The following is a 72,089-nucleotide window of genomic DNA, read 5'->3' as shown; positions in this document are numbered from 1 at the left end:
AAGGCTAGTTTTTGGCAGAAATAAACACTAGGTCCTCAGTTTGCATTTGGTAAAATATTAGACTAGTCATTATCGTGTGGTGGAAATGGCACGTCTGGACACTTCAACAACTTTAGGGCTTGAATGGAAGCAAAATTATTCTGCAAAAATGGCGTTAATGAAAAATCAGTTATTACAAATGACATTAATTATCTCCAAAATGAAACAGACTAAAACATAATGACTGGTCACGTGTGAGAGCTAGTACTCAGTGCGATGATAACTGGTGCAAATCAAACAATAATGTGCGCATGCGTAGGTAGGATGACCGATACAACATGGCGGAAATGCACGAAAATGGCAAAATTCCATGTAAATAGGGCCTAAAATATTACAAAATGCTATGAAAATTTTAATTTTAATATTTATATGAATTTTTATGGAAATGAAATGAACAGAAACGTTTTAAAAATAAATTTCTTATTAAAACGATGGCCTCTCTCTCTGTACCACTACTTTTTGTATAAATGTAACAATGGTAGAATAACAGTTATATTTTAATCACGGATTCAAATATTTTCTAGGGAGACTCCCGTTTTAATTTTTGGAGATTAGTCAACAGAACTGGCCAAAAGAATTAACTTTCCACGTTTGCTATTTTTGGCAATATCATATACGATATTGTATAGAAAGAAAAGCCTTGCTTTAAGACATATTTGACCATGCATTTTAAATAAACTAAAACCTTTACAGCCCAACAAACATGGTTTAATGAACTGGTAGTTTGTGTTCTATTACTGTTCCAAAAGGCAGCATTCTCCAATCTTTAATTCCAGAGAAAATATAAAAAATACAACAATACCTCATTTCAGCCTCTTATTTCCCTTAACAAAAACGACTCAATTTCACCAGGTGACTCTAGACCATTGATTTTATGCTAATGCTGTTACGTAATCATGTGTGTGATATAATTTTTGAATGTGTTGTTTGAAAGACAAAGGTACAGTGTTTATGTAATCATTGAGAAATGCCACGAAAACAATCCACATATGACGTCACGAGTCCACTCTTAAAACATACTGACTGCCCTCGTATATTTGACAAACGGGGTATCAAAAATAATTCACCCTATGTGGAAATATTGTAAAAATAATTATTAGATTTGAAGCTATAGGCGTATTTATAAAGATGCGTTACTTTTTGTGCAGACTTTATATCCATATAATATTTTGTATCAATTAGTTAATACCTACTTGTATACATACGATACATGACACCGAGAGTGAGGTTTGAATCGGAACCATTATCCTGATTTATATGGGCGTATTATCGTCACTTTAAATCCTCCATGGGTAAAGTGATTGGAATCACGTCACATCTTCAGTAACTTTACACCAATGACTCTCACCAAACCTAAATACGTAAATAAATACAGCTCTATGCCATATGTCTTTACAAGGCATTCTGTTTGTTATGCTTTTAATATAACCATGAAGTTCAAACCGAGGATCTCCTGAATACATATAACTTTGCTTATACAATATAGCGTGATTAAACTATAAATCAATGCACTCAAATTTTAGTATTGGTTGACCATTTATCTCTGTTGCAATGGTCAATGCTCTGGCTTGAGAAAGACCGAGAAAATATACAAATAACAGTATTATTGGAAAAGAAATTAACGTAATAATAATAATACTATTAATGATATAATACTAGTAATGATAATAATACTAATAATGGAAATAATACTAATACTAATACTAATAATGATACTACTACTACTACTACTACTACTACTACTACTACTACTACTACTACTACTACTACTAATAATAATAATAATAATAACACTAATAATAATAATAATAATAATAATAATAATAATAATAATAATAATAATAATAATAATAATAATGATAATAATAATAAATATAATGTACATTTCTGACGAGCACAAATCTTCTACAAAGCACTCATGGCGCAAGAAGAGCTCAAGCAAAGCGCAATGGAACCGAACCACAACTTTATATATGAAAACAAGCAATAAATAAACAGGAACTTAAGGGATCCAAAATGAGCGTTTATTGCGTTTCGACAGTATTTTTGTGGGACATGAGAGCACCTCAGACCTATCGAATTGCATTCTGAATACGAAGCATGTCTTTCTGATATCAAATAATTTTCATTTTTTAAAATTCAATATAATACAAATTTTATGACAAATTATTTGATATATAACCATCCTCGAAGTAAATTATATAAATCTAATGATATATTCTTAAAGTGTATGTAGCAGGGAGGAAAAGCCGACGGTCAATTGAAAATTTTGACCTTTCATATTGAAGATATGGATTTTTTCCCAAAAGACCTAATTTTTTTTGGTGTTTTGGGAAAAAATCCATATCTTCAATACGAAAGGTCAAAATTTTCAATTGATCGTCGGCTTTTCATCCCACCTACATACACTTTAAGTATAAATCATCAGATTTATAAAGTTTACTTCAAGTACTGTTAAATATCAAAAATATAAATTTTTAATGATTTGCCATAAAATGTGTATTACATTGCGAATTTCAAAAAATTATTTGATATCAGAAGGACATTCTTCGTATTCAGAATACAATTCGATATGTCTGATGTGCTCTAATGTCCCAAAATAAATACTGTCCAAACGTTCATACCCCAGCCCTTAACCATAAGCAAAAAAGAGGTATATGTGACAGCCGCGCTGGAACGCACCAGAACAGGAAAATTGCAGTTTACTTCTTGATGATATGCGGAAATTTTGATCAAAGCAGAAATTCCACGAACTATTCAAATATAATTCTGTAGACTAATTATAATTAAGAGTCCCTTTCAACTTGCTGTCAGGGACCGGTCAACCCTCAATTTCCTTTTTGGCTAAACAGGTGCTTGCCAAATTATTGGAGCTGATGACCGATATGCTCTTATTATAGCAAAAGTTGGTCAAGGGCTATAAAATTATTTTACAAATTTTCAAACAAGACAAATTACTCAAACTAAAGAATACATAGAATCGCAGATTTATACGTAGTGGTAATAAAATGACAAATCATAGCAACAACATCGGCTGATGACGAGGAATTAAGTTCCAAGCGAAAAAACCAAGAAGAGTTGAAGTCTAAGTTTAAATTACTCTGAAAGAACATTTTGTGAGTAATCTTTTCCCAGCAAATTATTTTTATATAGGGTCTAGTAAGCCCCCTATTAATTATGTTGAATAACATTTTGATCTGCAAGCTACTTTTAATCATAAAAAATTGCAATATTGTTTTTACTGATCCAAAAAGGTATCTTTTTCAATTTGAAACATAAAGTATAACATGTAACTGTAAACATGGTAAAATAATATGGATTAATGCTTAGATATGCAACATCAGTGTAGTCATATAAAGCATTTACAGGAGTTAGGTCATAATCGGATTAACTACCATAGCAATAGATGAATACAATTTTTGAATAGATCGCCCTGCACTACACGCAGGTTGCACCCCTCACCTGTGTATGTCTGCAATCATAGATTGAATACAATACCGCTCTTTTCAAAGATATTAATCTTACAGGTGCGAGTGATTAGCATTTTCTTTGACATCTATGGTTCAATGCATAGGTACCGTGTGAACATTGTTGTGCAGGCCGATCTATTCAAAAATTGTATTAATCTATTGTTATGGTAATTATTCCTGTTACATCATCACTTCGACAGCGAATAGTACTGAAACTAGTTGTGTGGATTTCTGCGTGCAGTACTCATTGTACTCATTGTGCGTGGCATTCCGTACTTTCCTCTACATGAAAAAGAAACGTTTATCTTCAAAAAGATAAACGCAATGCAGTTTTCCTTATCATGACTTATTCTTTTCAATATTGGTTTTTACATACGCGTAACGCTCATATACTGCGCCAAAAAAGTATCCTTACACTTGGAAAAATAATCACAATTCCAAAACTGAACCATGTTGGAATAAATTTGCTTTTTTAATATATGCACTATCTCATTCTGCACATTATGACACCACATTGAATCCAATGCGACCTCAAGAAGTAAAGCTACAAGCAAATTGAATAGACGAAGGTCCAATTTTAAAAGTGACAAACTGGCCTATACAGGGCGCAAAAAGACTCCAACAAGCGCAACAAAGTGACAACACAGTTTCTTCAACGAAGCTTTATTTAAAGCAGTTTTTATTTCAGTTTTTACTTCTCTGTACTTTTCATAACTTTCATTTTATTTGTCAGTTCCTTTGTTTCAGTTTTCTATTGTTCCTTTTGTTTTAAATTAAAGGCACGCATAAATTAGCCATTCACCCCTCTCAAAGCAGATGTCTAAACCGTGGAGTTTTGAATATGCCAGTTTGTCACTTTTCAAACTGGACCTTCGTCTAATCAAATGCTTGCAACTTTGCTTCTTGAAGTCACATTGGATTCAACGGGGTGTCATAATTTGCCGGACGAGATTAGGATTTTTCTTCTAAGTGTAAGGATACTTTTTTGGCACAGTATATATGTATCACAACCTTATCATTTACACACGTATGTTCTGTAATCTTGTAAATGTGATATCTTTATAGTAAGTACGTAACAGACACAAAAGAATTTGACATGTGATTACGATAAACATGCAAGAATTTCACAGTTTGAACATGTCTGAACTCTGATGAGTGATAATATTATGCATCAATTCCATATCAACGTTCCCATCAAATGGATTAGTAAAATGCAAAATATTTTTGAATATATTGCATGCTACCAGTGTGATGAGCCGGTGTGATGAGTTTTGAAATAAAATATCTCAATTATTTCGCTCTGTTTTGAAAATATCATGTTCCTTTAAGGATACATGTGTGTGTGTAAATTTGTTACACCTGACAGGGGTGAGTGCACCCCTGTCAAGCGTGCCATGTTTAGGTTATTCATGCTGTTGGTTGGGGTGTTTTTGTGCGTAGGGGGGGGGGTGCGCGTGGGCTTTAAAAAAAAAAATTATCATCATCATTATTATTGTTTAGCTTATAGCCTCCGAATTGCCTTAAGAATTGCGTAGATTTTGTGATAGTTTTCATAAAGTTATTATAGCAAGGAATAGTCCCGCTGGTTATCGGGAGTTCAGGGCGAACGCGAACGCGTTAAGCTCAGAATGATTTTCAAAAGAAGATTCACATATACAGTGACGCAATTCTTCAACTCTCGATCACTAATTGACCATGTAATAATATGCAGTAAGCCAGTACCAGTTACGTTAACCCCCTGTATATCCTAAACAAAGGAAGATGTATCATAATTGGAACCAACAGCCAATAGCTGCATCTTTTAGCTCCAATTTAAGACCTCATTCGTTGACATTTTTCAAGAAATAAAGACACGACGATCAAAAACCCAAGGAAGATTGAAATTTAAAATACAGTTTGCCACATTGCATGCCCTATTGATTTGTACACAAAGCGTTCGTGAACAAGAGAACTAGCGCCGTGCGTTCATTGATTAGCACGAAAAACTAGCGTCGTGCTTTCATTGTTTAGAACACAAAAGTGCAATTTTTTACTTGATATCATTAGAATTTGGATCACCGTTTCCTTAATTCTCAACCAATTTCAACAATTTTTAAATCAGAGCTAAAGAGTACAGGCATCGGCTGCTTGTTTTAATTTTGACACATTTGTCTTTATTTAGAATATACAGGGGTGAACACAACTGCTACCTTAATTCTTTTGTTTACTGTAGTTAATCTTGCTGTACCCGGAATGATGCCATTCCTTTGAAAATGACAGAATGTCGATGTCCAAATGGTGAAATGATAATCCGGGAATGTAATTGTATTTATAATCTGCATTGTATTAACGTCATTTTTCTGTCATGCGCGACCGATGACGGTTTATTACAAGAGTTGTCAAATTTATGTTAAATATGTTTAATTTAGTATTATTGAAATTTAATAACTCAAATTACCAAATTTTAACTCATCGAATTCGTATAATTATCAAACGGAACAGTTATGGCGTTGGTTCATATTATTTGCTCTACAGTTTTGATTAGCTTCCAAGCATGACTGACCAATCTTTTCACACATCATGTAAACCAGACCTTAAAAGATCTAGTGGGCGTCACTTTATATATCCTTAGTTTGTTCTAAGATGGTCTATGGCTGAACCCTCTAGGGTAATTAAAACTTTCAAAGCCACCTTCTTTGAATTGAAATGATTGGCAGAAAGTAAACACAAGGAAACGAATCTAAAATCTCTTCCCGTGGAAAGTTCGCAAGTCGTACCTAAATATTTCACTCTAGTCAAACTGGATGTCCAGGGAGGTGCGCTTGGAGAAATTAAACTTATTCATTAATCATCATCGCATCTTTGACTTAACAAGTGTTTATTCATGTCATGGTGTAAAGTAAAACGACGTACAAAATGATTTACATGATATTGTTGGTGTTGTTACATGTGACTGTATCGTTATCTATGGATGATATAATTGAGTCAGATAGGACCATTCAACGGGATGGATATATTCTTGGACATAAAACTTACCGATATGATCTATCATCTCATCACAGATCAGAGAGAGCTGCTTCAAGACTTCGAACAGATTTTAGCCGACAGGAAATAACTGATCTTGTGGACTATCATAACAGCTTACGAATTCAAGTGCAGCCGTCTGCTTCCAACATGGAATACATGGTACGTTTACTTTGAATCAACACTTTAATATCACAACATTACTTACTTAGGAAAGGGCGACGCAGTGGTTATACGGTACTTTCCTCTGGTTCAATCTTCTGGTTTAAATCGCAATTTGTAAAAAACGTCTGAATGTTTAAATTGCAACATCCCCAGCAAACACAATAACGTTTTAAAAATGTTTTAAATACGTTATATTTTGGGTTCTGGTTTCGTTAAAAACGTTTTAATAAGATTAAATGTCGGTTTATATAAAGGTCATGTAAACGTTTGAAAACGTTATTGCAAATATTTTGGAGAAACATTTTTGCAAAATATTTTTTCAACTCCAAACTAATATTCTGTTTAAAATGTTTTAATCAAGTTTTCAAAAATGTTTTTGGAATGTTATTAAAACGTTTTTATGCCCTTTATATAACCCGACATTTAAAGGTTTTCTGTAAAACATTTTGTGTTTGCTGGGCAGTAGATTATCACAAAATGTTTTTTTAATGTTATGAAAACGTTTTATACCCTTAATATACCCTTTATATAATCCGACATTTAAACGTTTTCTGACAACCTGTTATAACCTTTTGTTAATGATGTCGAAAACGTTTCGTGTTTGCTGGGTCTGTAGATTTATAAGCCAGACATCCACTCTCCCCGTGGGCATTTAGAATAAACCATGGGCGTACTCCATCATTGGGAGGGGACGTTAAACCGTCGGTCCCTTTTACAGAGTTTCGGAAAGAGTATAATGTTAACCCCTGACCTCCCCGCATATCGTTCTGGCCGGATTTTTGTTGAAGAAGTAAATGCTCCTATATCGTTTTTGTTTATGTTGTCAACATCTGCATAAATATCGCATTAATCCCGTGCATGGATTATGATTAGGTTTATGTTGCAGTAAGGTGTATAATATTTTTGCAGTTCATTTTATTCATTCATTTTTCAACATATAAGCTTTACTCATGATAGCGGGGAGTAAACGATTAAAAAGATATTCTTAATATGATAACTTTTTGAATTTGTCACGATTTTGTAAAATCCCTTACCATGCATAATAAAACTCAATTGACCACCTCTGAAGATTTTATTGAATTCATGAAGAGATTTGGTATATGAATGTACTTTAGGCACGATTGCATTAACATACTGTTTATATATTCTTGTTTCCATTTCCTCATTTAGGAATGGGATGACCAATTAGCCCACATGGCGCAACAATGGGCCGAAAATTGCAATTTCCAGCATGGCCAAATTCGGAATCTTTCACCCTACGACATCGTGGGACAGAACCTGTTCGCCGGTAGCGGTGATATACAGTTAAAATCCGGTATATTTGCGACACAAAAATGGTTCGAAGAGGAACAATGGTACAATTATGACGCAGATTCGTGCGTACCAGGGGAGATGTGTGGTCACTATACTCAGGTTTGTGTCTTTGTTGTATCTATTCACTGCCAAATTAAAATAACATTAAATGAAATAGAATTATATTAAATATAACAGCATCGGCGCAATTTAAGGGGCATTTCGTGATCCTCAGCCTCATCCCCCCACTTTTCTCAAAAAAAGTTGAGATTTTTATATCACTGGAAACCTCTGGCTACATAATGTTTATGTACAAAATATTTCTTGCAGATTAATCCGTTTTGCAAAGATATCGTGAAATTTGAATTTCGTTCTGGTGCACCAGAACGAAATTACAACGCATTGTCTATGGAGCAGTGTAATAAACATAATCATGCATAACTCGCAAACGCAAAATCGGAATGAACTGAAATTTTGGGAATAGGCTTTTTTCGTGGATATGTACTGAAAAATGTCATAAAAAGAGGATGCTAGGATCACGAAATACTCCTTTAAAAGCCCACAGTGAATTATCTTCTTCGTATCGAAATGAAGGAAACGTGACTTGGTCCTGGTTAACATTGATGATGTAATTTGCAAATTCCGAGATCTGACACTTGTGTGAAACTTGCTTTATTTCTATAATTATTACATTTTTAGTGTTTGAATATTTAGTGTGCCAATTTATATAAAAAATATTCAAGTTCAAATTGATGTATCTGAAAATATCTTATTTTCGAGAAACGAGTACAAAACCTTTCTAAGAAAGTTATCTTATTTGCTGTATGCAAACATGAAAGTAAAAAGCAAAGTGAACACGAGCGATATAGATCGGTGGCAGCTAACCCGTTTTTCCATTATAGAAAAGCATTTATCCGTAGCATCACTAATCGCTTTGATCTTTGCTCATTTTTGCCGCTCACAGATTCAAGGTGAAATGCTCATAAAGATTATTATTGAAGAAATGATAAAAGTTATTTCAAACAAACGAAACACCAAACACGAAAGTAACCGATACTATAATCAAAGACCAAATTAAATAGACTAGTTTGTGTTTGATATACTATTTGAAATTTTGATAATTGATCGCTCTGTATTCGAATTGAAGTTTGAAAATTTACTTCAACTTCCACGGCAACTTCACATAATCGATTGAATTTCTCGCTCAGACTTATTTCAACGCGAACACTCAACGCGAACGTTTGATTGGTTTAACTACACCGACAGCGTCTTGTCGCTTAAACTCGGGACATGTGTATCAATGGGCGATCAAAAGAAGAGCACGTGTAAAAGCTTGTAAGCGACTGCGTCAAAATGTCTCCTTTTTTGCTTGGTCAAGTGGGTTATTAGTCACACTTCAAGACAAAAGACGCTACTGTATGATGTTCAAATTTTTGTAAAAATTCAGATCTTCGAGACTATCGATATAATGAAAGTATACTAAAATACTGCTGACATGATACTGTCAGTCACGATTAATCCCTGGAATATGATCGGAATATTGAAGATCAGGGAGTCGTGATTGGACAACGGATTGTCTGTTGCTACGTCCACTACTATAACCGAATCTGCTTGACCGGTAACTCGTTAAACCACTTTAAGGATTCAGGAAGAGTAGGCCTATTATGTATTCCGTTTTGCATCTTACAAACCAAACCACGGAGTTGACATAATTGATACAGTTTCACCTTTTCGCTCACCCATTAGCTTTTTTGTTTGCTTTTTGTCATAAGGCATACTTCCAACGTTTTGATGGGTTTATCAACAACCATATCGGTTACGGATATTAAAAGGCCATATGTTTAGCAGATATGAACATTATACGCCTATTATTTAGGGTCATACGGGTAATATGCAATCTTATAATTACGAAAACGAATAATTTACGCGTATTAGGTTTTCAAAATCAGAATTTTACCTCTTAAAACTTGCTTACCATCTATGCAGTGATTATAACCGTCACTGAATTGTTATCATTGCCTTATGTATGTTTTAAATGCAAACGCCACCTTGTCAACCACGCCTCGATTTGTTTCCGTACTGGGAAGTTATTTTTTGTTTATATGATATTTAAATTTAAAAAAAAAAGGATTTATCAAAAGCATTAAGGGAAGGGGTATGAACGTTTGGACAGTATTTATTGTGGGATATTAGAGCACATCAGACACATCGAATTGCATTCTGAATACGAAGAATGGCCTTCTGATATCAAATAATTTTGATTTTTTTTGAAATTCGCAATGTAATACACATTTTACGGCAAATCATTAAAAATTAATATTTTTGATATTTAACAGTACTCGAAGTAAACTTTATAAATCTGATGATTTCTACCTAAAGTGTATGTAGGTGGAATGAAAAGCCGACGATCAATTGAAAATTTTGACCTTTCGTATTGAAGATATGGATTTTTTTTTCCCAAAACACCAAAAAAAAAAAAAGGTCTTTTTGGGAAAAAATCCATATCTTCAATATGAAAGGTCAAAATTTTCAATTGATCGTCGGCTTTTCCTCCCAGCTACATACACTTTAAGACTATATCATTAAATTTATAAAATTTACTTCGAGGACTGTTATATCTCCAAAATGTGAAAAATATCAAATTTTAATAATTTGTCATAAAATTTGTATTATATCGTAAATTTCATAAAATGAAAATTATTTGATATCAGAAAGACATTCTTCGTATTCAGAATGCAATTCGATAGGTCTGATGTGCTCTCATGTCCCACAAAAAATGCTGTCAAAACGCTCAAAACGCTCATTCCAGTTCCCTCCAGTGAGACGATTGTTTCTCAAGAATTAATTTTAGGCAAAGATGTGCAGCTTCATAATACTTTCTCTTTAAACTTACTTAGCAGTAGCTAAATGGTATAGCTGTGCTAAACGTAACTAGTAAATAGAACTCAGCTCTTGACATGATGATGAGAAGTCAAGTCTAGTCAAAATTAACAAACACAAAATACAAACGTACAAATAGGAATCTATCGGGTTTACACTAATTTAAACATAAAACCTGCTTGAGTTTGTTTTATGAGAAAACATTATTCCCGCGAATCAACACTGATCAATCAGAAAAGTAGGGCGTTGTCAGTGACCGGAAAGTCGTGGTATAAATTAATGGACCTACATGTATCAAGTTTTTGCGAATGATGAATGCCATATTTTCTTGTACATGATGGAGGAATTACATAATGTTTCATTGCTTTGAATGTGATATTTATATAATATTGGATGGCTTTGAGTGTGATATGATAATATATCGCATGAGTCATGAAAATACCGACCGAGCCGAGGGCGAGTTCGGTATTTCCTTGACGAATGCGGTATATTCTCGTATCACACAAAAATAAGCCATCCAATGTTATTATTATCATTATTATAGACATTTAATCTGAAGCTGTTTCGATGATTTTTGAGTACCAAAGTACCAAAATAAACATATTGATGCCATTCGGAAAAAAGTCGTTTAAGGGATCTAGAATGAGCGTTTATTGCGTTTCGACAGTATTTTTTGAGGACATGAGAGCACCTCAGACCTATCGAATTGCATTCTGAATACGAAGCATGTCTTTCTGATATCAAATAATTTTCATTTTTGACAATCACAATATAATACAAATTTTATGACAAATTATAAAAATTTAATATTTTTCAAATTTTTGATATATAACAGTCCTCGAAGTAAATTATATAAATCTAATGATATATTTTCAAGTGTATGTAGTTGGGAGGAAAAGCTGACGGTCAATTGAAAATTTTGACCTTTCATATTGAAAATATGGATTTTTTTCCCAAAAAGACCTATTTTTGTTTTGGTGTTTTGGGAAAAAAAATCCATATCTCCAATACGAAAGGTCAAAATTTTCAATTGATCGTCGGCTTTTCATCCCACCTACATACACTTTAAGTATAAATCATCAGATTTGTAAAGTTTACTTCGAGTACTGTTAAATATCAAAATATAAATTTTAATGATTTGCCATAAAATGTGTATTAAATTGCGAATTTCAAAAATCAAAATTATTTGATATCAGAAGGACATTCTTCGTATTCAGAATGCAATTCGATATGTCTGATGTGCTCTAATGTCCCAAAATAAATACTGTCCAAACGTTCATACCCCAGCCCTTAATGTAATCATTTACATATTGGAGACTGTTTCAAGCATTGATCGAGGGAGTTCCACAGCAGAGCACCATTCTCTATTAGAAAATGAATTATGAAGCAAAATGTTTGAATTTATTATCAAAATTACGAAAGAAAAACTTTACACACCAGAAACGGCATTTTATTGGTTGATAATAAAGATCGAGTCAATCATTATATAATCATAGCTTTCAAACAACTAACCAATGTCCACTTCTTTCTGTTAAATTTACAACATCAGTTGGCGTGGGCAAGTACAAATAAAGTTGGTTGTGGTCGTCAGGAATGCCGTCGCCTTGGAGGTTATGGTTATGGAGCAGACAGTGCCTACCTTATCGTATGCAACTATGGACCAACGTTAGTATTATATTCTGGCATTGACAAAATAATAAAATCGTTTTCAACAAAGCCCCGTGCTTTGTTTTATGAATATTTTGAATGCTATCTTTTTTATTTGATTGATTTCACTATGCTGTTATTTGCTCCTGATACCATCTCTTTTCAAATGCAATATTTTTAAAAACAATATTTCTGTTAATAATAATAAATAAATAATTAATTTAAAAAAATGCTTTTCCTTTCTTAAGCAATGTATTGTTTTGTTTTACCCCTGTGAATGCCTTTCAGAGGTAACTTCAACGGAGAGAAGCCTTACGACGTCGGTCCTGCTTGCTCTCAATGCCCATCTGATAAGTCAAGATGCTACAGAGGACTTTGTCGTGAGTATTCTGTTTAATGTTATTTACCAACAAAAGCTTATTATTGTTATTATTATGATTACACCCTTTATAAAGTGGATTATAATATCATGATAGATTTATACATCAGTATTTCTGTATATACTGCTTTTTTGAAGAATTAGACAATGGGTTCGCAATTTAAACCGTACCGACGACAAACGTGAAGAATTACACAAGAATTAGATAATGCATTTAGACAATAGGTCCGTAATTTAAAACGTACCGACGACAAAACATGAATAATTGCAAAATTGAAGAATTAGATAATGCATTTAGGCAATAGATCCGTAATTTAAAACGTACCGACGACAAAACATGAATAATTGCAAAATTGAAGAATTAGATAATGCATTTAGACAATAAGTCTTTAATTTAAAACGTAACGCATCGACGACAAACGTTAAGAACTACACAACTGAAGAATTAAATAATGCATTTAGATAATAGGTCCTCAATTTAAACGTATCGGTGATAAAGGTGAAGAATTACACAATGGAAGAATTAGATAATGCATTTAGACAATAGGTTCGCAATTTAAACCGGGTCGACGACAAACGTGAAGAATTACACAATTGAAGAATTAGATAATGCATTTAGACAATAGATCCGCAATTTAAAACGTACCAACGACAAACGTGAAGAATTACACAATTGATGAATTAGATAATGCATTTAGACAATAGGTCCTCAATTTAAACGTACCGAAGACATACGTGAAGAATTACACAATTGAAGAATTAGATAATACATTTAGACAATAGGTCCGTAATTTAAAACGTACCGAAGAAAAACGTGAAGAATTACACAACTGAAGAATTAGATAATGCATTTAGACAAGGTCCGTAATTTCAAACGTACCGACGACAAACGTGAAGAATTACACAATTGATGAATTAGATAATGCATTTAGACAATAGGTTCGCAATTGAAACCGGGTCGACGACAAACGTGAAGAATTACACAACTGAAGAATTAGATAATGCATTTAGACAATAGGTCCGTAATTTCAAACGTACCGACGACAAACGTGAAGAATTACACAATTGAAGAATTAGATAATGCATTTAGACAATAGGTTCGCAATTTAAACCGGGTCGACGACATACGTGAAGAATTAAAATTAAGAAATACATAGCAGTATTGCTTTCAGTGTCTCTTTGTATTGTCGCATGCACAACACATAAATGAACGGATTGATACACGAGTTCAATATAGCCATAACGCGATTGAAATGAATAGCTGCAAATGGTATGTACTCATAGTCACCTGTGATATTTCCATACAGAAACATGAATTGATTGGGCGACCAACATATTATATAGGCCAGCACTACTACGATGAACGTAATGGATACATTACGGCTATGTTTGCTTTCTGTCCCTGCTTCGATCCCGTCAGTATTAGATGACTGTCCCGAAAGTTGACTTCTAAGCGTATTTTGGTATTTGTGATGCGAATAAATGACTAGACAAATTCGAGCTGAGCAGTAACCCATTATTAAACAAGGCAAGAAGAAGTCCCAGATGAACTGCATTATAACAAAGAAAACTCGGATGATAGGACGGTGCCAGATTAAGGAACACGAATTCCCATCAAAAGAGATGTGAGTTGTGGTATAGATGATTTGCATGAGTGGACCAAGTATCCACGCAACGCATCCCATAAGTGCCGCCTTCTTACGCGTAAAGTTAGCATGGTACCATAGGGCGTGTAGAACACCTATGTACCTTTCAACAGAAATCGCAATTAAATTGTAGGTTGAAATGGAGAACAGCCAGAACTGAAGTGTAGAATATCCCCAAAACATACAATAGATATGACCAAGGATTGGATCTGGAGGAACACGTAATTGGTAATATGGCATTAATTTTTGCAAGTCTTTACCGACGGTATAGACAATGAGAACCATGGAGGTGATTAAATCAACCGTAGCTTGAGAGCAAAGTAGAAATGTTACATTTTCCGATTTCATCTTGCCAAGTACAAGACACGCCGTAATGTTGCCAATCATACCCATAAAACCGACGAATATTTTCACACCGACCATAAACAAGTCGATGTCGAAATTGGATGATTCAGAACCGGTGTCTTTTTCGTAGTCTTCCATGTTTGTTGGTGCTGTGAAGTTGTTGTCTGCCATACTTGTTTTATATAATGCGATGAACGGGCTCTTGAATAGACTATATAAATTGATACTTTATCTTTCGCTTCTTCATGTTATTGTAATAAATGAGTGCGGCATTCTAACAAAAAAGTAAATATGGTTTATTCTGCAGCGTATTGATTTTACTATGCATAACGATGATGAAAATAACTGAATACCTGTTATCTGCACTTTTGAATGAAGGATTTTGATAATGATTATTTGATTACATGAGTATAGATAGACCTTATCTGTCCAAGCTGATTTGAATGGCTAAATAGATGGGAACATTATACGATAACGAATGGTTTTAAAATCAACATTTTAAAAGCGTTTATATTATAACAATATAAACATTTTGGAGTATTGCCGTCGTCTGTGAAACGACATTATTAAAGATGTAGAAAAAACACAAAGGATAAATTGTCGTCTGCTTGGAACGTGATACTCTAAAAAGAGAACGTAGGTATAATATATTGTCAGTATAATTGTTACAGTCCAAAGGGGTGGGGTCAGATTTGTTCAGTATAGAAAAGAATGCTTCTAGTCTGCAGTATTGGAGTCAAGTCCATCTTTTACCATACAAGCCTCTATTTTTATCTCGATGGTCTGAGTATTTTGGCCCATTGTATAGCATTAATACCTTCCAAATGCTGCTTTGTCAAACATTACATAGCAAAATGACGTCACTGGCACATGTGCGTCGGCTATAGCTAGTAACTAAAGCGTGTACATACACAGACTTGAGGTCTAAGGTCATTTTTGGAACCAAATACCTTTCAAATGCTACTTTTTCCTTACTTTCACATAATTATGCAACAGCAAAAACTATACGCGAAATTGGGGTTAAAGGTCGGAGGTAATTTCCTGTATGAAACCCAATAGACCTACACACTGTGAACAAAACATATAAATCATTTCTTCGTCCACAAATTTCTTAGCAAAATTAAATATTTTGCACATATGCATCAGCTATAGCCAGTGTCTATATATTACGACACAGAATTGGGGTCAAAGGTCATTTGGGGGTCATTTCCGGTATGTGGGCCAATACATAAAAAGGCGTCATCTCTGTCACAAAATACACATCACTTGTACACATGTATGCATGGATCTTATATTATAATCGGGGGTGAGGGGGTCCATTTCTTAGAGAGCATTCCATCTGTATAACACTATAATGGGCTATATTATGGTTTGGGCTAAGGGTCATCCTCTGTGAGCACAAATTAATTAGCTCTCTGTTTTTTTTCCTTTCAGACGACTGCTCTCCAAACGACAGAGAGTGTGGTATGTACATGTACTTGTAATTTATGGTCCATCAGATTTGAAAGATGTCTGATTTTTAACACGTGCATGCATCTTATTTTGTTTTATTTCTTTCCTAGCATACTTTCTACAGTTCATATTTTTTCCTATGAAATGCTTTCTTTTATTAAAGTGTAGTCAATCCCTTTAGCTTTACAATCTCGTTGAATTCATGTATTTACTTTGTTAAATGACTTAATATGGTGCGAAACGTTGTAATTAAGCCCGGTAATTGAGAGGTACAATCGCAGTTACTATTATGTCGACAACTTGTCAAGAGTTGTACCTGCTCTCATTAAGCTAGCGATCTAATTCCGTACTCCGATTGGCCCACCTTAATTTCAATGGTCTATTAATAGTTCAGCATTTCCTTACAAGATATATTAATATTGTAAAACAAACTTTCATTTACACAACAATTTTGAATACCATTCTTTAAAATAGTTTATCACTCTTAAAACCTTTTAATATTTTAATATTTGTTGCAACTGTCCAAATGAAATACTAAGGCTACTGATAGAATACATGCATCTACTTCCTTTCTTTCAGAATGTCGCGTAAGATGTGAAAACTGTGGGACATTGGATATTCATCGGTGCAGCTGTAATTGTATGGATGGCTGGATGGGCCCTGATTGCACTAGTAGGTGGTTCCACTAAAATGGATTTTGAAGATATTTACACAATTTGTACTTTATACTTAATCACTAAAAGATTGAGTTTTGTAAATCAAAGCAATTGTCACATTTCATGTCATTACATTCAATATAATATTGGTAATATTGGTCATTTCATTTCTACAAGTAGCCTATATTATTATTGGCATTCAAGGAAACCCAATAATGACTGACATGATTCTCCTCTGTAATTACGATGGCAAAATACATTAAAGGCTAATTAATGTCCTAGAAAATCATGTTGTGAATTATGAGTGCTGACTATCTCTTTCCCTTTCTAATTATTTTTCCAGCTCCTTGTGAGGATACACACGAGTGGTGCGGCGCTAATCCAGGATGGCCAACCATTGATTCATGCTACGCGTTCAGCTATGTACCGTCACGATGTCCAAAATTATGTGGATTATGTAGTAAGTGCTGCAATGATGATGATGATGATGATGATGATGATGATGATGACGATAATAATAATAATAATAATAATAATAATAATAATAATAATAATAATAATAATAATAATAATAATAATAATAATAATAATAATAATAATAATAATAATCATAATCAGTTTACGCCAAAAACATGAGAATGAAATGACCACTAATTTGAGATTCAGCAAAGAATAAAAAAGTTAGGCAAAAGGAAATACGTGTATGTAATTCGGTCCATTCACAATACGATACGCCTCCAGCGTTTGCTGGGGGAGAGGTCAAAATGCACAGTGCATAAATGGGAAAATGTCGACGTCCAAAGCCGTATTCGCGTAATACGAGTACAACACAGGAACATAATATCATTGTGTGTTTAAATGTTAATATAATGATGTTACGCGCGAATTTCCAAGTAGATCCTCTTTCTTCTATTGAACACACAGAATCCTTTATGGAGCTGTTTTCAACATTTTTATTATCACACTCGCATAAAAATTCAATGGTGGCTAGGAGGCCGGTCGAGTGCAGATCCGTCAGAACACGCTTTTCAATACGGAATAAATGCTAACCTCATCGTGACATCATCCAAGCAGCAAAGTTCATTTCCCATTGAAAAAGCGTTATCCGACGGATCTGCAGTTGACCGTTCTGCTAGAACGGTGATGTTGACCCTGGCCCTGAAGGTCACAAATTGGACCAGCAAGAGCGACCGCTGGCGGCGTACCGTGTTGTGAATCGCCAGAATGAATTGTTGAATCAAGTAGGAGAGCGTTTAAGCTTATTATTCGATTTGTTTTCCAGATCCAGCAAATAAAAGAAGCACGTGTGGTAAGAGTAGTCACTTTTTATTATCATCTTAAAATTATGAGTATATTCTAAGGAAGAAGAATGAGGAGGTAGAGATGGGGAAGGAGAAGACAAAAAATAAGACGAAGAAATAGAAAAACAAGACTAAAAAGGAGTGGAATAACATTAAATAAGAGCGGTAAAGGATTATATTACGACGAAGAAAAAGGAAGACACAGCAACGGCATCAGTGGTGGGGTGGTATCACTGATTAACAATAGCAGCAAATTGAGTTATTCTTTGCTTCTTTTCAGACACAAAAGATCGCAAAAAGCTCGGAGTAGTTAAATCTGTCAAAAAGCCTAAAAAGACCAAAAAGACGAAAAGCAAGAAACCGAAATCATCTAAGCCAGCCTATTGCACCGAAATTCCATATGCTGTTGCTATGATTGATAATGGAATCGTTATGTTCAAGGTATGAAAAGCAAAATAAATGAAACAATTCTTATAATTTGATATTGAAATCTATATCAGAGAGCATGTATTAAAAACGGTAGAAAAGATAAGGTCTGACATGAAATTTTGAACAAACGATTTTAAAATGTACTTGATTCCCCAATGTCTATGCTGTAAGTGTGTTTGAAATGCTTTTGATAGTTTTCAACAAGCACGTCGTGTGGACTTACATACGAGGAACCGAGGATCTAAAACTGCACTCTATCTTTACTTTTGATTATTCTAGAAAGGAAAAATGTGGCGATTTTCTTCGACTGGACGGCTTCTTTCTCATGCAAATGGAGAGTATGTTCAGAGTAATTACCGGGGAGTTGCGAATGGATTTAAAGCTGTATATCAACGGCAGCATGACAATCGAGTTGTTTTCCTTAAAGGTATTTTCAACATTTTGCAACAATTTCTGGAAAAAAGAATGAACACTCCCACAAGTACCAGGGAAATTCAAATCTAATCTTATAGCTACAATGTCCGATTATTTTAAAATGAATTTGGTTAATATTTGTCAAACCTAATTGTTTTTGACATATTTATGTTTACACGTGTCCCAACTTTCACTTAAATGGAATCAGACAAATGTGTTGTGTTTGTATGACAACAGAGCAATTTCGACATAGAACTCCACGTTAAACGGCTAAAATACCCCGTTATTTCGGCTTACAATGGACAGAAAACTTTCCTCGCAGTTATTACTATTTCAGCATTTTGAGTAAAGAATAACAAAATAAACATTTTGACGGAAATCGTTACGGCTTTAATGGATACAAATGGCGAATACTGTACTTGACAGTGATTAACCAAATATTTTAATGCACCAATGATGTGTGCCGTTGTAGATATGAGAAGAAATCCACACACAATCGTGAACCTTCCAATAATCATGACAATAATGATACCCAAAACTAAATTACCAGTACCTCCTTCTATTCTAGTATGTTTAAACCGCTATACCCGCTGAATAGTCCTCATTTTTTGAATATCTGTATCTAAAATGTCCTTTTCAGGTTCTGATTTGTACATCTTTAATGGAAATACTCTTGTGTCTGGCCCAACAAAATTGAACACATTAGGCCTTAAAGGCAACCCCAGTGCAGCATTTTACCACCGAGGAGAAAGGAAATCATACTACTTTAAAGGATCGAATGTGTGGCGATTTGATGATCGCAGACAAAGAGTTGATCCAGGATTCCCCAAACCTGTCACTGATGTCTATCAGGGACTACCGTCTAAGATAACAGGGGCATTTCAGGATGTTAACGGTAAGCTTACATTACGGATTATATAAAATACTTTGATTTGTGTGAACTTTGGTAGGACTTTGATAAGAAAAACAGACGAACTAAGGATTCTTCACATAACACTGCCATTCTTAATATTATTATTAAGTTCATATATCAGATAAAATATTCCCTGAGTACACTAAGGTGATATTTAGCCGCACGATATACTCGTGCGATACACACTTTTCATGTTCATTCACCTGTGTAAGAATGACTTTACTTTGTGTACAGAAAATAGGGAAATGATTTTATATACTAGTAGTTAGCATAACAAAGGAACAAGTTCCGAGATCCAGTCACGGAGCGTGAAACTGTCTGATTTACAAAACAAATTACAAAACAAGGCATCATTTTTAGAGGAAACGCCCTTTATATCAATTCAGTGTTGTTTTGGTTTCTTATGAGAGATTTTTCATATTTTGGATATTGTATTTCAATCATTTGAAGAAAAGGTGTTCAGTTTTGTCACTTTTGTGCCTTGATAGCATAAACCAAACGAAAATCTACGAAGAAAACAAGGATAGTGATCTGAGTTCAAACGGTTTTCATAATAGTAGCCTTATATATTTGATTGAATGCTAAAATAACTTGATACGAAAATCCGAGCTTGACCGGTAAAAAATCAATACGTTTCCCTTAAATGTCAGTGTTAATTACCTTTGTCGATAATTATATAGGAAGTGTTGGTGAACTCGGGTAAGAACGGTCAATTACTTGTTCTGCTAATTATTTTAAGTCCTCAGTCCTAGCTCAACAATGTAATGTTATTTTACTTACCGACGAGGATTTACACAACCATGTCAGTGTAATTCACTTGATTTTGGGGGTCAACATAGAATCTGTCTGATATTGACGTGGTAAAAAACAGATAGACATTTAATTAAAAAGTTGATATTTTATCAAGCTTGTTCACATTCCTTTTCACTTTTTGTCGACAGGTGACTTGATATTCGTGCAAGGCAAAGGCTATTACAAAATCAGACTGGGTACCACACAAGTCACTGGAGGGCGCAAACTGTTCCATCGCGATATTATCAAAGGTTGCTAGACATAACAGCTTGAACCTTTTCAACTGATTTTACAGATATTACATGGATATTTAATGTAACGAAATACTTGTAGTTTGTTAATTTATATGACCAATCCCAGTTTTGAAAAACGAATTGCATTTTGTGCATACAAATACTGAGAACATCCGGGAGAATGATACTCGGTTATGTAATCAATGTAGAAAAATTGGGAAGAAATCACGTGATATGGGAGACCGGATGGCGGCTGTGATGAAGTTACGTTTGGAGTGTCTCCTAAACCATGATTCCAGAATCGAGACCCAAACTGTTCATACTGGACCATTCTAGGGAATGTTTATACCTATAAAGAAGATCATACATTATACATATGTTATATAAGACACCACACACCCACCAAAATATGAATATGGGAGTGAGGAAGCTCGTAGCTACCGTGATATCCAATTATATTTTAACATAATTATGTATTTACAATTTTGTACAGTAATTTTAGTAAATGAAAGCGAATTATATATTTTTTATTTGTTTGATTAATATACTAATAAAGTTTATACTTATACAATCGATTTTATTTTCACTTTTAATTAACGCATTGGTGTTTTGTCATAATCCTACCTTTCCTTTCTCTCTTCCCTGAAAAGGGTTTGAAACTAATGTTCACGTGCAATTGAAATTGGGCCAAGATACTGGGTAACTTGTTTCTCTAAAATATCAATCTATTTTTTTAAGATCAATTTGTAAATCACTATATCATAAGCATTGTAAATTACACGATAGAGGAACGTGTCATCGGCAGATTTGGCGATACCGGAGGTCAAATACTGACCTAGATCATTGGCATAAATGGTGAAGAGCAGGGGACCAAGAACAGATCCCTAAGGAATGTCAAAAGGACTGAGACACGCTTTCCTGTACAGGTAACCCTCTAGACCCGACCCACGACAAAGGAACTGGTCCCTGGGAACTGATCCAGGCAAACAGCTGACCTCTAATACCATATGCTTTTTGAGATCAGAATGTTGTGTGATATTTGTCCATTAATTCCACGAGTTCACTTGTTTATCAAGCAATAGAGTTCTGAAAAGAGATAGTTATTACCAGATGGCCACGGAAGTTGTCAGCCAAGATACTCTCAAGCATTTTACAATTTACAGTCAGAACGATGGGACTGTAATTAGTGACATCAATGCGATTCCTCTTTTTGTATTTTGTAGTCACTAGACAGGGACTATGTTGCTTTGCTTCCAGCTACTATATAGTAGCAGGCGACCGGACCTAAGGGAAAGATTAGATAATTTTGTTGCTTTTAATGACCTAGGGTCCATTTCCCTCAACTTTACGAAGCTTCGTAAGTCTCGAAATCATTCGTAACTTACGACGAGTTGTAAGTTCCATTTCACTCAACTTACTTACGAACGATACCCTTCATAAGTAATAGGGATTTACAACAGAGACCCTTCGTAAAGTTACGGCTGGTATTGGGTATTCGTAACTTTACGAATGGTTACATGAGTTACGAAGATTTAAAGTTTAGTGACATGGACTCCGGGTCTGTGGGTGAGGGAACATAGGGTTTCAGAGACAATGTGATATCAATATCACGAGAGGGTGGGACTATATGAATTAACTCGAAAGCGTTTGCTTAAAATTTTATCCAATAACGATGACTGACCTTAAATAATTACTGACCTTGAAACTTAAAATGTCACATCAACCACAACCTCCCTACGAAACGGGTACAGTCTCATATAAACATACCATCCCATAGACACCCCCCACATAACATCAATTTTGATACATGTATATCATTGTATTTTCAGTGAGAAAATATATTTTAATATTTTTTAGGGTTTACCCAACACAAAACATATTTGACATCATTCGCAAAAGGTTAGAAAAGGTTGCCAGAAAAACGTTTAAATGTCGGGTTATATAAAGGGTATATAAAGGGTATAAAACGTTTTCATAACATTCAAAAACGTTTTGTGATAACTTACTGTAAATATTCTAACATAATGTTATTTAAGCATTGACAAAATATTTGGCCAAAAATGTTTGCAAAAAATATTTTACAATAACATTTTGAAAACATTTAAAATATATATTTGTAGTGTGTTTTCATATAAAACATTTTAAAACGTTTTCTTGACCTTTATATAACCCGTCATTTAATGTTATTAAAACATTTTTTACCGAAAGCAAAAATCCAAAATATAACCTGTTAAAAACGTTTTGTGTTTGCTGGGTAGTTATCAACATCATGTATTAATGAAGATAAAAGATTCAAATTCATATCGACCAAGAAGCACAAATTAAGCTTTGTTTTGTTTCATTATTATGCATTGGCACAAAAAGAAAACAAAATCCTACAATATAGATTGTAAAACTCATTTTTCTTAAATCACATTATAACGGCTTGGCGAGGAGCGAAGCAAGAATCTCGAGGCCCGTGAACAAGGAGCAGTGTGGGGCTCTTTTTAACATATCCTTTATCAGCTCATAGTTAATTTTCGCTTTTGCTCGGGGCCCCTGGACTTCGTCCCCCTGTCCACCGCTACGCCCCTGAGCTGGACACTTTACGCAATGCGTGAACGACGCGCGCTTTTTAGATTAACGTGGGCGTAAGTTGGGACTTTATTGAAATCATATCGTACCGATGCCATATACCCCGTTTACATTGGGCGAAAGTCGTAATCGAATTCACTAAAGTCGTAATCGACTTAATTCGTATATACGTGTAAACAGGTACAGTCGTAATCAATCGTAATTCAAAAGTCGTAATTCCAATGATGACTTGCATCATCATTCATTTCAAGTGAATTCGAATATGTCATCATTAATTACGACTTTTCGCTAATTTAAACGAACACGTTGTTGAATTCGTATTTACTTAGTACCTGCCGTAACCATTGGTAACAAACGAATTCGATATTCATGAATGCGAATTTGGAATCAAATTCAGCCGATGTAGTGTAAACACCCACCAAACGAATTAATCGTAATTCAAAATACAGCTTAAGTCGATTACGACTTTTGCCCAATGTAAACGGGGTACTAGACAACGCCAGTGGGTAGTTACAATGACTTTTAGGGTCACCAACTGAACTAATTATTGTTAATCGCGTGTTCGTAATTGAACCTTACAATAATATCTCATTTGATACCTAATTATATCATCAGATGTCTGCAGGGAATGTTAGGAATCTTGTCCACCTAAACACCTAGCAGCGGGTGAACCTAAACGTCTCAAATATTGCGGTGAGAATTGTAAGTCTCGATCAGCCAAAGGCATAACACAAAGTACAACAACCGTCTTCTCACTCGCTGTGTCTACTTTCAAGCACTAAACGCGCGCCACTGATGACTAAAGCACCGATTTTGCTTACGCCACAGATGATCACAAAATGCTTACGCCAAGTGTCAGAGTGGGAGACAGAGGTAGAAAGAGAACAAACTGCGATCACTGCAAATAATTATTATTCAACTGTTGAGTAAAAAGGGAATATAGCAACAAAATGAGTGAATTGATTTCAATGTTGATTAAACTGTACTCAAATTGAGTAAAATAATCAATATTGAGTTCCATTTGACTCATTTCGTTGCTCTCTTTCCCCATTTACTCTAGCCCTACACACTATATACCCATCCGAGACACAAACTGAGAACTGCTAAAAACCCAGCTCAGTGTCCCCGAGAAATATCCGTCGGGGACAGCGGTTAGTGGGTTAAGCAGTTCTCGGGGTATAGCGTGTCTCCGAGTATAGCGTGTATAAAAGAAAGAAAAAGGCCATGTAGTAGGGATAATTTACTCAACAGTTGAGTAATTTTCACTATTGTTTTTTAGACACCTCTTTGGATCTACGAGGGTCATTCAAAAAGTTCTACCTCCATAGTCACATCTCTGTTATCTTACATGCCAGGAAGTTTCAATTACACATGATTATACTTAACCCTAGAACTACTGAGCCATATTTTATAACACGAACTACAAAGAGAGGGGTTGTTGCGACCCCTTAAGTTTCAATTATAAACTTCATATACCGATATATTTCATACTAATGTATAGCTATGGGTCTCCTATATCCAGTGATTCCAAATTAAGTACAAACATTCCCCACATAATGTCTCTATGACGTCATAAAGTGAGGGCGCCCATGCAAATTTGGAAAATTCTGGCTATGTACAAAAGTATAGGCAAAATTGATTTTCGGCTAAAAACTTCTTAAAAAAGAGTCGGTAGCTCTTGAAATAATTTCACAAGAGCGAAATAAAAAATCATTGGGCGTCACCAACCCCCTCCCTTCCCCTCTATGGTCATCTTTGATGGTCGGTCCTACCCCCGGGTAAGGTCCCAGCAAACACAAAAACGTTTTTAAAACGTTTTAAATAAGTTATATTTTGGGTTTTGGTAAAAACGTTTTAATAACATTAAAATGTCGGGTTATATAAAGGACGTCATGAAATCGTTTTAAAACGTTTTGTATGAAAACACACTACAACAATATTTGTAAAATAATTTCGAAATGTCACTGTAAACTATTTTTGCAAACATTTTTGGCCAAATATTTTGTCAACACTTAAATAACATTATATTAAAATGTTTGCACCCAGCAAACACAGAAATGTTCTTAAAATGTTTTTTACAAAACATTTTATTAACATTTAAATGTCGGGTTATATATACATGATAAAGGTCGTGAAAACATTTTAAAAACGTTATTGTAAATATTTTGGGCAAACAGTTTTTGCAAAATATTTTTTCAACCCAAAAATAACATTCTGTTTAGAATGATTTGTACCAAGTTTGCAAAATGTTTGTGGAATGTTATTAAAATGTTTTTATACCTTTTATATAACCCGACATTTAAATGTTTTCTGTAAAACATTTGTGTTTGCTGTGCAGTAAATTACCAACAAATGTTATTTAATGTTATGAAAACGTTTTATACCATTAATGTACCCTTTATATAACCCGACATTTAAACGTTTTCTGACAACCTTTTATAACCTTTTGGGAAAGATGTCGAAAACGTTTTGTGTTTGCTGGGGTGCTGGGGTGAAAAGTTTATCACAAAAATGAGCGTTTAGGTCGTTTGGGCGTAAACGCTTGCGGTTTTTTTTATGACGGATAAAAAATCTTAGAGGGGTTGGTACTACACCCCTCTTCGTAGTTCTAGGGTATTTAATCTTGGCTACAAAATAAAGGTTATTTGATGAAAATGTGATTTTTGGTTGTTAAGAAGTGTTGGTTAAAGCGAATACAGATTTGGTACCTCGGAAACGGTCTGAAAAGAAAGGCTAATTTTGATTGCCAATGCCCACATCTATATGAAAATCATTACAGATTTCTTTCTGGAAATTATTAAATTGCGTTATTTTTGTTCGAATAATTGAATCAATATATAATGCTTGCAGATAGTACAGTTTTATTGGGTATCGTGTCTTTTGCGCAACAAACCCGATGCATGTACAGAATAGTTTTCATATTGACCCTTTTCCATAGGTTGTTGACTTCGATTGGGGGAGTACTTGTTGGTTCAAGTCGTATTAAATGGGTCATAAGTTTTAAATCAAATAAATCGTATGCACATTTGTTGTATTTTGTAAGTATATACATGGTTATTAACAAACTGCTCATCTTTTTCCACGTCAAGATCCATCCATTGCTTAAAATAAGGACGTAATTACGAATTACCCTTAATCCTAGAATCATAGTGCAGTTATTCTGCACACCAAACATGATTCGACCTTTGCAGTACTTAAACCTGGTTAACAGGAAATTACTCCAGCAAAATCAATCGATAAAGTCTAGCCCATCCTCCACATTGAATGGTGGACTGTACTTATGCCCAAATATGGCACTTGCCAATCAATAATCGCCCACTTGAAATCCCCTGGCTCGCTTCACTGACCAAAGTTATGGACAGATATGGGAACTGTTTTGCTATTATTTGTCACTTACATATCAGGGAGGTACATGTACGAACATTTGTAGATGCCTCACCTATTCAGTTTTTAGCCTACATGTAATATATACATTATTCTTGATTGACATCAAGTACAAATATATTCGTCAAGTGGTTTAGCTTTAATGCCCTTCGGAATAGAGCTGTCAACAAGTGAGTGATAGTCACTAAAAGTTGCATTTGATTTAAACAGGGAATTTTGTAGGCCATGCGTGCCCTTCCTTACTAAATCACCAAAGTGCGAATATTTTCAAACATCTAAATTAGCTAAAAATTTAGGACATGTTACAAAACTATATTTTCTAGAATTTCAGAGAGTACAAAACATATTGGCCGGTTATTTTTCACACAGTGACGTTAACTAGGCAATGCCCTATACCTATAACATACACTGTTTGTAGAGGTCACGCGTCAATGGTGAGAGCACTGTGTATTGTGTATTATATAGAAAAATGAACAGTAACTGCAGTATGTTGCAAATTAAAGCACGCGTTTACGCCCAAACGACCTAAGCTAATCGTAGATACACCCTTTGCGTTCATTCTGGTGATAAAAGTTTCACCCCACTCCCTTACCCAGGGGTAGGACCGGCCTTCAAAGATGAACATAGAGGGGAGGGGGGGTTGTTGGGCCCAATGATATGCATTTCCTTCATGTGAAATTATTTCAAGAGCTACTGACTTTGTATATACTTGTTATTTAGGGGAAAATAGTCCTTTTAAATTCGGTGAAAATCGCATTTTTGAAGAACTTTTTAGCCAGAAACCAATTTGGCCTATACTTTTGTACATTATGACATCATAGCGACAGTGGGGTGTGTTTGTACTGGATAGAGGAGACCCGTGGCTATACATTAGTATCAAGTAAAATGGTATATGACGTTTATAATTGAAAATTAAGGGGGTCGCAACAACCCCCCTCTTCGTAGTTTGTGTTACAAAATATGGCTCAGTAGTTCTGGGGTTAAACGTAGTCTATAGCTGAAATCCGGCAAATTTCACTTACATTTGTGTGTCTGCTGAACTATTCAACGGTTTCATCTCATATGAAACGTGTTTTATTTTGTTTTGAAGTCCCAATGCATGTCAGGGAGCTCAAATAGTAACAAAATATTAATCTTGAATACGCAATTGGACAACCGCATTTTAAAAACATTTTTATGGAGATTATCCATTTACTACAATGAGCGTTTATTGCGTTTCGACAGTATTTTTTGTAGGACATGATAGCACATCAGACATATCGAATTGCATTCTGAATACGAAGAATGTCATTCTGATATCAAATAATTTTGATTTTTGAAATTCGCAATTTAATACACATTTTATGGCAAATCATTAAAAATGATATTTTTGATATTTAACAGTACTTGAAGTAAACTTTATAAATCTGATGATTTATACTTAAAGTGTGTATGTAGGTGGGATGAAAAGCCGACGATCAATTGAACATTTTGACCTTTCGTATTGAAGATATGGATCTTTTTTCCCCAAAACACCAAAAAAAATAGGTCTTTTTTGGAAAAAATCCCATATCTTCAATATGAAAGTTCAAAATTTTCAATTGACCGTCGGCTTTTCCTCCCTGCTACCTACACTTTAAGAATATATCATTAGATTTATATAATTTACTTCGAGGACTGTTATATATCAAAAATTGAAAAATATCACATTTTTATAATTTGTCATAAAATTTGTATTATATTGTGATTTTCAAAAAATGAAAATTAATTGATATCAGAAAGACATGCTTCGTATTCAGAATGCAATTCGATAGGTCTGAGGTGCTATCATGTCCTACAAAAAATACTGTCGAAACGCAATAAACGCGCATTTTAGATCCCTTAAACGAACAGTGTATTTGTGTTGTGCATTCGTGTGAGTTCGGGTAAAAGGTGATTTTGGCCTTGAGTCAAGTACGGCTCGTAACACAAGATTTAAGAGTAAAATCATGGGTAATTTGAATATCCTGACACTTAAGATAACAGAGATGTGATAATGGAGGTAGAACTCTTTGAATGACCCTCGTACTAAGACCTCTCAAGCAAAGATACAAGCATTTGAATTGGCGTAGGAAGAATTTAAAAAATAACATACTGGCCAATACAAAGAGAAAAATCGACAAGAGGAACAAAAAGATATGTGCAACTCATGTTATCCAATCAATCTTTACTAAACATGCTAAAAGGTTTCTCCTTTGTATACGCCAGTTTATCGATTTTATTAAATTTCGACCTGTCCAATTCTTGTTCCTTTGCTTGTAGAGTTCGCAGACGAATCATCTAAAGAGGTTTAAAATGCCCACACTTTACCCAATGAGAGCATTCCATCTTTATCGGTCAGTGGCAAGTCTGGAGGCTAGGCATCCGTGATACTCATACCAGTCTACTCATTGATGTCATTCATCCAACCTGCTGCTGGTCTTCCTTTTCTTCCTTCAACCATCCCTTGTGATTTTATCGTATCTAAACTTGTGTATTGTGATATGATCAAAATAAGCTTAGCTTCCTACTGGTAATGCTAGCCCGGGTCCACACCCTCTCTAATCATTTGTTATGCAATCAGTCCACGGTACCCTCAGAATCCTCCGATAGCCATACATGTCGAATACATCCACTGCCCCTTGTTGATTTCCTTGATCGTCAATGATTCATAAGTGGCAACTGCGTGGGCTGTGGCTCTCAGAAGGCAGGTTATGAATGATCTTGAATATCATTTGGAATACGATTTGGATGACGCACAGCCTGCATTTCATTTGGTGGGTAAAATTTCCCTTGTTTTTGAAGGAGGAATCAAGGAATTAAAAACTCTAGACTTTCATAATGATATTTCCATAAATTGTGAAGCTCTAATCGTGGTCATCCCTATTCTCATCGACTACCATTGCTCTTGCGTATTAGCTCGTATTAGGGTAGTTTTGTCTGCATATCGGAAGCATCTAACGCATGGTAAGTTTGTAAGACGCCTTCTTCAAAACCCTCCAAAGCGGCTCTCACATTCTTCTCTACATATATGTTGAAGAGTTTTGGTGACAATATGCACCCCTGTCTTACGCCTCTTTTGTGTTGAAAAGGGCAGTATTTACCAGGGGATACTGTGTATTTCTACCGGATAGAATATTTATTTACATGTAATTATTATATGGGGTTTGGGCTTATTATTATTAATAATTCAAAATAATAATTTAAACAAATAATTATACAATCTATCGCATCATCTAATTTGAAAGCAAAAGCTACTGGTAGTTCCATTACCAAGGAAATGTGTTCATGTGATGCAATAATTTTAATTAATTATTAGGAGTATTTGCGTGCCGTTTTCATTTGTTATATTCAAAAGATGATGGGAGACCATTTATAATTAATGTGTCCCAACCCAGCATATTTTTTAGCTAATTATTATGCATGATTTTACTGTAGTGCCCTTATCTGTTGTCACGAGTATACTTGCCAATGTCACTCACTGGACATAATGGCTTTAGGAAACATAATTGCCTCTTCCAATGATGACATTGTCAAACATTGTCAACACTCTCAATGACCAATACGAGTGGAAGGACTCAATCTGGATTGGTGATCTACAAGTGTTATAAATTGAATTGATGATTAGGGCTGATCTATTTGCTTACAACAATTACCAAGTTTCATCTAATTTGTTCTGATAATATGGATCAGAAAAATAAACATTCATTCCTTGAATTAATCAACTATCATTAACGTTCATTATGGAAATATTTACCGAGATAAATTAACTTTTACATTATTCTAACTTAATAGTTGTCCGTTGTTATACATGGAAAACAAGTAGCCAATAATATTGATGCTATATTCGTCGGCCGTATCACATACTCACGTATTTACAAAATACGCATTTCGAGAAAATCGAACTTGAAAATCTAGCGATTTTCATTTGCTGCATAATCTTGATTAAAATATTATTGTCGATTAAAACCAGGTTAACAGTAATGCCAATATACCATATTTTTAATATAATTCACTTATCACTATCAGAGCATAACTTATTATGCAAAAAGTCAATATTAAATAAAATTCGTCACTATGTGAAAAGGACTAATGTCAATTTCGCCGTTCAAATGACAAATACGTCGCGCAAATACGTCAGTATGTGAAACAGTTGCGCAAATACGTCAGTATATGAAAAGGACAAAACAGCAATTTTGCCGTGCAATGACAGAGTCGCGCAAATACGTGGCGCAAATACGTCAGTATGTGAAACGGCAAATTCTTCAAATTGCAGATACGATATACTGGGCTTGCGCAGTATAGGTGATCGGCAAATACGTCGTTATGTGATGCAGACATTTCAAGGTTTTTTAAATACGACATAATTAAATTAATTAATATTTTACTAATTAAGCCACTTTGACGCATGGTTTTTGGTGAAAATATAGAGTAGAACATAACAAACTGATATACCAATTTTCTCGAAAATGTTACAAATTTCGAATACGTCAGTATGTGATACGGCCGATTATACAATGTACTGGTGGTACGTTTATATGTTTGCAATATTAGCATTAGTAAAAAATATGATTATGATATTTCACTACTTTTGTTCTATATGGTTTATTTTAACGAAATATCAGTAACTGACTGTTATTATTTTTAATGACTCTCCTACAGTCACGGACAGAAGTTTAAAATATTTTCCCCTTTTTGCCATAACCTTACTTAAGGGTAGACGAGGTATTGTTGGTCGAAGCAACCTAAAAATCGATTTTCATTATCTAGATCAATATATTATTGAAAATTAACACCTTGATGTTTTGCAAAAGTTCATTCTACATATCGTATACTCTGCAAACTTGCTTAATTTATTGTTGTTAATTAGTCATGTACGTTTTACAAAAGTGTTGTTGTTTCAGCCCTCTTCACAACGTAACTCAAGAACCGCAGCACCTATAAAAGTATATCTGTTATATCTTAATTCTTCTACACGCTCGCTATGAATTGAGCAATGCAATGTTTGCCAAAGCTCACTACCATTCGTAAGATGCTGTGAACTACCAAATCCCAACAGTTTAAAATAATTAATAACATTAAACCGTGTACAATCATTCTTGATTGTTTATCATTATATATGTATATTCTTGACGCACGGCACATAACGCAGATTCAGATTCAGATTCAACTTTATTTAGCCACGGTGGGCCCACTTCAACCCTAGGTTGTTTTTCCTTGGGGCCGTGGATACGGCAGAAAAAACTGTATGCGTTTGCACAGTAAAACAGCTTCCATATAATTTGAAAATGGCCCTCTCTGTTCTTGTAATGTAAGTTACAAATCTACAGTGAGAATTCTAGGAAATCTAATTTGGTTTGTTTAAAAACCACGCAACATGTTGTTGAAAATTACTGAATTGATTTAGGTTAAAATAATGTTCTGTTCCAAACGACAAACTTTTGTGTGTGCTCATGACGAACAAAATTCAGTTTGCGAAATGGTAGTCTGTAATAACTTCAATAGCAAGCGGTTTAAGTTCCCGTATAAGCATGATAAACGGTCTGTTTTAACTGGAGAGAGCAGTGTAGCATACTTCTGGAATAGTATAGCAAGTGCATTATAAATATATAAACATGGCGTAGGTTGCGTCTGTAAGAAAAGGGGGGGGGTATATGGAGGAGAAGAGGGAGAGCACTAGAAATGGAGAAGTAGATAATGTGGCGATAGCTCCCAACAGGGTGCCTCTCCCTGTTGGATGCTGGCCCTCTGATATTTTACGTTTTTAAGCCTTTTTTGCCCATTTTAAATTTTATCAATAATGTTTCGCCTTGAAAATCGCCTCCCCACGCTCTCCTAAAAGAAAACCCTGACATCACTGGGCAGGGGAGTATTGGAGTTCCGTGGAGTGGAAGTGGGTATTATAGGAGGAGGTAAAGTTTGAAAGAGTGAGGATATTTGGAGGGGAGAAGGAGGGTAGAACATGGAGAAGGAAGGGGGGAGAAACAGGAGGGAAGGGAGAGAGAGAGAGATTTAGGAGGGGAAAGAGAGAAAACTTGGTGTTTCGTTACGCTTTATGGTGTAAAATGGAAATATGAAATTGACAAAGCTTAACGTTAACTTTACTAATTAATAAATACAAGTCTACTAACGTAAGAATATTAATTGTATTATTCGCCCTAGTAGTGATGATGTAACCGGATTAACTACCATATCAATAGGTTTAAACAATTTTTGAATATATCGTACTGAACTAGTATGTTCACATGGTACCTCTGCATTGAATCATATATGTGAAAGAACAGGGATAAAGTACCTGGATCGTAATTCTATAGAAAATTCATATCATGCTGATCACTCGCACCTGTAACATTAGTAGGCTTGTCTTTAAAAAGAGCGGTATTGTATTCAATATATGATTGCAGACTTACACAGGTGATGAGTGCAACCTGCTTGTTGTGCAAGGCGATGTATTCAAAAATTGTTTTATCCTATTGGTAGTTAATCATGTTACATCATCACTTCTACGGCAAATAGCTAGTTTAAAAATAATATGATAAAGAGATTAGCGCTGGGTCCGGACATAATCCCTATTAGGAAGGTCTTCGCCTTCCGAGTTCATTCATGTTTATTCAAACCAAGCGCCTAGGCTAGAGTCGTTTGTCTTGAGGTGTGACCAATAACCCACTTAACCAAACAAAATTGAGACAGTTTGAGGCAGTCGCTTACACGTGCCCTTCTTTTGATCGCCAATTGATACACATGTCCCGAGTTTAATCGACAAGACGCTGTTGGTGCAGTATAAACCATTCAGACGCTCGCGTTGAAGTAAATCTGAGCAAGAAATTCAATTGATATATGAAGAGCTTATTTCCAAACCGTGTAAGTCCACTATCCCATGTTTCTGATTTCCCTGTGTGATATTGCAATGTGTTGTGATGCTAGGTATTATAATTTCAGTTGGATGCACCATTACAAAGCAAACAGTGGATGGACGCACAGTAACACTACTGTGTGAGGCTTTTGTCTCCCAAAATCGTCTCGCTTCGCCCTTCGACATTGGTCATTCTATGGGAGGCCATCGGAATCGAAAAAATTTGAAAATAGGGGGAGGCAATTTCGCCAATTGTCGCCGTATCTGAACAGATTTTTATGGAACTCTTTCGTTTCCCCATTTTCTTCTTTTCTCCTTTTTACAGGTGTCCCGGAGACAAGTTGCAACATCAAAACGGTAAGACATAATATACCATACCGGATGTGGCTAGCTGTACTTATGAAACTCGACTTACTCGAAATAACTTTTTTCATGCTTCATTGTTTCAAATTGGTTGTTAAAGCTGTGCGTCTCCAAAACGTTACAAGTAGGTGCTATTAATGATAATTTTGAGGCACTAATTGCGTCCGTCCGAATTTAATGTTCAATGAATAATTCTCGATTGCCACTTGTGCACATCTTATTACCCTATTTGTATGGGACACTTTTAGCTATTGGTCGATATGGTGAGTTACTAAAATAATAGATCTTTAAATTTAATTAGAATACAGAACTAACATTGCTCAATCAACTTTTGGAAACGGAATCATATTTTAATTCAAGTTAATTGCTTGTCTTGACCAAAATCTGGTGTACACAAATCCATTTATGTTGAATTAATTGGCACTACTGCTTAATGTGGTCACTTTGTACCGTTTTTTATATCACAACATTTAACAAGTAGGTATGATTTACATGATTTCATTTAGCTAATTTTGTCATTGCTAAATTTGAAAGTTTTTTTTAAAGAAAGTCAGTAGTGTGTAGCAGCAAAACTTATTTCACTATATATTCACATAATCTTTAAAGTTAAAAGACAAAATAATACATTATACCTTGATGATTTTTGATAGTTGAACGACGCGCATTCTCATAACGAAATAATAAATGCAGAATCCATGACTGATTGTGTAAAACAACGGATCAAAATAAAACCGTAGTTAAAACAGCGGGTCCCCTTTATAAAAAGTAAAACATTGATAAACAAATTATCATCTCAATCATTGTCACTTCAAAATGATGACAGTTTTTTTCTCAAATCATCAGCCGTTAATATTGTCCCGTCCGCGACGAGCGGCACACAGCACTGACCAATGACTTGGCGTAGTTACGGTGTTTACCCCGGGAAATACAAATCATTGGGTTTCTCTAAAGCCAATCGCTCTTTGCGACCGGACAATAAAGTCAGGATATATCGCCTAGGGATTTTCCCAGCAGGTGCGACACACGTGCGGCGAACTGTAGCAAGAATGCTAAGAATCACCTGTGTTCATCACCTGATATTTTCCTTTAAATATTTCCCATCATCATCATCACCATCTATTCAACCTAAGTAAAGAGCATCTTCGTGGGAAAGTCTTCTTCTTGTTTGGATAGATATTTCATTAGTTTCGACAGGTCAAAGGAAATTGGTTATTGTTTTCATATTAAGTGGTCGATTAAGGTGTGTTACCAGCCGTGAGATAATCACTTAAATGATGTCATTATGAGCCTCAATTACAAAGTGGAGCTAAATGAGTTTTAAGTGGGTGATGAGTGTGGCTTATAATTTTGTCTTAAGTTACATGTATGTATTTTTACTTGCGGTAAGTGTAAATAAAAGTAAAAGTAAAGTGACACATATTTGATAACAGTAAATACACAGGGAACCAATTGATACGTCATCACACATTAATAGTATTCCCCCTCTTTCAAAGTAATTATTATTTTAGGAAAGTCATATTTCTTATAATTGCTTTGATTCATGTCATCACTACAACATATAGAATATCATGTCTTTTCATAAAAAGTTTTTAAAACAAAAACATAACATATAGTGCTAATGTTCTTGGGCAACATGAAACAGTAATATTCGTGCAATTTTGACAATATATTATCATTAATAACAGTATTATAAGTATATATAGTAGTAGTATTAGTACTACTATTTTTTCTTTACATCCCCTAAAATATATATTTAACAAGCTAAAAATTAAGTTACATTTATTCAATGCTACACTGTTAAAAATATTTAAATACAAAATGGGCGAAATTTGTCCGAATTTTATACTGAATTGTCCTGTTTTATTTTACAGAATTGTCGTTTTTTTACAGAATTGTCCCGTTGTTTTTTGGTTTTTTTTATTTATTTTGTTACAGAATGTCGGTAATTTACAGAATATTTCTGTTTTTACAGGATTCTTGCTGTTATAAAACGGAAAAAGAAAGAACGGAGAAAAAATGTGCTCAATAAAATAAGAATTTTTCTTTTAGAGATATATAGGTATTTAATTACCGTTCTTGTTCACTAAGTGGATCTTCCAAACCGTGCGATTGTGTTCTCTTACATTTTTTCTGATAAAAATAACGATCGTGTATTACACTGTGTTAGACATACCGTGAGAATCCAATCGGCAAACAGCTTGGGGCCAACCTGCTAGCAAGCCTGGAATTTGAGCATCAAAATAGTATTTAGATATCATTATCCTTCCCAATGCCTATTAGAATAATAATGTCAACATAATACTTATTTCTTCTTTGTTTCGTCACAGATCAGGTTAACATGCCAATGTTTTTTATTGTATTTTCGCCGGCCGGGAACCCTTGGTTAAACCAACTGGTATTGCCACTCTTGTACAAACTCTATCACGTTCTTGAATTAAGTAACCAATTAACAAGAAAACATGAAAAAGTATCAACAAAATATAGGTTTTAATACGGTTAAATTAAAGATAACAGCCTCCAATGATCATACCGATCATGATTTCAAATTTATTTATTTATTTATGCTTTCATTATACAGGGTGGCCCCTTCAGAAACAAAGCACTGCTTTAAGGATATAATTGAAAAATATTTACAGTATCATACAATGGAAATGTAACATACAAATACAAATATAAAAAACAAATATAAATACGAAAACAATTATAACTAGACTTAGCTGTGGTCTAAGACCACGAACACAGCCGTGTTGTGACCTCATAATGACCTTTGACCCCAAAATATATGAAAACCCCATAGGCATTGGCTAATGTCAATGTATGCGTGCACGTGGCATTATTTTGCCATGTTATTTGTGGCAGAAGGGGCATTTTGAAAGTTTTTCGTCTCAGACCGGAAGTGGCCCCTTAATGACCTTTGACCCCAAATCTGTGTACACCCCATAAACACTGGGTAATAACAATGCATGTGTGTAAGTGACATCACTGTCCTGAGTAATTTGTGGGAGAAGAAGCATTTTAAAGGTAATTCGTATAATAACGAAAATGACCACTTAATGACCTTTGACCCCAAATAAAAAAATATCATATATACATTGGTTAAACACAATTCATGTGTGAACATACCATTACTCTCCTATGTTTTTCTTAGCTAATAAATTTTTTGAAGATATTTCAATTTATACCGGAAGTGGCCCCTTAATGACCTTTGACCCCAAATCTGTGTACACCCCATAGACACTGGGTAATAACAATGCATGTGTGCAAGTGGCATCTCTGTCCCACATAATTTGTGGAAGAAGATGCATTTTAAAGGTATTTCTTTTTTATACCGGAAGTGACCCCTTAATGAGCTTTGACCCCAATTAAAAAAAATACCACATATACATTGGGTAACTGCAGATCATATGTGAACATACCGTTACTGCGCTATGTTTTACTTAGCTAATACAAATTTGTGAAGGTTTTTCGTTTTACACCGGAAGTGACCCCTTAATGACTTTTGACCCCAAATCTGTGTACACCATATAGACACTGGTTAATAACAATGCATGTGTGCAAGTGGTGTCACTGTCGTACGTAATCTGTAGGAGAAGATGCATTTTAGTTGAAATCACGTTTTTGACCCCTATGACCCCTGCGTGACCTTTGACCCCACAAGTTTCATGTGACGTGTAGGGGCACGGTCAATGATCATTGTGACCAAGTTAGGTCAAAATCGATGTAAACATGTGAGTGCTAGAGCAAATGTAATGGTTGACAGAAAGAAAGAAGAAACAAGAGCTATATAGAAAGTCATGCGAGACATGACACACAAGCCGACCTGTTAATGGGTCAAGTTTGAGCAATTTAGAAATTTGACATTTGACCCCTAAACTTTGACCTTTGGGGTCATAAATATTTTTTAACATGTTTAGAATGTCGTAAGAATAATTCCTGTTGAATTTGAGCTCGATTGGACCAATTTCGAAATTTGACCTTTGACCCCTATAACTTGACCCTTGGGTCACGGATGGGGTCAACTGCTCTTGCATTGCGCTTAGGATGTCATAAGAAAGATTCCTGGTGAATTTCAGCTTAATCGGAACTTATACATGGATTTTGATTTTTTTAAATTTTTGATTGACCTTTTGACCCCTTTAATGACCTTTGACCTCAATGAAAAAAAACCTTATTTACACTGACAAAATGCATTGTTTTAATTTAAATTAAAAAATTTTAACATGTTCAGTTCTTGAGATAAAAATTCTTAAAGTTATTCAGCTAAAAACAAGAAGTGACCCCTTAATGACCTTTGACCCCCAAAATAAAAATACCATGCATATATCAGGGAACACTGATTCATGTATGATGGTTATATTATTCTGGTCTGTTTATCTTTTGAGATAAAAATTTTTTGAACATTTTTGATAATTTTGGTTTTTGACCGGAAGTAACCCCTTAATGACCTTTGACCCCAAAACTGTAGGCATCCTAAAGACCCTGTCTAGTAGCAATGCATGTGTGCTAATGGCGACACTCTGCTATGTAATTTGTAAAGACAGTGATTTTTTGAATATTATTTACAAGTTTTTCAGACTGTAACCGGAAATGACCCCTTAATGACCTTTGACCCCTTATCAATAAACACCCTATATACACCGACCATAGACGAGTCATGTGACCAAACCGTGTCATCATCGCATGTTGTTTGTAGGAGAAGATACATTTTGCAGAAAAATCACATTGTTGACCTCTTTATCTAGGTCAAAGGTCACACATAGTTCAAAGTCATATGACATGTGCGGGCAATGCCAACGGTCCTTCTGACAACGTTTAGTTAAAATACGTCAACCCGTGACTAAGTTATACGTACGAATGTGGTCGACAGAAAGAAAGAAAGAAAGAAAGAAAGAAATGATGGGTCAAGTTTGAGCAATTTAGAAATTTGACCTTTGACCCCTAAACTTTGACCTTTGGGGTCATAAATATTTTTAACATGTTTAGAATGTCGTAAGAATAATTTCTGTTGAATTTGAGCTCGATTGGACCAATTTCGAAATTTGACCTTTGACCCTATAACTTGACCCTTGGGTCACGGATGGGGTCAACTGCTCTTGCATTGTGCTGAGGATGTCATAAGAAAGATTCCTGGTGAATTTCAGCTTAATCGGAACTTATACATGGATTTTGATTTTTTAAATTTTGATTGACCTTTTGACCCCTTAACGACCTTTGACTTCAATGGAAAAAAAATTTTACGTACACCGACAAAATGCATTGTTCCAATTTTAATTACAAAATTTTAACATGTTTAGTTCTTGAGATAAAAATTCTTAAAGTTATTCAGCTAAAAACAGGAAGTGACCCCTTAATGACCTTTGACCCCCAAAATAAAAATACCATGCATACATCAGGTAACACTGATTTATGTATGATGGTTATATTATTCTGGGCTGTTTATCTTTTGAGATAAAATTTTTTGAACATTTTTGATAATTTTGGTATTTGACCGGAAGTGACCCCTTAATGACCTTTGACCCCAAAACTGTAGGCATCCTAAAGACCCTGGCTAGTAGCGATGCATGTGTGCTAATGGCGACTTTCTGCTATGTAATTTGTAAGGACAGTGATTTTTTGAATATTTTTAGCTTTCAGACCGGAAATGACCCCCTTAATGACCTTTGACCCCTTATCTGTGAACACCCTATAGACACCGACCAAAGTCAAGTCACATGACCTAAGCATGTCACCATCACATGTTATTTGTGGAAGAAGATACATTTTATCGTAAAATCGCATTTTAGCCATTGTGAGCAGGTCAAAGGTCAAATGGAGTTCAATGTCATGTAACATGTGGGGACATGGTCAGTGGTGTTTGTGACCAAGTATGATCAAAATCGGTCAAAGCATAGCAGAGCTAGGGCGAAACGTGGCAAATCACGCAAAATGTCACGTTTTGCTAAGAAAAAGCAAAAAAAATCACGTTTTTTACCATTGTAGCTAGGTCAAAGGTCAGATGCAAGTCAAAGTCATATGACATGTGCGGGCAATGCCAATGGTCCCTCTGACAACGTTTAGTTAAAATACGTCAACCCGTGACTGAGTTATACGTACGAATGTGGTCGACAGAAAGAAGAAGAACTAGACTTAGCTGTGGTCTAAGACCACGAACACAGCCGTGTTTTGACGCCTTAATGACCTCAAAATATATAAAACGCCCATAGACATTAGCTAATGTCAATGTATGGGTGCAAGTGGCACCACTTTGCTATGTTATTTGTGGCAGAAAGGGGCATTTTGAAGGTTTTTCGTCTCAGACCGGAAGTGACCCCTTAATGACCTTTGACCCCAAATGAAAAAATACCACATGTACAATAGGTAAACACAATTCACGTGTGAATATACCATCACCCTCCAATGTTTTTCTTAGCAAATAAAATTTTTTGAAGGTTTTTCGTTTTATACCGGAAGTGACCCCTTAATGACCTTTGATTCCAAATTTGTGAGGACCCCATAGACACTGGGTAATAACAATGCACGTGTGCAAGTGGCGTCACTGTCATACGTAATTTGTGGGAGAAGAAGCATTTTAAAGGAATTTCGTTTTATACCGGAAGTATCCCTTAATGACCTTTGACCCTAAATAAAAAATACCGCACATGCACAGAGTAACTACAATTTATTTGTAAACATACCGTTACTGTCCTATGTTTTTCTTAGCAAATAAAATTTTTTGAAGGTTTTTCGTTTTATACCGGAAGTGACCCCTTAATGACCTCTGACCCCAAATCTGTGAGGACCCCATAGACACTGGATAAGAACAATGCATGTGTGCAAGTGGTGTCACTCTCCTACGTAATCTGTGAGAGAAGAAGCATTTTGAGTTGAAATCACGTTTTTGACCCCTATGACCCCTGCTTGACCTTTGACCCCACGAGTTTCATATGACATGTAGGGGCATGGTCAATGATGGTTGTGACCAAGTTAGGTCAAAATCGGTACAAGCATGTAAGTGCTAGAGCAAATGTAGTGGTCGGCAGAAAGAAGAAAGAAAGAAGAAAGAACCTGTAAGAAAAAAGACACAGCCGTGACTAACGTCACGGCTGTGTAACTAGACTTAGCTGTGGTCTAAGACCACGAACACAGCCGTGTTGTGGTGACCCCTTAATGACCTTTGACCCCAGAATATATGACAAACGCCCATAGACATTGGCTAATGTCAATGCATGGGTGACCGTGGCACCACTTTGCTATGTTATTTGTGGCAGAAGGGCCATTTTGAAGGATTTTCGTCTCAGACCGGAAGTGACCCCTTAATGACCTTTGACCCAAATAAAAAAATACCACATATGAATTGGGTAACCACAACTCATGTGTGATCATACCGTTACTGTCCTATGTTTTTCTTAGCAAATACAAATTTTTGAAGGTTTTTCGTTTTATACCGGAAGTGACCCCTTAATGACCTTTGACCCCAAATCTGTGAGGACCCCATATACACTGGGTAATAACAATGCATGTGTGCAAGTGGTGTCACTGTCCTACGTAATTTGTGGGAGAAGAAGCATTTTAAAGGTATTTCGTTTTATACCGGAAGTGGCCCCTTAATGACCTTTGACCCTAAATAAAAAATACCACATATACACAGGGTAACTACAATTTATGTGTGAACATACCGTTACTGTCCTATGTTTTTCTTAGCAAATAAAAATTTTGATGGTTTTTCGTTTTATACCGGAAGTGACCCCTTAATGACCTTTGACCCCAAATCTGTGAGGACCCCATAGACACTGGATAATAACAATGCATGTGTGCAAGTGGTGTCACTGTCCTACGTAATCTGTGAGAGAAGATGCATTTTGAGTTGAAATCACGTTTTTAACCCCTATGACCCCTGTGTGACCTTTGACCCCACGAGTTTCATATGACATGTAGGGGCATGGTCAATGATGGTGGTGACTAAGTTAGGTCAAAATCGGTGTAAGCATGTAAGTGCTAGAGCAAATGTAGTGGTCGGCAGAAGAAAGAAAGAAGAAAGAACCTGTAAGAAAAAAGACACAGCCGTGACTAACGTCACGGCTGTGTAAGAACGCCAAGAAGACAGTACAAGCCGACGTTCGTCGTCGGCTTGTAAGAAGAAGAACGCCAAGAAGACAGTACAAGCCGACGTTCGTCGTCGGCTTGTAAGAAAGAAAGAACCTGTAAGAAAAAAGACACAGCCGTGACTAAACGTCACGGCTGTGTAATGATCAGTCACCCTTAATGGAGTGCTTGAATTGGCCAAGAGACATAGACAAAGACAATGCTAGAGGAACTTAAGTTGGATTAATTTAATGCTCAGACTGAAAATGTATGTCCTATTATTTAAAGGGTCCAGAAAACCGGTTGGCCCACTTTCACCATAATCAATGATATCAAGCTTGCTGTACCATGTAAACTAATTTATCGTGTCGTGCACAACAGGAAGAACAAACAAAATACAAGCAATCCTTTAATAACGCTTTAATTTCCTTTTAAATGCTGACAATAAATAATATATTGTATTTCCTAATTTATTTAGAATTCATGAATAAATTAGTAATAAAGGTACAAAAACGTCCACTGTCATAAATATCAGTTTCTACTATACGAAAAGAAAGAAAGTGATGGATATTAAATTGCTGTCGTGGCCATTTTGGGTTATTTAGCTTTTCATTGGTTTATATTTTATGCGTATGAATTAATAAATGCACAACCTTTAAATATTATTGTTTTCTCTTATCTCTTGTCGAAAAATTCAGATCTGCAAACTTTTTTTTTCAGATATAATTTTCATCAACTGCCCTGTTATATTCTGACTGGAAAGATAGTCGGTGTCTTTTACGTTTACACGGGAATGTGAATATGCTTTTATCATAACTCTAACATTAAATAAATAAATAAATAAATAAATAAATAAATAAATAAATAAATAAATAAATAAATAAATAAATAAATAAATAAATAAATAAATAAATAAATAAATAAATAAATAAATAAATAAATAAATAAATAAATAAATAAATAAATAGATAAATAATTATTAAAGATTCTTGTATTTCAAGTATTAAGGGGGTACTACACCCCTGGCCAATTTGGTGCCTATTTTTGCATTTTTCTCAAATATTATAGCGTATTGGTGACAAGTAAGATATGTATATTATAGGGGCAAGGACTACACCTACTGCACTGGAAATTTCAGCACAGACAACAGTTGTGGAGTTACAGTCAAAAATGAGGGAAAACCAGTATTTGATCAATAAATCAATAACTACTTGCCTTGAGTTGCTGAATTTCCAGTGCAGTAGTTGTAGTGCTTGCCCCTATAATATACATATCTTACTTGTCACCAATGCGCTATAATTTTTGAGGAAAATGCAAAAATAGGCACCAAATTGGCCAGGGGTGTAGTACCCACTTAAATAAATACAAGAATAATACACGGTTTCATTTTTTTCTTCTTATGGTTTCCTTAATATGCACTGCAAGATAACATTACCACAACATTTTACGTGGTACAACAAGCTTGATATCCTCAATATGGGGAAAGTGGACCAACTCGTTATTTTTGGACCCTCTAGATAATCGAACATAATTTATTAAATTAAATCAACTTAAGGGCTCTAGAATGAGCGTTTATGGCGTTTCGACAGTATTTTTTGTGGGACATGAGAGCACCTCAGACGTATCGAAATGCATTCTGAATACGAAGCATGTCTTTCTGATATCAAATAATTTTCATTTTTGAAATTCACGATATAATACAAATTTTATGACAAATTATTAAAATTTGATATTTTTCAAATTTTTGATATATAACAGTCCTCGAAATAAATTTTATAAATCTAATGATATATTCTTTAAGTGTATGTAGCTGGGAGAAAAAGCCGACGATCAATTGAAAATTTTGACCTTTTATATTGAAGATATGGATTTTTTTCCCAAAAGACCCATTTTGTTTTGGTGTTTTGGGAAAAAAATCCATATCTTCAATACGAAAGGTCAAAATTTTCAATTGATCATCGGTTTTTCATCCCACCTACACACACTTTAAGTATAAATCATCAGATTTATAAAGTTTACTTCAAGTACTGTTAAATATCAAAAATATCAATTTTAATGATTTGCCATAAAATGTGTATTACATTGCGAATTTCAAAAAATCAAAATTATTTGATATCAGAAGGACATTCTTCGTATTCAGAATGCAATTCGATATGTCTGATGTGCTCTAATGTCCCACAATAAATTCTGTCCAAACGTTCATACCCCTTCCCTTAAAGTTCCTATGATATAGCCTAAACATTACTTATTATTAATACATGAAATATTACGCCGATGTGGTTGTTTATCCGTTTATATACTTTCAAATAAAAATATGATCGTATAAATTGTTGGTTTCCATCCTGTGTAAATCCTAAATGGGCTATTCTAGAAAATACGTGCACATCCCTTATAGAGGAGTGAATTTTCAATAAAAGAAATGTCCGGATTTCCAGGTTTGCTTTCTGAAAACGACTGCAATTCCAATTTCAAATGTTACCTGAAGAAGTTTGGTAATGCGATTAAATGAAACAAATATCGCAGAAATGTCCAAAATGAGGTCTCAAATTGAGGATTTCCGATTTTGAACTATATGTTTTTGCCTTTGGACACTTAAAAAGTCTGGATTTCTCAATAATCACGAATGGGCAAAAAGTCCGGAAATCCAAAGTCCTCTATTGGGGGTGTGCATCTATTTTCTGGAATAACCCAATACACAGTTCAATGTAATCACGGTAATATAAACCAATAAAGTAAGTACGTTCCTTTACCTTATATTCCTTGCCCTTGGCTCTTCTTTTATCCCGATATTTGAGACGGTTTAATTTTCCTATCTTACAATAATAACTACCTCAAGTAAAATGCATCCCATGAAACGAAAGGGACGAGATAGGAAATGGTTGGGTGTACTTTTATGTGGTTTGGTTCAACAAAGTACCTGTTTTTGACAAATCACTGTCAAAACATAAAGTAAACTTATATTTTGAAGATAAAAGTTGCAATTGTTATGTAAAAAGTAGTAAACAATAATTAAATGCCTCCGTGTTTGTTTGTTTTTCTGTTTTTTTCTTCTTTTTGTATGAAAATGAATGAAAAAATTGATTGACCCAATTTTCGTATTTATTACCGGATTTATTATTCTTTGTTTTCAGAAGTGCATAAAGTCTGATCTAATTTCTTTGTTAATTAAATTGCATATAAGAATTGAAGATAAATTGTATTTTACAACCTTATAAAACCTAAATACCGCAGGTGTTGGGCTTAATGAGTGTGAATTTTATTAGCATGTCCATTTGTCATAACGCGGCGTGAGGCGCTCGTGTCCAACCCGCGTAAGTCGTCTCTCCTTGCCGCATATTCATGATATTGACATAATGATAACAAATTATACATAATGTCAAGTGTTTGCTCTGTTACACTTTAAAAGGGGCTAGTTTTATGGCAAATTATACACTTAACACGTTAATGCTGAATATGAATTACGGTTTATAGTATTAATAAAGCTAAAGAGGCTAGATTGTTAAGTTGAGCCTCCCGGTTTTGATGCATATGTCCGTCGTACCGATGTGTGAGGTTCAATGTTATCACGGCAGTCGTTAATTGGACAGTGCCGCTAGGCATGATGGGTCAGCCTCGCCCGCCTAGTCAGTAGTTACTCATCACAAGGGAGTCCCCGAACTTTGCATCCCTCTTAAATGACATCATTATAATAACATCAACGTGGTCCATCCCATGGGTTTGAAAACCAGATACAAAAGTTGATGCATCACTACATTTTACTCACATTTGCCGTTAGCGATCCAAAACAGAAGTACTTGTGAACTTTTTTGGCCAGACTGATACACTTTCTAAGTAACCACAACTTTTGCCGCTTTTGCATGCTCCTATAAGCAATTCATTACTCAGACTGATATATATATACTTTCTCTGCAACCAGAAGTCCTGCCATCATTGAATAACAAACTTCAAGTTTTCACATCTTAGCAACCATGATCGGGAACAGTGACGATAGTTGTAAGACTCCGTTCACAATTGAATACATCTTAAGTTTAAATGGTAAATCAGCTGATGATATGAATCGAGATAGATTGGAATACCACGGGTTAACTTGTGAAAGCATCTTGCAACATACCAGCATATCACACAGTAAGTTATTGCACCTTAATTTACTGCTTACAATCAGAAAATATATCTGCTCATTCTGCTGCCAGCAAATAATTATTATTATATTTTCTTTTTTTAAATCTTTTGTTTTATTTGATTTCATCAAATTTACAAATTTGCAACCTTAACGTGTCTGTGCACTCTCAGAATACATTAATTAAAAATGCTGTAACTTCTTAGTTATTCATGCAAGGTATATAAAAGCATACATTTTTGGAAAGGAAATTAGTCAATGAATCTAATTAAAAACACATATTGGTGTAAAACACACACATTTGGGAGACAATTACATAAAACACATGTTTGCCTCATTTTTGTAAACACAATATTATAGAGAAAAAAACATTTGGTCTTTGAGTGTTTTTTTTTTGTAATCTATACACTCCATTCTATGAACGTTTTTTGTTTTGTTTTGTTTGTTTTTGTTTTTATATTGGCCTTATTGTTTAATTATTTACCAAATAAGACAATTTTTTTGACCAAACACTTACATTTGTAGCAAAAAAAGGTCATATTTTTGGCCTTATTTGTTCAATAAATCAAAAATTCAGCCAAAATCTAAAAAATAAATAAAAACCTGTTCCTGGGAAGTAGTATCTAGATTACAAAAGCACACACACAAGTCAAATATCGGAATTTTCTTTTAATACTGTGTTTACTAAAATTTGAGCCAAATATGTGTTTTTTGTGAGATTTTCCAAAATTGTGTTTTTATACCAAAATTATATGTTTCTATTTAGATTCTTAATTGACTAAGTTCTTTTCCAAAATGTATGCTTTTATATACCTTGCATGAATAACTAAGAAGTTACAGCATTTTTAATTAATACATTTCTGAGAGTGCACAGTTCCATTAAGTTACGTCAAAAACTTTGTTTAACTTTAATAATTTAACCAAACGTAATGTAAGATTGCAAAAGATTTTTGAATCTCAATTCAGAATGTATAAGGCTAATCAAATCTAGACATTTACCGTAGTGAAATTTAGTAATTGACAATACTGTGTTTATTTTATACATATTATTTTATTGTTGTTATTTTCCTGCACCTATAATAACCAAAAAGAACACTCGTTTGATCTTTTGATATATTTGTCACCTTCTGAACAAATTTTGAATTTTGACAATTAACCACACCGTTCGTGAAATATAAGAATTTTACGAAAGCCCTCATTTTCAAGCTTTTCCATGGATTCAAATAGCAATCGATGATCTGTATTCGGAGTGCTAATCACTGCGCATCAACAGCGCATTGAGGCGTCTATTGTCATTGATAGATATTTGACTCTGTGGATCGGGCTGAAAATGAGGTAGTTTCGTAAAATTCTTTTATTTCAAAAACGGAGCGGTCAATTGTCAAAATTCTAAAAGTATGTGATAGCTGATATATTCCTCAACCATATCATTACGTTTGGTTTATGCGTTAAAACACAGTTCTTTTAGGGGCATACTTAGTATTGCGTATTTTGCTTATTGCTCTTTCATTCGATAGATTTTGCAATGTTTTGTAATGTATGGACTAATATATCTCATTTTTATTTTCTGATGATGGGAAAATGTATTTCCTTTTCAATTCCAATAAAATGATGATATATATAATGCTTGTTATAATTTCCGCAGAGTGCTGAATAGGCCAAATCGCTGTTTTCAGTAAACGACGTTTGAAAATTCTGGTACCATTGCAGCGCTCTTTCTAAAAAATGAGAACATTCGACATTCTTTAGGATCTAAACTTTGGTATCTACGTCTGGGAGTATAAGATTTGCCATTAATTTTGGATAGAGATTAACGATCACCCGATGCATAACCAGAAGCATATATTACACATAACATTTGCTTACAATTCGCGATTCGGCACTCTGGAAAAATCATAATGTTTTTATGAATCAAATTTTTAAACCACGAGAAAAAAATAAGCAAATCGCGTTACGGGAAACATTTTATTGCAATATAGGTTTCAATAGTGAAAAGTGGTTAATTTTAGTTTAGCAGATTTCAAAATTATAATTGATCTTTTGACTACAGCTACTTCAACAATTAGGCACTAATATTTCTAAGCATTTTCATTATATTAGACTAACTTGTTTCATATTGTCATGCATTACTCAAACAAGTGTTACAATAATATACAAGCGTTTATTCTCATATACACATTAGTTACAATAAATTTCCACTGTTGTAATATTCGTAGTTATGAAAATTGTAGTATTTATCCATATTTTGAATATCAATCACCTTTTTACACGTTTCATAGTGAAATCCAGTCACATCGCGGTATTGTTTTGGATTCAAATATTTAGTCTATTTCTTTAAAACTTTACCGGGGGCTGACTGTTATATAATAGAAAATATACACAAACCTGCAAACAGTGTACGATAAAATTGATCAATTAAAAAGATTAACATAAACAGCAGAATATCTATGTTGTGTTTATATGTTTTAACTTCAATAAAACAATTATTGTATTTTATTCTTATCATTATGTGAATGTATAGACTATATTTCTTTTATTACACATGCTGATTTATTTCAACTTATTCAACTCGCTTACCTACGTTACCATTTCTTTCTCTCTCTCTTTACCACTAAAAGCTGATGAAATAACGGGAAACACTGCCAAGAGAAAACCGCGTCGAATGCGTGTAAGGACAAATTTCTCTGCCTGGCAATTGGAAGAATTGGAGCGAGCCTTCATGACAACTCACTACCCAGATATCTTCATGAGAGAAGCACTGGCTATGCGGCTAGATCTTATGGAAGCAAGAGTACAGGTATGTATAACAAATCAACGCAAATATATTTCATTGTTAATCGTATGTGAGGTGCAACATAAAGTGTAAGTCCCCTACTTTGCTTCCTCGAAACAGTGACGTAAAACGCACTTAACACAGGCTCAGTTATATTGTCCAAGTCAATTTCATCTTGCTACCACTGGAAAATGCATTCGTTACAGACTCAAGGAATTAGCAAAATGCTATGGCAGTTATTATGAACACGTTGTGAATTTACTTGGAGCATGTAATACATTATGTTATTACATGGTTAAGAACTCGGGAACTGGTAAACGGGCTTAAGTCAAACATAAGCAAACTCTTCCATATCCTGCTAGTGAAGTTTAGTACCCATGACAGAAATTAATTTCACTCGGGTTTTTTGTTAAGTTTAGCTTGATGTTTATTTTGCATTAATATATATCAGAAGCTATCGAACTCTTTGCACATAATTATAAGATTCAAAATCTTCCCGTTTTCACGTACTTTCAAAGCAATCCTTCAAGTATTCACGATATTTACGTCTTCTTGTGAGCAATCACTAAGTGTCGTTAATGGGTTTGATTATTAACTTACACCGAGAATTGACTCAGCATTGCAGCTGTATCACTTGTTCTATTTCCCGCCCTCCCTCCAGTTTTTACTTGAAATTTGATTTGGTTGAAACACAGCTATTAGTTAACTAAACTAAGGCAGTAGGATTTATACTCTGAGAATGTCGAACTCGGGTTACACACAAATAGCCAAAGTGAAAACGTATATCCTCGGAAACTGTGCGTGTGCTCAAACTATTTAGATAAAATGTTAGGTTAGGATTTGTTTACGATGTTTACTGGAAATTTTGGATACAAATGCTTGGCTTTACGTGTACTTTCATGAGTATACATTGAAAACGAAAAGGAAAACATGTCTAAGTTAGTTGGCTAAAACCATGATGGGTCATTTATATATATTGATTTCTAAATTGCCACAGGACACGTTCATTATTTGCAAACTTTTTCTTGGAACGAAAAATTAAGGTGTACGACACCAAAGACGAAATTACTCGGTACTCTATCTAGTTCTCATTTTCTGCGGACTTTCAAGTTGATAATCAGGTCTGCAAACCGTTTGACAATGATGTATTTGTAAGGTGACAGTGATCAACGATCAGACAACACACCTGTCCGATAGTCTTTAATCGTTTACTAAATTACGTGTATCTTAACTGATCTAATGGCTTAAAACCACATTAAACACGATGCTAGTTTTGGGGTAATTCATTTAATATCTAAGCTAACGGCTCTAATTGTTTCATTTGATCATTTTGTTTCCTTGCTCGTGTTAAGTCAACATTGAAGCCTTGCAGCAATCGCATCACACGGTGTGTAATGCAAACAACACGAGGTAAACGACATATTCAATGTTTGTATGCATTCCATTCCCGCTTGCCAACTGAATTACGACTTTTTTCTTCTTTATCTATCCAGGTATGGTTTCAAAACAGACGTGCTAAATGGCGGAAACAGGAGAAATCGTGTGGAAAGGAGAGACGAGAACTACCAAACTCCTCAGACGACGCGGTAACGAAGCAACCAAGAAATTCATCGCCATCTTCTCACGTCATTACTGGAGAGAAAACATCGCCATCTACTGCCCACATTATGTCAAGATTGCCGATTCCTACTACAACAGCGCCACCTTTTATAAGATTTGTACCACCAAGGCTTCCAAATATGTTACCGATACCAAGTGCTCATCCGTTTAGTAATGTATTTGGGCGCAACAATTTCATGACATTAGATCGTGTGACGTCATCATCGGACAAAGACTACAGTAGCTCGAGCATAGCAGCATTGAGACAAAAAGCTCGTGACTATGGAAGCAATCTGCAACTTTTTGCGTACCCTTAAATATTTCAATGAACAAAACACATCCCAAACATTTTCGTAACATTAACGTTACAAGTGAGCACAATGTTATTATTGATTCAGTAGAAAATGATAAATGTAGTGAGCTTGATAGATAAGAATACCAACTCGCGCTAATCATCTCGTACCAGGTTTTTCTGTCATTATGAATCTTCAATTCGGCACTATGTAGAATCTACTACTACATTACTCCATCCAGGACGCGACGTTCCGCTATAGATTTGTTTGCAAACTTTATTTGTAACTCGATTAGCTATGAATACACTTGTATGACCTAATGAATCGTTAGCGAACTCTATAGATCTAGTCCATTGTTTACGAGATCTAGATAAATGAATACTGCAAGAAAATCATATTCTTCAAAACAGTGTTTGATGTACCTCGTACTAGAGTGGCGTAGCGTGAGTCATCCTATTGGTGGGCCATCTCCGACCATGATGGGGGCGGCACCGGGCCTGATGGGGGCACAAGCCGTTTTTCGGCAATTTCCAATGGGATTTTTTTCAAATTTTCAAATTGATTGGGAGGCAAGTGCTACCCCCCGTGCCCATATGCCGCCACGCCACTGTCGTACTAGGAAAGATGTCAATACATTAATTAAATCATTAATATTACCGAAGTCTGGAACTTATGTTTCTGAAACAAGTCCGGCTCCTGAATTATGTTTTTAATTTCCAAATGGTGTCAACACCAAGGGATCTGGGTAACTTATTTCTCTATTATAAGTCAAGTTAATGTTATTGTAATTTACCGATTTGTATATTGTGTGTATTACTCATATGAATGTAGTACAATAAAGTCGTTTTAAATAATGATGTCTTTATTTTATTAGAAACATGTTCTTAATTGCATCTAAAGTATCTTTGGTGATGATCAAATTAATTTAGAGTAAAATTTGCTTTCCCTTAAATTAGTAACGAGAGAGTAGCCTATACAGCCTGTCTCAAAAAGATTTCTTTGGCAATTAGAAAATACCGCTGTAACACGATGCTTACATCAACGTCAAGGGGTAGTCTAAGCTCTCAAAATACCGTTTGTTCGGTTCAATTTGCTTGTTTTAATCTAGAGATATGTTTAGTTAACAACGAAAGGGTAAATCACAATTGTGCCACTTTTACTAGGGAATAGGGCTGTACATGTAAATCAATGATAGCATCAAGTTTATCAAGAGTTCCTTCGTGAAATCAAACGAATGCATCAATTACACAACAATACAAAAATTGTTCTTACTGTTTTATCATGATACAGGTATAATGATTCTCTTTTTCCACTTAAAACAGATTAAAAGATAAATAAATATTTCACATTTTGCTGTAAAATTAAATACATACATGTGCATGTCAATGATTTTATCATGGTAAATACTGTTCTCCTTGTCACTCAAGACATGTTAAAAGACAAACAAATGTTGCACTTATAGGTTAATGAACGCGTATTACTTGTTGGGAGAGACTTGATAAAACAATGCACGCTGATGTTCATGCGTCTAATGCACGAGCCCCGAAGGGGGAGTGCATGAGACGCATCAACATCAGCTATCATGGATTTACATGTACAGCCCTCTTCCCTAGTAAAAGTGACACAATTGTGATTTTACCCTTTCGTTGTTAATTAAACATAATTATCTCGAGATTAAAACAAGCAAATTGAACAGAACAAACGGCATTTGAGAGCTAAGAATACGCCCTTGACGTTGATGTAAGCATCATGCCACAACCGTATTTTCTAATTGGCAAAGAGGGCGCTTTTCATTTGCACAATTTTTTAACAGGCTGTAGAGTCACACTCAACAAAAGAGTGAAGATTGAAATTACTCTCAAATTTGAATGATCTCTGTAGACACTCTATGTATCCTTTCAACATGTTGAAAGAGGGCATTATGCAACGCAACGAATGTAGCATTTCAAAATGCCACATATAATATACACTGCGCACAAAAATTATCTTCAAACTTTAAAAACAAAACAATTATTAGGTAAATGGATGTTATAATTAACGCAATATCTTATATTGTACATTTGGACACCTCTTTGGATATGTTACGACCTCTACAAGTAAAGTTACAAGCATTGGAATGGGCAAAGGTCGAATTTTCAATATAACAAACTGACCTGTCCAACAAGCAGAAAAACGAACAAGACGTTTTCTTATGTCCATCTGTTGAAGGCTTGAAACAGCTATTATCTTGTTTTTTAATTTTTCTTCTCAGTACTTTCAACAACGTTTTTCAGTTAGTTTTCTTTAGTTCTTTGTTTCATACTTTTTGGGCATTCCGAGGTTGGCTGGGTTCTCAATTTTGGTTTGGGTGGGGAACATATCCCAAAAACATTTCTGTTCTAGATTTACCCAAATCTGGACAATGTTGGCAATTTTTCTGAAAATTTAAAAGCACACCAAAAGGCTGAAAATGCATGGCAATTTTCCCGCACATCCCCGTACCCAGAAACACCCAGAAAAGTACAGAAAAAAGATGATACAAAACAATACTGCTTGGATTGTTTTCTTGTTTATGTATATCCAGTTTATCATTTTCAGAATTGGACATTCGCCTATACAAAAATAGCTTGCAATTTTGCTTGCTAAGGTCGTAGCAGAATATAATAAGATATTTCATCTATTGAACAATTTTTGTTTTTGTTGAGATAGAGATAATTATGCGCTATTTTCCAAGATACCTTTTGTGCGTAGTATAAATGACTGTAACTTCAGTATAAGTTCGGTTAACGTCCTCATGTTGAATAGCGCCATCCTATTTTGAGCACGAACAAATACCTTATAAATAGGGTCAGAATGTGGAGTAAGAGAGGGCATACTTTTCTTGTTAAAACAAAATTTGAATTCAGAGTTCTGATTACTTTTGAACCTTCGTTATATTAATCAGAACATGTAACCCTATTGAAACATTTGGTCCCTAAAGACATTAAGTTGTTTCCATGATGTGTATATAATCCGGAAGTCACTATCATTGCACCAAGTTGCAGCGAGTTGGTATATTTCTAACTATTTCACGCTTTTCTGCATTGATTCATGGAGTAACTTGCGCCACCACATTTCGAAGTATGTGCAAAAGCTGCAAAATGTATTTCCATTTCTATAATACTTGATTAAGTGTGATCCTTTTCTGAATAGGAATTCCCTAGTATGTCGCCGATAAGATGACAAAATATATGCAGACCCCTACGTAGGGAAGGTTGAGGCGGGTGCGGGAGAAAAATTGACAAAAAGTACACCTCTTGGTGATTAAGAGTTCAAAAAGTCCAAGGGAAATTTTTAGGGAGGTGTATATATATTATATATATTCACTTTTTACAAAAAAAATGTCCCCCCTCCAATAAATCCTGCGTACGGGCCTGGTCCCATTTCTACACTTGAAAACACCTATTAAGCCTGTACATGATGCAGTCATGTCTACAGTAGAATTCATCTCGACCTTTGCAGGACTTAACCCCATTAAAAGCTATTAAACCAAGATAACACTCATTGAAACAGCTCAACTGATTAAATCGGATCTTCTCTGGCTGTGCACATGTGACTGTTTTCATGTGCGATATCGCAATAAAGTTTGCGTATTATAGCTTCAGTTGGGTAACCGATTATAAAGGAAACGAAAGGAAACAATGGTATGTGTACTTTTGTTCACGAAATGAGACAAAGACCTGCTTTTTGTTAACCAGCATTCTTCAAAATGAGCACCATAATGATTGTTGACTTAACACGGTTTGGAAATAATTTCTTCATATTTTTGGTGTTATCTGTCGTTTACATATCCTTCCTAAAACACAAAAGTGCGACCCTCTCCAAACATCTAAATTAGCTAAAAATTTAGGACATGTTACAAAACTTTATTTTCTAGAACCTATTTAGAATAATTTAAATGTAGCTTTTACCGTTTTTTTGTGGCATCCTTCAGAAGTGAGCGGTCCGATACCAATATTTTCGGTCAAATCTCCATTCAATTAACACGGGGAGTTGGCTAGCTATGCCTTGCCCTCACTCATATTTTACAAAAGTGCGACCATTTCTGAACATCTAACCTAGCTGTAATTTTAGGTCATGTTAGAGAAATATATTTGCTAGAAGTTTTGGAGAATAAATAAAATATTGGCTGGTTATTTTTCACACAGTGATGTTAACTAGGCAAGTGTCCATTCTCCCAACATACATCATTTGTACAGGTCACGCGTCAATGGTGAGAGCACTGTGTATTGTGTATAGGAAAACGGACAGTAACTGCAGTATGACCAACACAGATGACACTACGACGAAGACGATGGAGAGTAGAGGAGTATAAGCGAGAGGGTCAGTGAAGGAATATAGTTACACTATCAAGATGATGGTATCAATAACATTATCCGCCGCATATCTGCATTGACAAAATGTAAGAACTTGCGCCACCACATTTCGATTATTGGCAAAACGTCGCTGCCTTTTTAAAATTTACTTGGGGGCATTATTCTCTATCTAAGAAGTTGCTGCATCTTGGATAGGATGGCAATTGTACTTGAAAAAAGAAACGAATCTTACATCAAAAAGTTTAAAATGTCTGCTTTTGAAAAAAAAAAGCCTGTTCAAATGGCGATGATGACGACGACGATGACATGCTGTCATGCATTGGATGTCGTCGACGAAGAAAAGGTTGTTGATGATGGTGATGATTGTTGTAGTTGTGGTGGTGATGTTGATGATGATGTTGATAATGATGATGACGACGACGACAACGACGATGATGATGATGACAACGATTGTTTTTGCATGTAAATTGATGAACTTCATACAAAAAAAAATCAAAATGGACAATATACCCATGCATCGTTGAATATTTCATGTCTGTGAGTTGCAGAATGACATTGAATACATTAATCACATTCAAGACACTGTCCTCCTCGGTCATTTGTGTGTCAATTATGTAAATTCAATACACATGTTATTAAATTGAAGACGTAGTTGATGACTGTGGCGTGTATGTTCCAGGTTAATTCCTTAACATTCAACAGCAAGCAACTTGTGTATGATCCAATTTGCTCGTTCGTGATCAAGCACTAAAATCTCGGATTTAACTAAAATGTATTCTTTTAATGTGAAGCAAAAGAGGCAATTACTTTGTATTGAACGTAAATTAATGTTAACTATCGTATCGGATGCTTTTTACTGAGTCCATGACCTGATTGATAAAACTCTAATATTGGTTTTGATTTCACTTGTCCCAATTCTAGAACAATACAGTACTGGGATTTCAAAAAAATGTTATCTTGTTTTTTGTTTTAAATTTTTGGAAATAAGAGCCAAAAACATGCGTTTTAGGGAGGTATACTAATTTTCAGTGTATGCATTCTGATTTCGGCAAATGAGCTTCACCTTTATCACTGTTGATAATCATTATTAAAATAAAAACAAAAGATTCAAATTAAGAGTGATATTTTAGTCCATGGTCCGTATGCTTTCCACAAGGCAGTAATTTAGATATTGTTTTTTACTCTAAACATAATGATGATAAGTACATTTATTCTTAGTTCATATAATTATCACAAATAAAGCTGTAATACGTGTTGTAATATTTGTTTTTAATTTATTTGAATTGTTTAATTTACCAGTGTTTCTTAATATGCAATATAAGCAAAATGTTTTCCTCTGCATAAGAGGCGGGCATTAGAGAGACAAAAGATCGCAATATTTGAGCGGGCATCTATCATACCGCGGTTCTAACGGGAATATTCGACCATGCAGTAAGCCTAGCAATAACTCATGCGCTATCACCTTAAAGAGAACTCATTAAGACGTCGAAAACTGAATAATAAAACAATGCCGTCATGGTTAATGACCTATGAACATATGTCAGTGAACAAAGTTTTGAACTCAAACAGGAATTTGATTTACTTTACTTGATAATAACATTAACTTGATAGATAGATAGTAAGAGAGGGAGAAAAGATCAGAGAGAGAGAGAGAGAATGGTCACACGAGACCGTAAAAGTGGGGACATTTGCAGGTTTTGGAATCACAAATGTTGATTCAAATGAGAAGTGGGGACATGGTTAAGATATTTTGTTTGTGATACCACATTTACAGTTAGATATTGTTTAGGTTTTGTGTAGCTATGAACGAATGTCATCGTGGTATTTTCTTTCGATTTTCTTATAGTTCATTTTTTTATTCCTTTTTGTTTTGTTGGTGGATAATAGCATAGTGTCAGATCTTCCCGATCTTCTATTAAATAGTAACCATGTTTTCAATTAGGTTTTCACCACAGTCTTGGACCATAGTATGAAGCAGCCAGTCTAATTAACGCCACTTATGATCTGTGACATAATGACCAACTTTTTTCATTGAAATTGAACCCTAGAACTACCGGGAGTGTATACCAACCCCACCAAAATTTGTTATCCATCGTAAAAAGTACGCCTTTACGCCCAAACTACCTAAGCTAATCGTAGATCCATCTTTTGCGCTCATTTTAGCGATTTTATTTTTACCCCAGTTGTACCTTTTTTTTAAATCCTATTGCTGTATTTTTTCCTAGACTGTTGTGCCATTTTAATTCCCATTGCTGTACATTTTCCTAGACTGATGTGCTATTTTAGTTCCCATTCCTGTACCTTTTCCTTGACTGATGTGCTATTTTACTTTCCATTGCTGCACCTTTTCCTAAACTGATGTGCCATTTTAATTCCCATTGCTGTACATTTTCCTAGACTGATGTGCTATTTTAGTTCCCATTCCTGTACCTTTTCCTGACTAATGTGCGATTTTAATTCCCTTTGCTGTACATTTCCTAGACTGTATTTCTTGATTGTGGTGCCATTTTGGTTCCCATTGCTGTACCCTTTCCTTGACTGATGTGCCATTTTAGTGCCAATTGCTCTACCTTTTCCTTGATTGAGGTGCCATCTTTATACTTCCCATTATTTATTTATTTATTTATTTATTTATTTATTTATTTATTTATTTATTTATTTATTTATTTATTTATTTATTTATTTATTTATTTATTTATTTATTTTTTTTTCCTTCTTTTAATACATTGTATTTTGTGTTTCAATTCCCGCCAATAAAGTCAATACTGGTGGCTTCCTTACACATGCTTAATTGTACACACTTTTTTCCACTTTGTTAAAAAATATTTTAACGCCAAATAAAATCCCTAGATAATACCGCATTATTGTGAATCAGACGGCTACCATTACGAAAACAGACTGGGGTATATAGGGAGAAGGCAGAAGTTTTTGAATAACCTTATGCACAAGATCAACATTAATAGCAATTATTTTAATTATGAAAATATTTAACAAAAATAAATAACAACTTTTCACAAACGCTTTTCATTCATAGAAATACATGCATATACGCAAGGAATTTGAATTCAAGTCCGCAAGTTCACAAATAAACAACCAAACGATCAGCCAAAACAATGCAGATACAAAGCAACGAATAAAGTAAAGGAGATGGATACCGTCATAGATAGATTATAAAACTCGTTAAGTTGTATTGTTTTGTTCATACGCTTGTCATATTGACTCGCTACATAGCCGATTTTGTCGTGTATCCATCGTTAAAAAAAACGTACGCAAATACGCCCAAACTACCTAAGCTAATCGTAGATCCATCCTTTGCGCTCATTTTAGTGATAACATTTTTACCCAGCTGTACCTTTTTCTTGACTGATGTGCTATTTTAGTTTCCACTGCTGTACCTTTTCCTTGATTAAGGGATTATTTTAGTTCCCATTGATATACCTCTTTCTTGATTGTGGTGCTATTTTGGTTCCCATTGCTGTACCTTTTTCTTGTTTGTGGTGCCATTTTAGTGCCAATTGCTGTACATTTTCCTTGATTGAGGTGCCATCTTTATAATTCCCATTATTTATTTATTTATTTATTTATTTATTTATTTATTTATTTATTTATTTATTTATTTATTTATTTATTTATTTGTTTATTTATTTATTTTTCTTCTTCTTTTAATACATTGTATTTTGTATTTCAATTCCCGCCAATAAAGTCAATACTGGTGGCTTCCTTACACATGCTTAATTGTACACACTTTCTTCCACTTTATTTATTTTTAAATTTAATGCCAAATAAATTCCTTAGATAATACATTTATTATTTTAATTATTAAAATATTTAACAAGAATAAATAACAACTTGTTTTTTTCACAAACGCTTTTCATACATAGACATATACGCAAGGAATTTGAATTCAAGTCCGCAAGTTCACAAATAAACAACCAAACAATCAGCCAAACAATGCAGATACAAAGCAACGAATAAAGTAAAGGAGATAGATACCGTAATAGATAGATTATAAAACTCGTTAAGTTGTATTGTTTTGTTCATACGCTTGTCAAATTGACTCTCTACATAGCCGATTTTGTCGTGTATCCGGGCCAGTAGGATTAAGTTTCCAGTCCTTTATTAATACGGTGGCCTATTTTTCAAGAAAAAGGCATGGACCATCATTATTAAAAAGTTATTTCTGAAATGACATTCCTTGGGGAGTACCAACTACATTTAGGTTTAAATACAATATTCTGTCAAGTTTCTATCAGCAAAACTAATATTCTAGCATTGCGAATCGCCCGGAAGCCTTAACTCATATGAGTGCGATATCCGCTTTCAGATTGACGGTATACACACATTAAAATGAATACAATAATATTAGAAATGTCACAAGACCAACTGCAACCTATATTCAGTGTGTTGTGTCATTGTCAGTTAATATGGCAGCTAGCGTTGATAAGAGTGTTATCCCACCATTTCCCCATATGCGAGAAACAAAGACCCCAGAGGTACCCACAATCTGTGCTGTGATTTGTTTTCAACCCTACTGGCAACTGTAACTTTTTTCGCGCCAAAAAACGAAGCGCCTTAAACTACTAATTTGGTCCGCATTACGTATCGCCTGCTAGGGCTAAAATCGTTGTTCCAATTTAAACCGTGTACAACCCGTAGGCCACTTGTTCATCCAGCGAGCTCATAATCTATAAGTCCTTATAGCTTGCATACCTGCTGGTGCTTATAGTTTAACTTCTATGTAAGCTTTAAAAAGTAAAATCTTAATTTGAAACGGTAAAATATCCCGCCATTCGCTCGTGGCGTTTAAGTGTATCGATTTAGCGTATAACGATACGGATTCAGGCGTTAGTTACATTCGTTTAACAATGAGCTAACGGTTTGCCCACTCTTACTATGCAAATTGATACTGTGTATTCAAGTTCTGCTTCTTTTTGCCGTTAGGTCTGGTCGTACGCAATTGCGCGCCGTTCGAGGCTGTTATACCGTGGTTTGCTCAAAGGCATAAGATCATGGGTTAAATTAGCCGTATTTATAGTTTTCTCAGGGTTAGTTACAAAAGTCAGGCAATTTGTATTTATTTGTAAACGAAATGCGATCGATTGGGTCTGCAATCTGTAATTCACCGCCGGCTCTTTCTCATTTTTACACGGAGAATAGAAAAATTGTGTTGAAACCTCACGTATTCTATCAGCGATCAGTGGTGATATTAAATAACGCTACACACGTGATGTTATTTGATTTCACGGACAAATGTAAATAAAATAACTATGGAAACCTTTGATGTGAAAAGTCATGTCAAGTTAAATAAATCAATGTGTTAGTTTGAGTAAATGTTACGTTTTTCTAATATTAACATCTATAATAATGAAAAAGACAAGATAATATTTGTACAAATGCTTATGGCTGTTATGATATGACATCAGATTTCCTGGCTACAATGGTATTGGCAAGAAAACAATACAGAGCAATACAAAATTACCATGATTAGTTTGATTTGAATACTTTGCCGTAACTCTTTATGAACTATAATAGTCAAGATAAGGATTCATATCAAGTTGCCAAGAATGACAGAGTCCAATATCAATATCAATATCCATGCTGCTAATATTATACATTCCGGGTTTTTTCTTTCAATAATATTTAAAGTAAAAAAAAAAATGATATGTATTTTCTATCATTATTATATGATTTCAAAACACTTAGGTCTTTTCATCAGTATAACGAATGACCACCACTGTATTAGTTTTATTTAATTTGACCTTATGAACATCACTGTATTAGCTTTTATTTAATTTGGCCCTATATTATTTAAATATTCCTACAAAATACAGAAAAATAAAATCAATTCGTTTAAGATTTCCAAGTTAATGGGCATCGAATCTCGCTGATTAAATTCTAGGGTGACAGGTTTGTAATGTAAGCATGGTAAGCATTTACCATTGAAACATTAATAACAACTAAATTGCGTTCAGCTCCATAGGAAGTACGGATTGAAAACCGTAACTATGAAATAGGTCAGAAGCATGGCGAGGAAATGTGTGTATGCCCATGGATTTCTATTTTCTAAGTGTATAATATATGTATATCAAGATAGAGGGAGAGCGAGAGAGACATTGGAGGGGAGAGAGAGAGGAGAGAGGGGGAGAGAGAGGGAGGGAGAGGGAGAGAAAGAGAGAGAGATGAAGGAGGGGAGGGATGAAAGAAAAGGAGAGGAGGAGAGACACAAAGGAAGAGGGGAGAGAGGGGAGATAGACATGCAGACAGATGGGCAGAGGGCAGAGAGAGAGAGAGAGAGAAAATTGCCATATTTAGCTTCAAGAATACTTGATTTTTATCAATTCTTAATATTATTTGGTTTCGTTTACCATGTTGCATTTCGTTTATCGATTTACTTTTATTTCGAGAAAGAACAATCACGTTCATCTTAAATGATCAATGACTATCTCAACTTATATTCTGATAACAACAGAATATAATCGTCAAAAAATCTTATAATATCTTATTACAATTTACCACCATTATCTGCACGCTCACAGATTCCCATCACTTAAGGTTTCGTTATTCAATATGTTTTTATTATTGTATTTTGTTCATAAGTAAAACCGTTTTCATTTTAATAGGAAAATACTAGAATTGCAAACCAAATTACACGTTTGGCTTGTCCAATATCCTGCGATTTTAATTTGCTTCGGGCATGCGATATGACAACCTAGCAAATATTTTACCGCCGTACCACTGTGCTCGCAGACTACCAGTCAAATTCTTTTTGGGGCGGAAACTGCTATTGTGCAGACGATATATCGCGATATCAAGACGACATCCTTACCAAATTGTCTACAATTGTTCCCGCCAAAAGGAGATTGACGTATGTTTTACAAGATGTTTTTGTTCGCGCTTCTTTACTCTGCCACCTATTGTATTTCATAAAACCAAAGTCAAATCTATCTTAACCGTCATTAATAGCTCCAGCTAAGTTTACTTCTATAAATTCATTGTGCGATAATATTTCATAAACTGGTGCCATGGTTAATTGGTAAAAATATCAATAACATATTGATAGCTACACATCAAACATTTCCTGGTTTATTCATGGCAAGCCCTAGATCTACTCAGTTGAACAAATTCATATGCAATGCAAACCTTTTAATATCAGAGTCCATTGCATTCAAATTAAATTCATATTTATTTTAAATATATTTCAATAAAGAAACAGCTTTTCTTTCTTTCTTTCTTTCTTTCTTTCTTTCTTTCTTTCTTTCTTTCTTTCTTTCTTTCTTTCTTTCTTTCTTTCTTTCTTTCTTTCTTTTTCTTTCTTTCTTTCTTTCTTTCTTTCTTTCTTTCTTTCTTTCTTTTTCTTTCTTTCTTTCATTCTTTCTTTCTTTCTTTCTTTCTAATGCTCTTAATTCTCTCCTTCCCTCTCTGACCATCTCTCAAAGTAAAGAATGTCACAATCAAAGAAAAGGTACAGCAATGAGAACTAAAAAAGCACATCAGTCTAGGAAAAGGTACAGTAATGGGAACTAAAATGGCACATCCGTCAAGAAAAAGGTACAGCAATGGGAACTAAAATAGCACATCAGTCTAGGAAAAGGTACAGCAATGGGAACTAAAATAGCACATCAGTCAAGGAAAAGGTACAGCAATGGGAACTAAAATAGCACATCAGTCTAGGAAAAGGTACAGCAATGGGAACTAAAATGGCACATCAGTCAAGGAAAAGGTACAGCAATGGGAACTTAAATAGCACATCAGTCTAGGAAAAGGTAGAGCAATGGGAACTAAAATAGCACATCAGTCTAGGAAAAGGTAGAGCAATGGGAACTAAAATAGCACATCAGTCAAGGAAAAGGTACAGCAATGGGAACTAAAATGGCACATCAGTCTAGGAAAAGGAACCGTAATGGGAACTAAAATGGCACTCTCAAGTCTAAAGAAAAGATAGATGTACCTTCAATGACTCAATGAGCCTTATGAGCCCTTATCTCCCAATTTTGCCGAAAATTCCGTTTGTTTTCTTCCTTTTTCTGAGCCAATTATTATCGCAGAGCTTTACTGAATTCACAATTCGAGTATTGAGTCGCTAGAAAACAATAACTGAAATTAGGATTAATTAAACTAATCATCCTGTCAAATATAAATAGCTAATCAAAATAGCAGCATAAATGATGACAAAAAGGAAAATTACGAAAAATATATGTTAACAAGCTTAATAAATTTGTCAATTAAATAAACCAATGTTTTATTTTCAATTTGACATTTTCAACAAGTTTGATTTCAAATAACAGATAAACATGACTCTTTTGGTGGACATATCTTTACGGTGATTTTAAACAGGTTCGACCTCGACACGGATTTCATCTTGTGTATTTCTTAGATTGATTTTGCCTATCCCTTAGGTATTATCATCATACATAGTAAGAACGAAAAGCCTGCGCTGATTTTATTTGCACCATTGCTACATCGTATTATGCTTGTCGTATATTAAGCAATGGAAAATGTCCTTTGGGAAAGATGGAAATGGAAAAAGAGATTGGTTTTGTTGTATCAGTACACTGCCGTACAAACCAATTATGGCACGGTTTCGGATCATTGCGCGTACTTCATTTTGCTCTTTCCTTGCCGCGCGTCGCGTTTTCTGGATTTGCATATCCCGCGCGGCTCATATGTAATTGAAAAAATCAAAGTACGAATAAGGGTCGTTTGGGTATACAGTTTAAAACCATTTGGATGAGACAGATTTTGATCGTTGGGATTTTCAGTCTTCGGTATATATGTTTAATTTCTGATATGCTCGTTCTCACGAGTATAAAATATTCATCGTTAGATATCATTTTTCAATTTATATGTGCGGTTTTATCATTAAATATGTACGAGGTACGATCATAATTAAATTTAACTTAAGGAAGAGAGTATATTTACACATAATATTGATATAGAGATTGTATGTCTGAGGAAATTGATAGAATAATTGAGAAGATCATTTACATTCGGCGATGGCCTACTTTCTTCTCAGCTATTTCATCCGTCTTTATTCTGTGGAGATATACAGGCTGTATCAAAATAACTTGTACCCAGAAATTTTGATATTTATTTAAAAGTCTGCCTTTTTTCAATGCAAGAAATGAATATGTGTGTATTAAATGGCCAAATTTATAATTTCACAATATAAGGTAGGCTACTCACGAAATTTCCAGAATGTATAGTTTATGACGTACTGATTATACATTTAATCTAAATTATTTGGATCTTAAGATGAATTTTGATGTGTCAGACTCATTTACCATTATCAATGAAACTAATGGGTACCAATCATTTTAATACAGCTCTCTTGTCTCGTCTCCTCTCCTCTCGTCTCCTCTCGTCTCCTCTCGTCTCCTCTCGTCTCCTCTCGTCTCCTCTCGTCTCCTCTCGTCTCCTCTCGTCTCGTCTCGTCTCCTCTCCTCTCCTCTCCTCTCTCTCCTCTCTCTCTCCTCTCCTCTCCTCTCTCCTCTCCTCTCCTCTCCTCTCCTCTCCTCTCCTCTCCTCGCATCTCATCTCATCTCATCTCATCTCATCTCATCTACTCTCCTTATTAAAGACGAGTAAATAAAATTAAATTCCTGTTTGAGTTCAAAACTTTGTTCACTGACATATGTTCATAGGTCATTAACCATGACGGCATTGTTTTATTATTCAGTTTTCGACGTCTTAATGAGTTCTCTTTAAGGTGATAACGCATGATTTACTCCTAGGCTTACTGCATGGTCGCATATCGCCGTTAGAACCGCGTTAAAAAGCCAAGCCGACCATCTTGCCTTGCAATATGTCAATAGGGAAATAGAAATTCATAGGTAAAGTAGGCAGCAAAATATCGTCAACAAATGCGGCATGATGAGCCAAACGGGCAGCCAGTGGGGCGATGAAAATTTATTAGGGTCCATCGAGCGAGCACGATACGCATTTTATAGAAGTGTCATTTGGAATGTTTCACGCGATGCCCAAGTTGATGCAACGTGAAGTGACGATGAGTCTATGCTAGTGTTGGGGTTATTTGATTTCTCCAGTTAACGCCGCTTAAATAATAGGGTACAATAACATATCCAGCCGCTGGTTGTTTCTTTAACAAACTATATGATGGGATATTACATTATTTTCTTGTTCATCCTAAGGATAGACTATGTTTATATGCTTTGTAGCAAAATGAAAAAAGAAGAAGTTTCTAACGGAAAAGTTTACGGGCTTGTGGAATCATTCATGGGTGTACTATTATAAATACGTTCATATTTCACCAAATGACTAATTGCCAACAAAAAAAGCAATATCAAGGCGCTAGTTGTTTTACCCAAATTTCCCGTTCATTTTTAGGATTATCACATCTTGAGGCACATCTGGTACAAAAAAAGAGGCAAATGTTTAAAAGATATGGCTTATGTTTAAAACAGATACAGAATTCACGAAATATATTTATATATAATATTCAATACCACAGGCATCTTTGCATTGAAATTCTAAACGTCTAATAGGAAATACTCATCAAATTTACGTAGATATATCGTTACCAATAGAAAGACAACTGTTAATAGAAAGAGCGAATTATACCTAGCATTAATAATCTAAATTTGACAATCAAATAGAGCAATTTTTATATCAACAAACCAGTGTATTCAACAACAAGAAGTATTCCAAACTTTTTTTCCATGATGGTATAAAGTATAGACAGCCTGTAGGCCTACCTATTTGTATTACCATTATATAAATATACCGTATATAACGCTAATTATACGGTAAGTCCGAAATTTTCAGGTAAACCGTCAAATATTGAGACAAATAAAGCTGACACATACACTCAGAGAAATATTTACAAAACATTATGTAAGTATAGAACCTCATAATAATTAAGTAAAATTTACCTCAGAACTATGTAATATTTACCGAATTATGTAAAATTTTAATTAATTTGGGTAAAATTAATTAAAATTTTACATAATTTTGGTAATTATTACATAGTTCTGAGGTAAATTTTACTTAATTATTATGAGGTTCTATACTTACATAATGTTTTGTAAATATTTCTCTGAGTGTACCAATGAGTGCTTGCACTAAAATATTGCGACAAATAAAGCCGACACACACCTATTAGTGTTTGTACTCAAATATTGAGACAATTAAGCTGACACACACCTATTAGTGTTTGTACTCAAATATTGAGACAAATAAAGCTGACACACACCTATTAGTGTGTTTGTACTCAAATATTGAGACAAATAAAGCTGACACACACCTATTAGTGTTTGTACTAAACTATTGAGACAAATAAAGCTGACACACACCTATTAGTGTTTGCACTCAAATATTGAAACAAATAAAGCTGACACATACCAATGAGTGCTTGCACTCAAATATTGAGACAAATAAAGCTGACACACACCTATTAGTGTTTGTACTCAAATATTGAGACAAATAAAGTTGATACACACCTATTAGTGTTTGTAATCAAATATTGAGACAAATAAAGCTGACACACACCTAGTATTAGTATTTGCACTCAAATATTGAGACAAATAAAGCTGACACATACCAATGAGTGCTTGCACTCAAATATTGAGACAAATAAAGCTGACACACACCTAATAATCTAAATTTGACAATCAAATAGAGCAATTTTTATATCAACAAACCAGTGTATTCAACAACAAGAAGTATTCCAAACTTTTTTTCCATGATGGTATAAAGTATAGACAGCCTGTAGGCCTACCTATTTGTATTACCATTATATAAATATACCGTATATAACGCTAATTATACGGTAAGTCCGAAATTTTCAGGTAAACCGTTTTACCGCAGAAAAACAACACCTGGCACGTTAAGGTTGGCCGGAGGTAAAAGACAAATAAAGCTGACACACACCAATGAGTGCTTGTACTCAAATATTGAGACAAATAAAGCTGACACATACCTATTAGTGTTTGTACTCAAATATTGAGACAAATAAAGCTGACACACACCTATTAGTGTTTGTACTCAAATATTGAGACAAATAAAGCTGACACACACCTATTAGTGTTTGCACTCAAATATTGAGACAAATAAAGCTGACACATACCAATGAGTGCTTGCACTAAAATATTGAGACAAATAAAGCCGACACACACCTATTAGTGTTTGTACTCAAATATTGAGACAATTAAGCTGACACACACCTATTAGTGTTTGTACTCAAATATTGAGACAAATAAAGCTGACACACACCTATTAGTGTGTTTGTACTCAAATATTGAGACAAATAAAGCTGACACACACCTATTAGTGTTTGTACTAAACTATTGAGACAAATAAAGCTGACACACACCTATTAGTGTTTGCACTCAAATATTGAAACAAATAAAGCTGACACATACCAATGAGTGCTTGCACTCAAATATTGAGACAAATAAAGCTGACACACACCTATTAGTGTTTGTACTCAAATATTGAGACAAATAAAGTTGATACACACCTATTAGTGTTTGTAATCAAATATTGAGACAAATAAAGCTGACACACAAGAGGAATAGTATGGTTTCTATAAAGGAGATTATAAAGGCTTGACATAAGGGGTATCATTTCCGCCCATGTGCATGATTTTTCTCGGGATGTGGAAAACGCTAAAAATTTCGTTTGACATATTATTGGCCTTAACTCTTATACGATCAATGTAATAATATTAAGAAGCATACTGCAGTTAAATGGCTACAACTGCAAAAATATGGCACCTGCCATCTCACTCACGTACTCGCCTTAAAGATCGCAGACATCATCGAAAAGAACAGGGGATCATCTGCTATCCACACAACTAAAAAGTTATGTGCACTCGTTAAACCCGTGCGACAGTACGCAACAATTTGAGGTAATGCATACACATGATAAAAGAAGGAGAAGTAGGGTACATAATGTTTGCCCTTCTATCCAAGCGAGCGTAAAGCAAAACAACAATTTCAATTTATATTATTCTCAGATATGCGTTAAGAATAGGTGTTATCGGATAAATATTTAAAAATGTACTCGGGAGTTGTTATATTGACTGTATGGATTCATGTCATCATCATGCATCAGAAGACGCGTAGGGGTGCATACATGCACGCACGCACATACTGAGACGTTAAGATGAATGTCGAGGGCAAGGTGTGTTTGCCATGGTAAAGCAGGATGCGGAAAGAGCACATTTTACGATATCGATGCACACTCACCCCCACACCCCCACCTGTTTTTCCCTGTTTTCCCTGTATGCATTCAAGTCATCATGCATCAGCAGACGCGTAGGGGTGCATCCACGCACGCACATGAGACGTTAAGATGAATGTCGAGGCGTTATAAAGTGCAAAGTGTGTTTGCCATGGTAAAACAGGATGCGGAAAGAGCACATTTTGCGATATCGATACACACTCACCCCCACTCCCCCACCCCCATACACACACACCCAACTCAACCCAAACAAACAATCACAACACACAGTACTAATACACATAATTTATCAAAAGGCTCTTCTTTGGAAGACAGATCTCAACTTCAATCCATTTATCTTTTAGAAATGATAAAAATTAATTACAAACTTTTAAGCACACAACATAATGTACATGTTCCAATCCCTACCGAGAACAGCACCGGCATCATTTACATTTTAGAAAAAAGTAAAATAGTAACTAAGAATAGAAATTATCAGGAATTTCTTGTGACTAGTTTGTTAATATAGCTAAACAAGACTTGAGCAACTAGGGAAATTTAGTTAAGAACGACATGACTTGGTATTCAGTAGGTTTTGAGTTGCCCTAGGCGAAACCAATTAACCTGCCACTCATAGCTAGTAAATAACATGTCAAAATTGACTTTGAAAGGCATCGGCATTTAATTAAGTTAATTTAATTTTAATCAAAGAAATTATTCCAATATTTTATTGATTATTGCTTGACATTGCCTTGGAGATTATATAGTTATAGACGTGATTTTATTTTCAATTATTTTTGCGCGTCTACAACTTGTGAAATGCATAGATTTACGTTTGGGGAATGGAGATGGCTTCGAAACGTTCGTGGTTAGCGTGATAACAAGTCGATATATTATGAATTGAGTCGAACACATTTTACTTGTCAAATGTGTGGGTTACACTGTGTTATTCAATTGTTGTCTTGTATTGGTATAATCATCATCTAAATTCCTCGTGTTATTGTTGTTGATGTGATGATGATGATGACGATGATGAATAAAATTAGAAGATAGTGATGACAATGATGATGAGGAGGAGGAGGAGGAGGAGGAGGGGAGGAGGACGACGACGACGGCGGCGGCGGCGACGACGACGAGGAGGAGGAGGAGAAGAAGAAGAGTAAGAAGAGGAGGTAAAAAAGTGGCAGAATAAGGAGACCAAAACTACGACAAGTGGTTTAGCGATTAACTGAACGGAGCACTTTTGAATGCATGCATTTATTCTTATAGTTCTCCTAAGTTTTCTTTCTAATAGTTTCAAGTGAAATTGACATTGGTTGACAAGTTCAACGTTTCACTTGATTATTGTAAAGAAGGGTAAATTCCTTGTGTTCTTTCTTCCTACTTAATCTCAAGGCTTTCTCAATTCATTATCATTCAGGATTCACAACTACTGTCCATTAAAATGTTGGTCATCTACGTTCTCACTTGAAACAGATAGTGTTAATAGCTTGATACAAGTGTTTTGTTTTCCCATTTCGCCTTATAATCACTGTGCACACTTGGGATGGTCAAAAACTACTTCACTTCAAAACAGACTCTAATAACATTTCACTTGAATAAGCAATGTAGTTTTACGCTTTGTGAAAATTAATGACCGTTTTTGTTTTAATTTTTTATGGCCATCATGGTTTAATTTAAAGATGCGAATGGGTTAAACGTTAATGATTAAGAAGATATTTATTGACTTAGGCATATATATATTTATGCAAAAGCGAATGATGTACACAAATATTACTGCTTGCTTACTTTTTTTCCCTTTCTTCATATTAATATAGGCCAAAGTCAAAGTATAACAAAGAATTGAACATTGCCAACCTGTCGGATAGATAAGCATTAGTTTGGTTCCGAACTGAAACTTTGTACGCGCTTTAATCTGACCCAATTCAAGCTCAAAATCTCTTGTCAGTTCTTAGGAAAGCAAGTGTATAATTTGATTATCATAATGAAATCAGGCTCTTTTAAATCAACAAAAAATACAAATCTGTAATCACAGAAATGATATATTTATGATCATAAAGTCGTGTCGAAAGTGCTATACGTAGAAAAGACACCTATCAATGCATTAATAAAGCAAATCTCACCTAAAGAATTGAGATTTAATTTTGATTTCTTACTAAGCATTGAATGTTCATATCATGCAAGATAACACTAGCAGTTAAATTAGGCAATCTATTCGCAATCATTTGCGTTGACTTCTTGCCATTTATGTGCAACAAATAATAGCTATATCGTGAGTTTCGACATGTTTGAGAGAATATCTGACGGTGGAACCCACGCACTGATAAAGTATCATTAAATGGAACATGCAAGTGTATCATTCTTGAAAGAAGGGGGTGTGAAAATTGAATTACGAGTTGTCGATGAATGTGTAATATTACTTATGTTGTGACAAATAGTTTGTAAGCTATGATCGTAGAGGAATCATTTTGTCTATTTCTGCCAATGACTGTATTTATGTCAAATCTTACCGTGTGTGTACAACTGTCGTATCACATCAGGGGACTAAAATTTTTTTGCACTTGCGCCGTGATCACTGAATGGGTCTTTAAACTGCGGAAAGCGAAAACAGGCGTGTTGTATATCATTGAGATAATAGAGTGCGCGCATACCTGCTCATTCCATTACGTATACATGAAGTTATACGTCTCTTGCTTCATACGCAATTTTGTTAGCAATGTACTCTTCCCGCTACCCGGGTAGCCGCATTTTATGTAACATCTCATGCGTGTGTGGAGTAAGACATCGAGAGTTGAGAGCCTCTCACAAAGGAATCCTTTGTGAGTTAAGGCTTCTGGCTTCAACATGTAGGTCTTCAATGGTCACTCGAATTATGCAAAATTCGCATATCGCCATCCTATTTGGGAATGTCAATTCTGCATTGACATAAGCATATGCCTAAGTCATTATCCAATCATGTTCAATTGTCATTTATTTATGGTGAAAAGTTTGTGTGATCAAATTTTAACCACGTTTTTTAATCAATACACTTATTTAAAGATGTGTTATGCAATTTTGCATTACCTTTCAAGATATACAACTATTCAACAGACAGCAGAACACATTTTCTTGATATGAAATTATAATTTTAGTATCTTCGTATAGAGTGATTATACAAATCTGTAACTCACGCGCAAATATTAGCACACTCCAACTAGTAAACGTAAAAAGAAAATCCATTTTTAAGTTTTCTGTCCCTTTCTTTCTGCATATGTAATTCTTTTCAAAGCCTTTATAATGTAGTTTTGAATTTTGATCAAGAACTTAAAAGTGAACTTGTAAGCGTCGCCTTTAATCTATACTCATGATGCGGTACATCAGTGAAAAGAGAAAGCCATCCTATACCCTAATTCAATTCTGCCATTATCCCCGATAAAGGAAACAATTTATCAAATTTGCTCGATATAAGAAATATTGCTTCAAACTGACACATGGGATGCGATTACTACGTGTCAAACAAGTCTAG

General features: G+C 34.8%; 1 protein-coding gene across 1 annotated transcript; it reads left to right on the top strand.

Moving 5' to 3' along the window:
* Window positions 1–46,073: 46,073 nt before the first annotated feature.
* Window positions 46,074–51,425, top strand: LOC140167447 (uncharacterized). The gene is made up of 3 exons (XM_072190757.1): window positions 46,074–46,414; window positions 49,025–49,203; window positions 50,673–51,425. Exons 1-3 carry the CDS (start codon window positions 46,258–46,260, stop codon window positions 51,093–51,095), a joined length of 759 nt encoding a protein of 252 aa, XP_072046858.1. The 5' UTR covers window positions 46,074–46,257; the 3' UTR covers window positions 51,096–51,425.
* The last annotated feature ends 20,664 nt before the right edge of the window (window positions 51,426–72,089 follow it).

The sequence above is a fragment of the Amphiura filiformis genome, chromosome 1 (assembly GCF_039555335.1).
Source record: "Amphiura filiformis chromosome 1, Afil_fr2py, whole genome shotgun sequence".
NCBI lineage: Eukaryota > Metazoa > Echinodermata > Ophiuroidea > Amphilepidida > Amphiuridae > Amphiura > Amphiura filiformis.
Note: the sequence above shows the minus strand (reverse complement) of the source record. Positions and strands in the feature narration are given on the sequence as shown.

Bases quoted from the DNA above. Each gene is read 5' to 3' on its own strand.
- LOC140167447 (XM_072190757.1), top strand. From the start codon at position 46,258: ATGATCGGGAACAGTGACGATAGTTGTAAGACTCCGTTCACAATTGAA. The intron at 46,415-49,024 runs GTAAGTTATTGC...TACCACTAAAAG, and splicing joins ACATACCAGCATATCACACA to CTGATGAAATAACGGGAAAC. The intron at 49,204-50,672 runs GTATGTATAACA...TTATCTATCCAG, and splicing joins TTATGGAAGCAAGAGTACAG to GTATGGTTTCAAAACAGACG.